The following is a 72,089-nucleotide window of genomic DNA, read 5'->3' on the forward strand; positions in this document are numbered from 1 at the left end:
CTCAGTTTGTTTCCTGAGATTAAGAATTCCTCATATCAGTGAGATCATATGATACTTGTCTTTCTCTGATCGACTTATTTCGCTTAGCATAATATCCTCTAGTTCTATCCATGTCGTTGCAAATGGCAAGATTTCGTGTTTTTGATGGCTGCATAATATTCCATTGTATATATATATATATATATATATATATATATATATATATATATACCACATCTTCTTTATCCATTCATCTTTTGATGGACATCTTGGCTTTTTCTATAGTTTGGCTATTATGGACATTGCTGCTATAAACATTGGGGTGCACATACCCCTTCCGATCACTACATTTGTATCTTTGGGATAAATACCCAGTAGTGCAATTGCTGGGTTGTAGGGTAGCTCTATTTTCAACTTTTTTGCGGAACCTCCATACTGTTTTCCAGAGTGGCTGCACCAGCTTGCATTCCCACCAACAGTGTAGGAGGGTTACCCTTTCTCCACATCCCCACCAACATCTGTCATTTCCTGACTTGTTAATTTTAGCCATTCTGACTGGTGTGAGGTGATATCTCATTGAGGTTTTGATTTGGATTTCCCTGATGCCGAGCGATGTTGAGCACTTTTTCACGTGTCTGTTGGCCATTTGGACGTCTTCTTTGGAAAAATGTCTGTTCATGTCTTCTGCCCATTTCTTGATTGGATTATTTGTTCTTTGGGTGTTGAGTTTGTTAAGTTCTTTATAGATTTTGGACACTAGCCCTTCATCCAGTATGTCATTTGCAAATATTTTCTCCCATTCTGTCGGTTGTCTTTTGGTTTTGTTGACTATTTCTTTTGCTGTGCAAAAGCTTTTTATCTTGATGAAGTCCCAATAGTGCATTTTTGCTCTTGCTTCCCTTGCCTTTGGCGATGTTTCTAGGAAGAAGTTGCTGTGGCTGAGGTAGAAGAGGTTGCTGCCTGTGTTCTTCTCTAGGATTTTGATGGACTCCTGTCTCACATTTAGGTCTTTCACCTATTTTGAGTCTATTTTTGTGTGTGGTGTAAGGAAATGGTCCAGTTTCATTCTTCTGCATGTGGCTGTCCAATTTTCCCAACATCATTTGTTGAAGAGACTGTCTTTTTTTCCATTGGACATTCTTTCCTGCTTTGTCGAAGATGAGTTGACCATAGAGTTGAGCGTCCATTTCTGGGCTCTCTATTCTGTTCCATTGATCTATGTGTCTGTTTTTGACAGCAGAATTTTTTTTGGAAGTTGATAGGCTTATCTCAAAATTCACATGGTGAATAAATGGCCAAAATAGCTAAAATAATCCTGAAGAAGAGATGGAGGTGTAGGGATAGGTGTAGCAGATAAGACTGCATCAAACTGGGGTACTAAAACAGGAAACATCAGGGCAGGGATAGATGAACCAACCACTGGGCTGGAATAGAAGTCCAGATGGAAGACTCAAACATATGTAGAAACTTGGTAGATGACATAAAAGATAAGCAGGTAAAGGATGAGTTACTCAGATACAGAATGAATTAATTAGGACAATGGAAGTTAAAACAACAGTGTATCATTGAATGCTCATCAAATTGTCAAATATCTGGCAATATCGGGTGATGATTAAGAAAGGAATGGAATCACCTACACAGTTGATGGTGATATATATGGGTATAACTGCTTCAGAGAACAACTTATCAATAGTGAGGAAATGTTAAGATGTATGTTCTGTATGACCCAACAATTATACCCCTAGATATATGTCCTAGAGAAAATATGGCAAATTCTTAAAAAGTGAAGCTTGCATAAAATGTTCTTTGCAGAGTCATTGCTAATAGTGCAAATGGAAAGTTGATTAATATAGGATTAACAAACAAATTGTATATATGTATACAATCATATAGCAGATAAATCCAATAAACTGGAGCTATTTGGATTTCAAAAACCCAAAGCTGAATGAAAAAAAAAATCAAGGTGCATAAAGGCATATGTTATTATCTATGTAAAACTCATAAGCACCCAGGATAATTGTATATATTTTTATTTATGGGTGCATATATATGAGATAAATGCATTTTTTTAAAGATTTTATTTATTTACTTGACAGAAAGAGAGACAGTGAGAGAGGGAACACAAGCAGGGGGAGTGGGAGAGGGAGAAGCAGGCTTCCTGCTGAGCAGGGAGCCCGATGTGGGGCTCGATCCCAGGACCCCGGGATCATGACCTGAGCCGAAGGCAGACGCTTAACGACTGAGCCACCCAGGCGCCCTGAGGTAAATGAATTTTTAACATGGCCAGAAAGGATACACAACTGCGGGATTGTAGTTGCCACTGGAGAGGGAGGTAGAGAATTTGGTTACTGAGAGATATTTACTACTGCATCTGTGATGTTTTACTTTTTTTTTTAAAGGTCAGGAACAGATAAAGTAAGATGTTAGTATTTGTGAAATTCGGGTGTTGGTAAATGAGTCTTTGTTATATCACCCTCTGTAATTTTTAAGTGTATATGAACTATTTTATGCACTAAATACAAGATGATAAATGGGAGATTAAATCACAGCTGAAGCTTTAAGTGAAGACAGGATAATTCTAGGTAGGAAGAATTGAACAAAAGAAAATGTGGATTCTTGGGCACCGAGATTTGTGGTTTAAGTTTCCTTTGGGAAAGTTGATGGCATATCAGATTTGGGAACGCTTCTTTTGATCGTTCTTCATTGTTCCCAGAAGGCCCAAGGAACTTCTGGGTGTTTCTAAGCATATTTGCATTTTTTAGGCTCGGCTCTGGCACATGAATTACGAGTGGGGGAACTTGAGGGCAGTGGAAAGAGAAGATGTAGTACTTAGCTGAGTTGGAAGCAAGATGTCAATTTTTATTTAGATTTAGTAAAAAAGAGAAGGTGTTGAAAGACAAGCATAAAAGGGCATGCCTGAAATAAATGCCTTTGAAGAGTGTTCTAAGACAAATATTCAGCATGTGACTATGTGTTTATTTCCGGAAAGGCTTAGGATGACATTTTCCCCTTTGTTTCTTTTTTTTTTTTTTTTTAGAGAGAGGGCAGGGGCAGAGGGAGAGGGAGTAAGAGAATCTCCAGCAGCCTCTCTGCTGAGCTTGGAGCCCTAGGCGGGGCTGGATTTCATGACCCTGAGATCATGACCTGAGCCGAAATTATGACCTGAGTTAAAATCAGAAGTTGCACACTTAATCGACTGAGTCACCCAGGTGCCTCTTTCCCTTGTTTTAAAAAAATACATCCTGGGACGCCTGGGTGGCTCAGTCAGTTAGGCATCTGCCTTTGGCTCAGGTCATGATCCTGGGGTCCTGGGATTGAGCCCAATGTCGGGCTCCCTGCTCGGCGGGGAGCCTACTTCTCCCTCTCCCTCTGCTCCTCCTCCCCACCGCTCATGCTCTCTCTATCTCAAATAAATAAAATCTTAAAAAAAAAATACATCTTAATAAAAGATGTTGAAGCAAAGGAAAAACTTCTCAAAGTTGTATCTTCATTAAAATACATGTTTCACATGTATATAAAAAGACCCTCCAAAACCATTGCTCAGGAAATAATTTATTGATTCAGTTTAAACTAAGCATTGTTACCATCGCAAAAGCAGTTGCTCTAAAGAAAGAAAAAGACACCGTAAGATTCCATGGGTCAGTAACAATATCAATATTGATCATGTTAAATAAAACTACTGCCAAGCGTCATTGAAGTTCATCTTGGAATTTTTAATACTTTATGGAGTGAATGTGTGTCACCTTGGAAAGTACCTGTGACATTTTACAAATTCTTTCAGACACATGTATAAATACAGCAATAAAAATTCCCGAGCTCCCTTTTCTTATCCTGGTGTTCAGCAAACCACATCCATGTAGTGTTTTATTTGACTGATGTCTTCTAGCTTATTCTTTTTTTTTTTTTTTAATTTTTTTTAAAGATTTTATTTATTTGACAGAGAAAGACACAGCGAGAAAGGGAACAGAAGCAGGGGGAGTGGGAGAGGGAGAAGCAGGCTTCCCGCGGAGCAGGGAGCCCGATGCGGGGCTCGATCCCAGGACCCCGGGATCACGACCTGAGCCGAAGGCAGACGCTTAACGACTGAGCCGCCCAGGCGCTCCCCTTCTAGCTTATTCTTAAAAAAAAAAAAAATTCTCACATTCATAAAAATAACTGTGCTTCAAGTCTGTCTGTCGAACGAGTTTTAACGTGAACCTGATCCTAATAAGAGAAAATGCTTGACACTTGGGCCGGCCGCAGAAATCGAGGGGTGAGGGGGTGTGGGTGCAGGAGGTTGTACGTAAAGGAACTCCACTGTGTAGGTGTCGAGATCTCCAAAGTAGAATATGCTTTTCCAATACTGAGAGTGGGTTCAGTCTCACCTGCGTGGTTTGGAGGGACTCTCAGAGGTAAATGCAGCAGGAATCTGCTTCCCTGGCCAGTGAGCTCCTTTTTGGGGCCTTTTCCGTAACCCTGTTTTCTATACCCCTGCCCAGCCCCACCCTACCCCCAACCTGCAACATTTCAAGAGTGCTATTAAATGGAAGCTCTATCTCTCTGTCCCTAAAAAGTAGGGAAGATGTAGAAGGTATACAACTTGGTTAATAAGTTGTAGGAAGTCTGGTGAGGTTAAGGTTTCAGATGTGATTCTGGTAAGAAGTGGCAAAATATAATTTATTTTCTTGCAGGAACGTGCATACCGTAATTCTGGAAAATTGGCTATGCGTTTCTTCTCCAGCTCATCACTAATTATATGAATGTTGTGTCTGGTGCGTGACACTCCAGATTTTTTAGTTTAGAAGTAAAAGTGTGCCCCAGAATTAAAGACAGGTGATACATAAGCATGGGAGAGTCAGTGGTTCTTTGATGGAAGTGTAGAGTGTGATACACATTTTGGAGTGTGATAGTCACGTAAGAAATTCCTCATTGTTCCTGTGAGACATGGTGTGAAAGAATTAGGAGGCAGAGAAGAATCCGTAAAGCAAACCTCCACACTATTTCATAATCCTTAACACAAGCATGGACAGTAGGTGAAGGTTTCTAGATCTAGATCCATTAAAAAGAAAAGGTTATCATTTTATACTTAACCCAATGATTTTGTCAGAAACGATTGTTACTAATGTGAACGAATCACACCATTCAGAAGGATTCCATTTTTAAAAATGGTTTGGTCTTTCCTTTATTTCACAATGCGTAAGTGAGCTTCTCTGGTTTCATCCCCGTGTTGCTCATTCCATCTCACTTTTATTGTTAGCAGCTTCTCATGTGAACGTGATAGGGTGGAGGAAGGAAAGTATGTTTTGCAATCGTATGGAAGGACGAATATAAAGGAGGCAAACTGTTTTGATCCACCTTATACCAACAATTTCCAGGTTATAGATCCCTTAGCAGCAAAAATGCTTCAAGAAAATTGTTTCAGACACACACGTTTTTCTGCTTATTTACCCGTCAAATAAAAATAAAAGAAGGGTAGGCAAGGGAAATAAACATTTATTGAGCCAGGCACTGAACTGGGTATTGTCAATAACATGAATAGAAATATAATGACCATATTATACTGGGATGTCTAAGATTTTGTTTGGCAAGCATTGTTTTTGGCGTGCAGTAAAAGTGCGGATGTTATGACAAGAGCAGTTAGCATAATCTCCCATACTACTGACAAGGATTTAATGGTCTCTGTTGTCCCCTCAAAATGCAGGGAGGCAAATAATTAAATCCATGGAAAATGGAAAGTACAATGTGCAATAACCAAAGATTTACAGAATTAAAAATGCAAGATAAATCGGACAACTATAGTCCTCCAAAATTCCTTAAAGCTAAAAAAAAAAAAAGTAGGCATTACAATAACTACATGTAAATATGTTTTTAAATCGAAATAAGACTATTTCTGACACATGGCTGACTTTTCCCATACCATCATATATTTGATGGCTAAAATCAAATAAGAAAAGTATTTATTTCTAGGGGTGTTAGGGAAATCAACTTGTGAGAAATATCATTATTATGGCTTTGGGTAACCACCTTGAGGTGACTCATCATTTGGAAAAAATCTGCACTCTATGGCTTTGTTGGTCTTTCATCTGGTGATTTACTAAGTATTCTTTCTGGCCTTTATTCGTCGGCCAGTTTTTATAAAATGTAAAAATGGTTATTGAGAAAACCTAGCATAAAACTACAAAGTGGTGAATTAGAAGGTATATTCTCATGTTAAAAAAAAAAGAAAAACACAAAACCAAACCAAAACCAACCCCCAGCAACTTACTGTAACAATCACTTCTAATTTCCCACTTCATGTTAAAGAATTTTGCTTGGTATTTTCTAAGGAAAGAGAAAAAGCAGAGGTAGTGAGATCTCTGAAAATATGGAACCTTTTGCTATTACATAGTCTTTGCTTCGATATGGCTTTACACAACACACAACAGGCTGGTTCTAGATTGCTTTGGTTTCCACATGAGACTCTCATGAAATTGTTTAGAATGAATGATCGAGCACAAAAGCAAGCCTCATGATGCAAATAACACTCAGGATGTTCTCAGAAGTCACATGAAGCAAAGCTGAGGGGTTGACTTTTGAACAGTGGTTGGATTGTACTCAAAACACTTAACACCCCAGATCAGCTGTACAATGACGTAAGTGCTACTTCCAGACAAAGGATAAGAAAAAAAAAAACGTACATTCGCAGTCTTGACAGAAATATATGATTACGTTTTTTTCAGTTTCGTTTTATAGACATAGACACAATCATACTAAAATACACAAGGATAGATTATAAATCATTATGTAATTATTTTCATTTGTATTACATGATGAGTTTCACAGTACAAGGATTATATATTTCAATGCATCAAACAGTTTTGAACCACATAAAGCAATATAATATAAAATAATAGAACAGTTATCTTAAAGTCAGGAATGTCACATGGCCAGTACATCAAATATGCCCCGGCAAAACAGTCAACGCATGAGACGCGATAATCTTTCCTTTCTTTTCTTTCTTTTTTTTTTTTAAGATTTTATTTATTTGACAGAGACACAGCAAGAGAGGGGAACCCAAGCAGGTGGAGTGGGATAGGGAGAAGCAGGCTCCCCACCGAGCAGGGAGCCCGATGCGGGGCTCCATCCCAGGACCCTGGGATCATGACCCGAGCCGAAGGCAGACGCTTAACGACTGAGCCACCCAGGTGCCCCGATAATCTTTCCTTTCTAAACAATAAGCGGCTTTGGAGGAAGGGCAGTAGGACAAGGAGGGGAGGTGGTTACTTTTAAAAATTCAAAACATCTTATCAGAAATTTTATAAAACAGATTATTTTTCAGAGGTATCTTTGCCATACAGATTTTTGATGTCAGAGTAACGTAATAACAAGATTTTTTTTCTTCAGAATTTGTGAAATTTGCATGGAAAAACTCAGACTGCATTTTGAAGTTTATCCAGGTGAAGCATAATTTAAACGTAATTATTCAAGATTAGTTTTGATGTTACTACTTCACTAGCCAAAGGTTTTTAGGGTTCATTGTTTTTTATTTAATCAGGAGCAGGTAAAAAGTTAATTAATAGAATACCATTGTCTAAGGGTCTCTGTATTCATTGACCACAGTCACACAAACAGGATGTGTTTTTTCACTTTACACGCCTCAGTGCTTCTTGACTTGAGATCAGAGCATAAACCAAAGGAACGGACGTGGATAAAACAATGAAGGGCGTATGGTGTTTGTCAGTTATGTACATCTCTTAGCCATAAACTCAGAACACTGAATAGATTACAGATTTCACTTTGTCCAATAAAATTTGGGTTTAGCAGGCTACCGTTGACATTTTGTGGAATCCTGAGATGCCCAAACCTCTGGAAATGTCCTATTTCCTATTTTTTTCCTTTCATTGAAATAGACCATGATGATCTCAGACCCTAAATCACCTTACTGAAATACACAAGCCTAGGGAAAGAACTATTTGATTTGTAGATTATATCTGGTAATCATGGAATAAGTCTAGGCCATAATTATAAATAGAACTTCTGGTTACAACATGGGTTCTCGAGCAATCATTTTGTATTTTAAAATTTCTACTTAAGACCTCCGGAACTGAGTCATGGATGTACCTTGGGTTTATTAATGGCCTTTGAATTAATTAAGCAGTTAATGAATTGAGCTGCAATTTCTAACTATGCAAATCTTTAAACGAGGTGACTAATGACCCTCAACGTGCAATGTGATATCTGTGTGGCTGATTTAACAGCTGACTTAGTCCTTTGTGGGGCCAAAGTCATTGTTCACGAGTAACTTAGTTTCTTGTGGATCCTATGGTTGCTAGTGTACATAATTAACTCTCAGGAAAAATACAGGCCCTAGAGCAGAAGAACAAAAAGCCTACAAGTATGGATAGCTAAGAAGAAAAAAAGAAGCCAGGATGTTAAAGCCAATCAACCTGGCTTGGACCAACAGATGTCTACAGTTCTCTTAAGCTTTGTGACACCGCACAATTATCAGGTTAAGGGCATGTCAGCAATACTTTCCTGCATTGCACCTGGGCCTTTGAAACCTTGGATTTTACTACTGTGCTTGAGCCAAAGATGCAGAACAAGAAATTTGTTCACTGAAGTACACAGGAGGCTTTCATCAATGGCAAATCTATGTTAGCAACACTGAGGATGGTAATCCAGAGTCATTTGCATTTTTCTGTATGTGTGCAAGCTTCCACCGTGCTTGCATTGTCCTTTTCAGGCCCAGGCATGCAATTTGAGGCCATTCAAAAGCATATTAATATGTTTTTAAATGGAGGAGTCTCAAATCACAGTGGGGCCAGCATATCCTCAAATCCCAGCCAGAGTCAATTTCTCATCAGACAAAATAAGTTACACTATTCACATCAGCTCTATGGTAATTCAGTTAAGCAATAAATAGAAAAATCCACTGAACAGTTGCTGGTTGGACCTCGGACCATTTTGTCATTCCCTTTCTGGTTTCTCCATTCATTTACATAAAACAAGTAAAATGTACTTTCCAATTGATACGCTTTTCTTGCAAAAACAAAACTTTTTTTTTTTTTTTATAAAAGTAAAGAAAGGCACTTTGTAAACTATGTACAAATCTGTTTCTTCCTTGTCTACACTAAGGAGATAGAGAAGATACTAAAGGCAGGGCCAAGTCTTTCTGCAAGTGACTGCAGCCGTGGAGAATCTCGAGAAAAGAGCCAGATTTCCTCCACAGCCAAACTGCATCCTGGAGCTCATGAACTCATAGGATTCTCCGACTCAGCTGGGCACTACAGGACAAGGGGTCAAACTCCTTGATCTCGTACAGGTGGTAAGGGATTAACTCATGTTGGACCAAACCAGCGAAAGCAAGGTTTTGGTACATACCTGCCTAACGGGATTGGTCTTAGGCACTTGGGAGAATGGACATTCTGTTAAATGTCAGGGACGCAGTTGATAATAACTTGTGCTCATGTTGAGGTGCCTTAAACCCGTTCGTTACAACTGACCAGAGAACATTTTGCAGCTGGGGTAAGAATCTTCCATAAATCACCCATTGGCTAGCCCGTCTCCATGTGCTTTGTAACTTGAATATTTAGGTGTTTGTTTATAAAAACATGACTTTTTATAATTCAGAGCATATGGCTCTTTAAACCAACTGTGCAATAGTGATTTATAATTCATCAGAAAGAAATAAAAACCAGAAGCCGCAGTCAGATAGAAGAAAAGCGATTTGGGGCTGTTGGACTCAGCAAAAAATAAGCATGGCTTGATTCAGTAAAAGATCATTTTTTTCTAAAAATCAGAGCCTCATTCAGTAGGTCTTAAAAAAAAAATCTCATGCCTCCTCTCTACATACATACTTGCATGTTATCTCGGACTCTGATCCCGTACCTATGTAATTTACAGCATGCATGTGTCATATGTGAAGACCAACTAGAACTGATGATTTAAAAGTGAAATCAAAAAAGCACATCACTGGAGAGTACTTGTGTGTCTCTGATGAAGGGCAATTATTTGTTAGCTTCCTTACGATCAAAGCACTGGGTAAATTATCTTTGCTGGAAAATATTTAGTGAGTCATGAAATCAAGGAGCCAGAGTTTGAAAGGATATTCGAGATGACTGGCCTGCCATTTCCTTCAGAGGAAACTGAGGCCCAGGAAAGGCAATTACTCTAAGGCAAGAGAGCGGGGACTAGAACCCAGGTCTCTTGACCCTCAGTCTGCATCCTTCTGCTGCACCAGCTGGCTCCTTGGTAGGAAATGTGCCAGAAGATGGAAAAAAAAAAAAAACCTACTTAATTCAAATAAAGAGCGTTAATTGACCATAGAATTGTAACCTTGGCTTACTTAATGAGTGGCTAATTGGGGTATTTTGGGGATTTACTTCAAGGTCAGTCTTTAACCAGGACATTTTTTTTTTTTTCACACATGCCAAGTCATATGTCAAAACAGGTTATTTTTGAATTATCAGAGTGATTGAGATACATTTTGGAGGAGAATGGACTGTTTTGGGAAAAGTTTGTTCTGGACTGGCTTGGAAGGGCAGAGTCAATCCCAAGTGGAGTATATCCCCTGGCCCTCTTGGAGCTGTGTGTACTTTTGCCAAGTCATTGTCTATCATTCTGTAAATTTAAACCCTAAATGGGTTTTTAAAAAAGTATGCCTTCTCCTTATGTAGAGTGTCATTGAGGGCAAGTGAGCCCTGACTTGTATTTCCGAGAGAGGATTGTCTCTAGGCACTAACGTACCTTTAGTGGAAATGGTCACCCAGGACAGTGCTTCTCAAACTTCCCTGTGTACATGAGTCATCTGAGGATCTTAGTACGATGCAGATTCGGATTCTGTAGGTCTGGGGCAAGGGAGCTGAGAGTCTGCATTTCCAAGCAGTGCCAGGCGATGCTGAGACAGCTGGTCCTCAGGACCTACTTTGAGTAGCAAGGACCTAGGGCACTGGATGAACTTGGACAACTTTCCCGAATGTTCTCTTCACCCTTAATGCTGGTCTATATTGGGAGAAGAGAGCTCAGATTGATTTACTTTGGCAACCCTGGAAGCCCTAGGGATGAGTTCACTTGCAAACATCAGGGCCACCGCGGAGCCCAGTTCCTGTCAGCATGGGCTTGCTGGGCTGGCATATTTAACTCCCAGGGGTGAGTGCAAATTCACTCCGTCCAGTTAGTGAGTGAACCCAGAGAATGGCTTTGCCATCAGATGAAATGAAAAACAGAGGGAGGCAGTGGGAGTCACGAGCGCTCTCTTTAAAATGGAGAGCCAGGCTTGTGGGAAGGCTGCCCTTGGAGCAGACTTGGAGACTCTTGCTACCAGACCCTGGCCGCCGTAGCTGTTGCCACTGCCCAGATGCCTGCTTCCTTAGAACTTCTATTTGAATGCTTCCGCTGGGACTGCTGTATCGGCCTCTGCCAGGATTTCGCAAATGGATCTGCTTCAGAGAGATACTAACTCCTGGCTTTGCTTACATTTTCTTGGCAGCCCAGGATTTCTCAGAACACCCAAACCAAACAAAACCCTCTCTCTAAAACAGTATGTGAGAGGTCATCACTCACCTTTTCAGGGTGGTTTTATGAATATTCACCCAGAGAAGAGCAGAAGCCCCAGAGTAGCCCTAAATTACAGAAGTAATTTCTGGTCTGTGGAAAGCCCTAAGCCTCTTGGCTGGCGACTGTTGAAAGTATCACAGAGATAGAATCAGATAAACTATACAACGCTGTGCTGGAAATTGAATATAATCATCCACTTCATGTTCCTCAATGGGCTTTGGGTTGCTATGGCATTTCACTCCACAAACAGGGACTGTGTATACTATGTACTGCAAATACTCATTATAACTTCATAGCAGAACATACCATACCCGCTAAATACGTAAACAGCTGTACTGGGAAGATAGAAAATAGTTTTTTATTTTACCTAAGTGATAGAAAAATAGTCTTCAAAAATACATTGTGAAACTTACGGGTTTATATTAAAGTAGAATTTGTATGTACAGTAAGGCAGTATTTCCATTAGCATCCTGCTGTGATTATCTTTTAAAATTAGTCTTTGGGGATTTTTTTTTTTTTTAACCTGACCGAAGACTAGGGTGTATAATAAATTCTCTCTTATGCTGAAACGAAACAGGAAAACATTTTAGAAGAATTTACCACATGAAACTCATTTACCTGTCATGTTAGAAAATTTCACTTTCCAAAACTATTTTCTCTAGAGGCTTCAGAATAAAATACAATTTAGGGGGAGAAAAAAAATATCCATGCTTAACAAATTCAAACCATTTTAAGAAAAAACTGGAGGCATCATTTTGGCTTGCATATTGGCAATGTATCACTAAGGTGATAGGAACTGATGTAAACAATGTGTCCGGTGTTCTGGAATGCATTCTTTCTTCAAATGGGTCGTATTTGGTTAATCCGAATAAAAATGAAAGAGGAGTGCAAAGGTTTGTTGGTTTTTTGAAAGCGGTTTTCATGGCATTTTTCTCACATCTATCATCTTCCTGTGGTAAACAACTGTGAGTATTTCATTTCCTTCGGTCACATACCAAACCATGAAAGCCCCTTCCAGAGAATATACCTATTGGCACTGTCCCTCAAAAATACTAAACGATGTACTTTTATTTCATTGAACACATAATTTTATAACTAAGAGCAAAAAAAAGTCAATCTACAAATCACAGGAAACAAAACAATTTGTTCTGGAATCAACTGTTGGAGAAAGAGGCAGCTGGTTGAAAATGGAGCACGAGGAGTGAACTATGGGCTGTATAGTGTCATCCTAACCACATTCTCGAGCATTCTCTAGTAGGGTACATTTCCTGTACTCTGTAGTGTTACCTGAAAAGAAATCACATTTTAACCAATCATTCCGTTAATCAAGCTATCACTGAAAGGAGTGCATAAAACACGTGGGATCCAGGTAATCCAACCCACCCAGCTGGAGTCCGCAGCTGCTTGGGGCCGAGGTGAAGGAGGCCAGGTCTTCTTCGGCTGGATTCTCTTGAAGAGATGGCGGAGCCTCCTTGGCTGGTTCTTCCAACGCAGCCAGGTTCTGAGCTCGCGGATCCTGCACTAACACCAGGATGTTGTTATCCATCACCCTGGACACCTTAGCGTACTCCTTACTGGCTTCAGGAGGACTGGGCTTCTCTGGCTGGTTGCTGTTCTCTTTGTGTTTTGGGAGCAATGACAGTGCTCCATCTTTGTTAACCTTGTGAATCTCCACGTAATCCAAGGGTTTCACAGAGATCAAAGGGGTTTTCTCCAGGGGTAACAGCCATGCTGTGCCTTGGTCAGTCTTGGAATGGAAGCTTTCTACTTCTCTCCGCTCAGCTGCCTTTTCCTCCCCTCCAGTCTCAGTGGTTTTTGAAGATCTTAAAGCGTGTGTGTCTGTTTTGCCCAACAAAGCGGCCGATGCCCCCGCCTTGCCCACAGCCAGCTTACACACATCAGCAATGTTGTGGTAAGAAGATCTGGGGCTGTGCTGGCTGGGGGGCTGTGGTAAAGGCCAGGTTGAGGATTTGGATCCGTCGGCAGGGAAATAGGGGATCTTGCCTTCCAAGCGTGTGCTCTGGGCATCCCAAGTGCAGGTAACCTTTGTTTGGGGATTCTCTGGCTTCTCAATGCCCTCAGGAATGTTACACGTGGAGGGATTTGCCCGGGCTTCCTCACACTTTTTAGACAAAAGGGAAGGGCTGTCGCAGCTGCCCCGGCCAGAGTCGCTGTCTGGATCCAGGGGTGTGGGCTTCATATCTTGATCCGGGTGTTTTGAATGGGCTGGCATCAGCTGCTGGTCCTCGCTGTCATCCACTTCTAAAAACTCCACCAGCAAGTCCTCACAGTCAGAAGTGGGAGGGAAGTCTTGGCACCCCAGGGCACTCAGCAGTTCCTCAGACTTGCCCTTCTAGGAAAAGGAGAGACGGCCGTTAGCTTCCTAACATTCGACGTCGGCCAAGCCCGTGGTCCCGACTAGGGGCAAGAGGGATGTGCTAATGGCCTCGCGAAACTTCCCAAACGTCAGACATTTATGTACCAAGCTATCTAGAGTCACCTCCTGGACTACTCCTCATCTCATATTTTTCTTTCAGTTAATTCATGATTTTAACTTAGTCTCTTTCTAAGCAATAATGATTATGAGTTTAATGGGCAAGGAGTATATGCACATATAATAAACATGCACCTATCAAATATGACGTTTGTGAAACATCAAAAACCACAGTGCTCATGCCTGCATTTGGTGCCTTGGGACCCGCTGGCCCTGAGATCTGGTTGCTGGCCTCCTAACCAACTCCACCATCTTCTGGAGTCTGGCAGTGGTCAGCAGATTCTCGTCTCTCCCTTCTCTCTCAACTCCTCCTCTTCCTACTTCTTCCTTTCCCCTCCCTTCTCGTCCTACCCTATTCTTTCCTTTCCTTCTGCTCCACTTCCTGTCCCTCTCCCCTCCCCCCCTCTCCCTGCTGTCTCAGTTTCCTCCCTCTCCTCCTCTCTGTTCTCCTTCTTCTCCCCTCCTCCTTCCTCCTGCCTTCTCTTGTTTTTCACTCTTCTTCCTGATTGCTTGACTTAAGTCAGGTACTGGTACCCAAATCTTGACCCTATCACTTATTAAAGGGTACTGACTTTGGACAAGTTGCTCTATGGTCCTCACTTTCTCCATCTGTAAAATGGGAATAATAGTAGCCATCTGGGAGGGTTCTTCTGAAGATGAGAGGTAATTGTGATTAAGAATATGAAAACTTTTTTGTGTGTGTGACACCAACAGTAGTTATTTTATTATTAAGTCCCTGTGGCTACAAGGTCAAATTTCGAGCTAGACAGTGGTTAATTTACTTAGTTGAGATGTTCATGTTGGTTCTGTGCCGGTCAGTACTAGGATTGGGTAGCGAGGTAAGAGCACTGGACCAGGAGCCCAAGTTCTGGGGCTCTAAGCCCTGATCCCATATTTGCAAACTGAATGCAGTCAAGCCAAATTCTCTGGGACTCACTTTTCACATTCTTGTTGTGTTGTTAGCCTCACAGTGGCTGGGTCAAGTGATGTAATGTGCAGGTCATTGCTTTTAGATACATCAGTGTTAAGCTGAAGTCAAACTGAAACTATATATTTCAATCTGGACAGAAATGTAAAATGTTCTAACCCCTCTTTCTATGCAAAACACTTGAATTTAAATCCCTCTTGAATCAGCCTAAGTGGGCCCTGGCAAACACTAGCCCCCTTGTACTGATCCAGTCTCTACTGAGTGCTCAAAGTGAGCAACAATTACAAGAGGATATTGCAATTATGCAAAGAACATTCAAGTGAAAACTTTAACCGAAGTATGACAAAGGAGGTGGTGGTGGGTCCCTGTTTTGTATTAATTAAAATATTCACCCTCTTTCTAAATTGGTTATTTGCACAAAATGTTTATTTCTATGCTTATGAACAGACCTGGTAAAGCTAGCCAAGTATTACTATGTGTTTGCATGTTTTCTTGACTTTCTCTCCTTGCCCTCTGACGTCTAGTGTCTGAAGGTAAGGACCCTCACGCCTCCAGCCGTCTTTCTGGAAACATGCATGCTGAGGAGCAGGGCTGAGCTGGGCGGGGGCTGAGCCGGCCAGGTGGAATTGACAGGAATTGTGTGCGCCCGTGTAAAGGTCATTATTCCAAAGCGGTGAATCACACTACATTCCCCACCTCTTCCACTTACCTCCAGCAGATGAGCATCAAATCCTTTTATTTTTGGCCCAGGAACTGGTGGAAGGATGCAGGTCACCATGCTTTAAAATAATTTGTGAAAAAGAATTAGATGACTCACCTTCTCACTTTGTAATTTTTGAAAGATTAGTATTCTCTCTAACTACCTGCTACACGGACTACAGAGGACAGGAGTTAGATTTCTGGAGCTCTATGAGACTAACGATCAATGGTGAAGACAATAATTTTAGGGGCCTACATAGTATTTAACTCTGGCTCATTGAGGAGGCCGATGCTGAAATGAGTGGATTATTTGGACTACTTGCTTCTCTTGATTGGAGCTGCTTTTTTTTTTTTTAATTTTTTATTCTTATGTTAATCCCCATACATTACATCATTAGTTCTAGATGAAGTGTTCCATGATTCATTGTTTGTGCACAACACCCAGTGCTCCATGCAGAATGTGCCCTCCTCAATACCCACCACCAGGCTAACCCATCCCCCCACCTCCCTCCCCTCTAGAACCCTGTTTGTTTTTCAGAGTCCATCGTCTCTCATGGTTCGTCTACCCCTCCGATTTCCCCCCCTTCATTCTTCCCCTCCTGCTACCTTCTTCTTCTTTTTTTTTTTCTTAACATATATTGCATTATTTGTTTCAGAGGTACAGATCTGAGAGTCAACAGTCTTGCACAATTCACAGCGCTTACCAGAGCACATACCCTCCCCAGTGTCTATCATCCAGCCACCCCATCCCTCCCACCCCACCCCGACTCCAGCAACCCTCTGTTTGTTTCCTACAATTAAGAATGATTGGAGCTGCTTTTAATGGGGGTTTTACTAATGCACCACCGGGAACCTCAGTTTGATGGAAAGAGCACCAGCTCCAAAGGAGTCCATCCTGCTCCTTTCGCTAGCGCCGATAAAAGATTTTCTATGGGCGAGCACGCTGTAGCTAATGGCTCAAAGGAAGTGCTTGGCTTATGTGTAGGTTTTCAACATCTTTGCATTATCCTTTTTGGCTGCGATCCCTGACAACCATGATTGGGAGGAGGGTTGATAGACAGTGAAGTACCTATGGCCTTTCAAAGCCACAGCTGCGACCATAATCAGACAAATAACAGCAGAAAGAACGGCCACAAAGATCCACACGATGGTATCTTTCATGGTGACATCTACAAAGCAAACAGTCGGAAAGCTTTGATCACATGAAAGCATCATTAAAAACAAAACCAAAAAAACCCCAAATAAGCAAAAGTCATGAACAAAAGAATTTTCCCCCCTTCCCTACCCCTCTTTTGATTTGAACAGCAATCCAAAGAGTGCTCAGGTCACTGAGTGCCTCAGTGACAGGTTTAATTTTTATTATTAAAGTTTAATACGTTGCATATAGTTTACAGTACTCTATAAATTTCAAAATCCTTTTACATATTATTTTATTTGGCCCTTTAGGAGGAAATTCAAAGTCACATGGCCCACTGCAGTAATAATAATAAAGGCCATCACGTATTAAGGTTTTGTTAACTAACCTCTTTACAAACACTGCCTGGTATATAAAGATGAGGACACGGAGGCTCAAAGAGCGATTTCCCCACAAACATGTCAACTATAAAGCTGCAGTTGGGATTTGAACCTGGATCTTCTGCCTCTAGACCTTGTGCTTTGATTTATTCAATAAGAGCCAGGGCTGAACTGGATGCACATGCAGATCTTATGACCCACATTTCAGGGCTGTTTCAAAGCCAAGCCGAAGCAGGTTTTGTACTTTGGCCGGGCAAGCTGGCAGAGGAGCTAGGCTTTGCCGTGGGGTTCCGGGTAAGACCGCAAACTTCACTGAGCTTCATTTTCCTCGCTTTTGATTCCTAACGCTAATCCTATTCTCTCTGAAGACCTGAGAGGGCTGGAAGGGCCAAACAAGGTGAAGACTTTATAAACCATAACATACTTTAGAAAAGCAAGATAAACCATTCTCTTGTGGAGCACAGGCTGCCATGTTTAACGGCACTTAGAACTGAGCGCCTCTTATACACTGTACCTTCATACAAGGGTCAAGATGTAATCGACCTCATGGACTGAAAATTGGTTCACGCCTTTGAGATGGCATACCACCTTACAAATTTTGGGACAACTAGATGATGACCTTGAGTGAATTAGAGGGATAGGGCAGATGGGGAGGGCAGAAAGGCTGACCATCAAGCCCTCTGAAACCTGCCAAGTCCGCATTTGTAGCCTTATCCTGGAAACTGGTCCTCACTGACAGTGACCTAGGGAGCAGTGCTACACTTCCAGGTGTCTTTGTATTGGATGGAGAGATGATAAACCCACCTCTATTTATTCTTCTGGCCAAGGCCTAAAATAGTTTCTCTCTTAGTAGTTACTACATGCAAACTTACTAGATTCATTTTGTTTTAGAAATACTTTGGAGTATAGGCAAAGGGGAGGCAAGACACTCACCATTAGGTATCTGGATGGAGCTCTCTGGGCTCCACTCACTCCAGAATCCATGGTCTGGCTTGCAGCGAACCTGGACAAGGTATTTCTGTCCTGGATATAAGCTGAGAATCTTAAACTGAGTCTGCTGCCCAGCAAAATGAGTCTAGGGACAAACAAGGAAGATAGAAGTCACTCTGACTTGTGTTATATTTCTTCATAGACGTTTCCTCTAGATAATAAACTATTGGAGAACCGAGGCCAGCAGATTCAATTTTGTAGATAAATCTCTGTTCTTCTCATCATTTCACCCTCCTAGCTCATTTTTTCCTCCTCGCATTGCTCACACAAAAATTAACGGGTTTTCTAACTCTCCATGGGGAACACTATCGACATAGAGTCAAATATTCTGCTCCCTATCCTCTACCCCCTTCTAAATTCTAGTCTGTGGAGGACAGCCGGTGAATACAATTGAAAAATGGTTATTGGTTATTTTGTCAACCCTAATAATTTTATTGATTCAAGGATTACCAATTAGTATAAAGCCCCTAGGTGAAAGAGAACCAGGCCTTCAAGTTTGTTGAAACAATAGCATACAAGAGAAACATAACTTTACAATTGAGGGATCAGGTTGTCACCTCTCTGATCCCAGAGTTGGCCTTAGAGTCATTTCTGGTGGGTTAACCAGATGATTTCCATCTCCTGGCATGAAGGATTTAATAGCACCTCTGAGGTACTCTTGCTAAAAATTGTTCAACCTGAATCTGATCAAGTTTTTAGATCTAATTGTCTGGTTACAGGAAATACAGGGGCAGAGAAATTAGCCAAACGACCTCACAGAGAACTCATCAGACAAATGCAGAAGATGGGACATCATCTGAGCACGTTGAGATGGAAACAATAGAACAACCAGCCACAATGTGTGGTCTTGGAGTGGATTCTGGTTTGGACAAACTAGCTGTTAAAGATATTTTTTGAAGCAACTGGGGGAGTCTACGGCCATACCACCCTGAATGCGCCAGATCTCATCTGATCTCGGAAGCTAAGCAGGGTCGGGCCTGGTTAGTACTTGGATGGGAAGCAATTGGGGGAATTAAAATATGGACTGGCTATTAAATGTTATTAAGAAATTTTAATTAATTTTCTAAGTGTGATCCTATTATTTTGGCTATGTTTGGAAATGTTCCCTTTTTTAAAAATTTGCATTGTTATCATCGCTAATGGGTTTGAGAGTATCTTTTTTAAAATTGAAGCATAATTAACATACAAGTGTTACATTAGTTTCAAGTGTACAATATAATGATTCAACAATTGTATACATAACTCAGTGCTCATCCCAATAAGTGTACTCTTCATCCCCTTCACCTATTTCGTCCATCCTCCAGCCTACCTGCCCTCTGGCAACCACCAGTTTGTTCTCTGTATTTAAGAGTCTGTTTTTTTGTTTGTCTCTTTGTTCTTTGTTTGTTCATTTGTTTTGTTCCTTAAATTCCACATATGAGTGAAACCAAATGTTCCCTTTTTTTCTTTTTAAATTTTAAGCAGGCTCCATGCCCAGTGTGGGGCTAGAACTCACAACCCTGAGATTAAGAGTCACACACTTCACTGCCTGAGCCACCCAGGCACCCCTCAAATGTTCTCTTTTTAAAAGAGACATATACAGGGTAAGGGAAGGAAAACCGACTGGGAAGAAATCAGAGAGGGAGACAAACCATGAGAGATTCTGGACTCCAGGAAACAAACCAGGAGGGGGGTGGGGGATAAGGTAGCTGTGTGATGGGTATTAAGGATGGCATGTGTTGTGATGAGTACTGGGTGTTATACACAACTATTGAATCATTGAACACTACAACAAAAACTAATGATGTACTATATATTGGCTAATTGAACATAATAATAAAAAAATAAATAAAAATAAAAGAAACATATACTAAAATATTTAAGAGTAGACTATTATAATGCCTGTAATTTACTGCATTATTTCTTCCTTACACTGAAGTATTTGCAAGTGAATAAAAATACCATTGATCATGGACTGGTTACACTGAGACTTTTTCCTCCTACTTAGTGCCACGTAAGTACACTCACAAGTGTCTCAATCTAAGATATCCTGAGGGAGGTGGGTTGGATACCTGGTGGAAGACCTGTTCAGTGCAAGGAGCTAGCTTTGGGTGAGTATGAAGATGACCCCCATCAATCCCAGTGGAGGGGAGGAGGCCCTTCCACGTTGGGGTGGGTCACATCAGCATCAAGAGGGCAACAGGGTTACCCCAAAATGAGGAGGAATGACTTATTCTCAGCTGCGAGGGCTTCATCTTTGCCAAGGACCTGTTTCTTTCCAAAAGCTTCTAGTTGACTCACCTCCCACTCAGTTGCTTTCTCAGGTTTTAACCGAATTTCATACTGGAGTGTGAGCCAACCAGATCTAACGTCAACCAGGGTGGGTGGGTACCATTTCATCCACAGATATGGTTTTTTGTCTTCTGGCTGTTTTAATTCCAAAGTTAGGTTCACAGGAGGGTCTGGTTCAACTGTAGACAGGAAAGAAACTCCACATTTAGTAAAAGTGGTATCTGCACACAGAACCGTATGACTTAGAGGCGGCTCTCTCTACTGTTTCACTCCACTGTGGTTATGAGACTCTCGGCATTTGATATCAGGTGCTGGTCAGCAGAACTGGGGTTAAGTTGAAGCAAGCAAGATGCAAAATTTAAGAAGGCACAATTGGCCAAAAAGCATAGGAAAGAGGCTCAAAAGTCATTGAGACATGCAAGTCAAAACCACAATGAGATACCATTTCATACCCGCTAGCATGGCTAGAATTCAAAGAGTGAAAAATAATAAGTGTTGGTGAGGACACTGGAGAAACTGGAACCCTCGTCCATTGTTGATGGGGATGTAAAGTGGTACAGCCACTGTAGAAAAAAGTCTAGAAGTTACCTAGAAAGTTAAATGTGGTATTACCATGTCACCCATCAACTTCACTCCTATGTATATACCCAAAAGAATTGAAGGCAGGTGTTCAAACAAAAACTTGTACCTGAGTGTTCATAATACCCATTAAATGTCCATAATATCCTATCCAGAATAGCCAATAGGTGGAAACAACCCAAATGTCCATCAACTGATGAATGGATAAATAATGTCTATATCATGGAACATGATTCAGCCACAGAGGGAAGGAAATACTGATACACGCTAGAACATAGAGGAATCTTGAGAACATTATGCTAAGTGACAGAAGGCAGACACAAAAGGCCACATACTATATGATTCCAGAATAACCAAATCTATAGAGACAGAAAGCAGACTAGTGGTTGTTCTGGGGCTGGGATAAAGCGGGGAATCCAGAGTAACTGGTTAATGGGTATGAAGTTTCCATTTGGAGTGGTGAAAGTGTTCTGGAACTAGATAGTGATGGTTGCATAACCGTGTGAATGAACTAATACCACCGGATTTCACATTTTAAAATGGGTAAAATGGTGAATTTTATGTTATGTGAATTATGCCATACACACAAAAATAAGGAGGCACTTACTCTCAGGTTCCTTTAAGTACAGGTCTGTGAGTAGCCCTGAAGAGTGCCTTGGGTACCAGCTTGTCTTACCCTAATCTCAGTCCTGCTGGTCAGTAATATCTTCTTGATTCATTTATTACCTCCTCAAGTCAGTCTCCATGCCAGGGGGGGATGTGAGTGTAATTGTAGTATATTTGGCATTATAACCTACAGTTGTCTAAAAAAGTGAACTTTAGAACATTCGCCACTAATCCTAATGCTTATATGTTAATAAGTAAATGCCTAAGAAAGATCATTTTATATGTACTTACTAAACAAACATCATCTGTATACTGAGAAATGCCTCTGATCAAAAACCACTGGTACAAAACTGCCAGCAAAATGTTTAGGATGAATCCTTGAAAGCACAGTTTCTCAACCTCAGCATTATGTATCTTGGACCAGACTCTTCTTCATTGGTGGGTTAGGGTGGGTGTGTGGGGTGCCGTCCTGAGCACTGTAGGCTGCTAAGCAGCATTTGTGGCCTCTACCCATTAAATGTCCATAATATCCTGAGAGCTCTTCCCGCGGTTGCGATAATCAGAGATGTTTCCTGTCATTGCTAAATATCCTGGGGGAGGCAACATAGCCCCGAGTTGAGAATCACTGCTTTCAAGCATCTTCAACATTGCTAAATGTAATTCAAGGGCAGTAGGAACAAGAACAAGAACAAAATCTATTTCTGAGAGATTATCTGTCAATATTGTCATTCTGAACTGCGGGTTATCACTGGATGAGACTCAGGCTGATAGAAAATGTACTGTGGTTAATACTGATTAAAAAAAATTTTTTTTTTTTTTTTTTTTTTTGAAGAGAGTCCCAAGCAGGCTCCACACCCAGCTCAGAGCCCGACATGGGGCTCCATCTCACAACCCTGAGATCATGACCTGAGCTGAAATCAAGAGTTGGGCATAAACTGACTGATCCACCCAGGCACCCACACTGATTTTTAGATGAATTCTATGGCATCAACATAGAATTCCTGTCATCAACACTGTATGATGTAGGGTGATATGAGAGTTCCATAAACCCTTCTTCCATTATTTTGGAAAATACAGCCCAACAATTTTTCACCAGAGAATTTGTTTTCCACAGCTCATGTGAAATTGATGCCCTCATCGATTTCACTTTTTAAATGCACTACTCTCTAGTGATTCCGTTTTTTGTGACTACATTCATTGTAGCAATGGCTCATTTCAGAACTTCTTTTGCTTTTGCTGTTTTGCCCTCATATGTTAAATCTGTAAGAGAGAGCCCACGACAAAGGAATTATTTGGCATTTAGCATCTTCAAGACTTTGTATCTCAAGTAATTTATATGACTAGAATTTATTTTATTCCTACTTGCCACTGGGGTTGCCTTTCTGAGTTTCTTAAACTAAGATCACATTCAGTTTCCACCCCCAGGCTCATTCCAGTGATTTGCTGCAAGAGAAATTATTTAAGTGTGTACTGGTTGGTGTTGGAAGCTTTTCTAGTTTTTAAGGATAAACCACTGATAACATGCCATTGGGATGATATGCAAGTGAACACTTCAGAATCCTAATCTGATTTTCCTTGCTGAGTGGTGTTAGGTAAATCCAGAAGACTTGGGTAAACATGAACCTAATTAGCTATTCCCTAGATTATTACCCAAGATGAAGGCTGAACCCCGGCCTGGCCAAGCCATCTCTTGTCCTAAGATTCCCTTTGTCACCCCTGCCACACCGTCCAGGCCACTACAGTGATGCCTGATTGCCCTGCAGCTCACTGTTGATCATGCAAAGCCAGAAGCAGCGTTTGGGTTGACTTTGTTTTACTTTGCTAATGACTTCTCCAAACGTTGTACTTGTGATCTTGGCCTTCAGCCTGTTGTTCAAGTAGTAGTATTTACTCCTCAAATTATTTATTTTTAAAATAATAGCTCCAGTTGCTAAGAAGCACAGGTATATTGAGAATTGAATTTGGGGGAAATCGGTTTGGCGCAATCTCTGTGGGTGCAGAAGCAGATGAACACCTTCTAGGAGCTGCTACTCCATGGAGCAGCTCTGTGTTCCATCGGGAGAGAGAAAGTAAGGGAGAAGGGGACATCGGTTGCAGGAGGAGGGTTGGAGGGAAGGAGTGATAAGGGATGCATAAGCAGAACATTCCTTCTGGATGCAAGAGGATGAGAAGAAGGGTTAAGGGAAAGCACAGAAGCATAAGGATCCCACGTGCCAGTCCTATTGCCATGAATGACTTGATAAAAATTGGTTTGAGAAACTCAGTTGAGAAGGATATTGTAAAATTTCTGATCTTTCTTTTTGGGGATGCAACCAAAAGCCAAGAAGACTCAAATTGAGTTTGACTATTGGTAAATCAATAACTGAATAACACATTCCTTACCTGTCACCCTTCCCCTTACCTATGTAAGTCACGTCCACATAACGTGGATCTGAGGAACTGCTTCCCATCTGGTTTGTGGCATTTATTGTGATGATGTACATTGTCCATATGGAGGTGTGCTTCTTGTTGAAGTAACAGGAATTGGGGCCACTGGTTATGTAGTCTGGACATTCGTGTGTGATTGTCTCTCTGCAATGAGTAATATATTAGCAGTGAATAAGAAAGTAGTAAACAGAGTTTAATCTCCCGAGTAGACTAGTAACACTGGCTTTTGGGGATCAGACATTTGGGATGCAAGAACCAGAGTGAGGAACAACTCCCCAAACTTCTGTGTCCTGCCCATGTCAGCCGGGGGTGAGACAAGAAAGAGGGTGCCAGAGATGGTGGAAGGGTTACGTGAGGTCCTCAGTGACTCTGCTGCTCATCAACACCTCCCTTCGATAGGTTTTTGTGGGCTTTGGGATATATGCCCCCTGCCAATAAATGCTTGAGCTCTCGATGGCCAAGGCGCCGCCCTACCCAGGGAACTGCTGCTGGTCATCTCAGGAAATGTGACTCTCCCTGGTACATACATCCCGGGGGCCATGCACGACGTACCATTTATTGTGCATATGTGTTGAATTACATTTCATTAAAAAAAGATGAAAGAGGGTAAGCATTGCCATCAGTATATTCCAGATTGCCCTAAGTCAGCAACAGAGTAACATGACTAAGAAAGGAGCTATTTCAGGACCAGGTGGCCTCATTAGGCTGCTCACATGTAGACGTCAGGGCCTCAACGCAAGACACAGCACAAGGTGTGAAGGCTTATTTCATTTTGGTTGTCAGTTTGAGTTCCTGAACTCTATTTACATGATACTCCTCCAGGTCCCAGAAGGGATGACAGCGTTGTGTACAACAAAGTGCCGTCTTTGGGATGTGGGTCAGCTGTTGCAACCGGTAAATGCTTTTTTCACTGAGGAAGGATACAGCCCTCCTGGGCTTTCCAGGATGGTTTCATTGTGAGCAAAACAAGATCCTCACCCAGAGATGACCTTGTTTAGCCCTCACTGCAACCTTAGCTCCAAATATGCCCTCTGGAAGATCAGAGATCCTGGATCAGCAAATGCTAAGGAAAAAATCCTTACCTCTCTTGGCTTATAGGGCTCTTTCTTGGTCCAAAGGATTACATGATAATCCTCTGAGATTGCAAAAGTAACAAATGGCACAAGGTTTACATCTAAAAGTAACTAGCATTTAGGAAAGATCCATATGTGACCTTGGGATACAACCTAACCTTGGGACAGACACTGGGAATAATGCTGTACTATATTGCTGGGGTAGCGGATGACCTTATATACATGGAGAGAGCTCGTCAAGGACATTAACAGGAGAGTGTAGGCATGGGCAGTGAAGTTCTTTTCCCCGGTGGTAGGAGCCTTACTCATGCCAATCCAGGGGAGTGTGGTAACTCTAACTTTAGGCCGGGAGATTGAGAGCAGTCACGTGGCAGTTGATAGGAGAGAAGAGAACTTTTTACCCTTCCTTGTGGTACATCAGCGTGTAATTAGTAGGAAGTCCTCCGTCTTCCCCAGGTTTCCACCAGCAGGTGAATGTTTCCTTTTCAGGAGAACGACATTTAAAGATCTCAGGTTTTCCAGGAGGTGATTGTCCTAGAAAAAGCCAGAAGTCACTTAGGAACAAGGTGCGTTCAACCATTGGACCCTCCTGCTGGTGACATAAGCAGACTGATGGGACAAGGTCAGTGATGAGGTGTGAGGGGGCCTAAGGGTGGGGTGCTCAGAAATGCCAGCAACATTCCTCTGTGGGCTGTCCCAATGTTGGCAGGACTGAGAGAGAGAGAGCTGTGTGTGTGTGTGTCCTGTGAGGTAGAGATGGCCACTAACTAGGATGGGTCACTAACTGTAAAATTCCAACAGAGTGAACATGAAGGGTGAGCTGGATGCATGTGGACTGAAGAGTATGTGGCCCTTCCGCAATCCCAGAGTCTATGCAGCTGACATCCTCCCATAGCAGAAGGGTGACCATGAAAAGAATTCTGCCCCAGGCACAAGCATCCTGGGACACTTTGCTGACACAGTGCTCTCTGGCACTTCTCCATCTGCTCATGACTCTCCATTTTTCTGCCATTCCGACACAATTAACTCCATCTGGGACCTTCTGGTTTTTTTTTTTCTCTGCATCATTGACGCTCCTTTGGCTGCTCCCCTCCCCTCCCCTATCTTCTCCTTTCCTTCCTGTTTCCCTTCACTTTTCCTTGATTCCATTTGGCTTGGACCTCTGACCCAGCCTCACCGTCTATCTCCTCATTCTCCTGCCCCCATTTCCGATTCTTGTTTTTTAGTCCTTTTTGTCTTATATTTCCCTCTTTCCCCTTGGGTTCTTTTGTGGTGAGTTGGCAAAGGGCTTCCTTGTAGTTCTCTGGCTCTTTTTGGTGGGAGGAGGCATGGTAAAAGGTGGGGGAGTGGCTAGCTGTTCTGGTTACCAGCTACCATTATTATCCAAGAGCCATATCTCAACCCAGCTGGAAGCTAGAAGGCCTGAATAAGGTGATGGGGAAAGTACGATGTCAAAAGGATGGGGTTTTTCAGTTGCTGAATCCCCAAAAATCTTGATGACCTGGCCCCCTCTCCTCTTCCTTGTCTGTCAGATCCAAAGAGGAAAAGGGTGGCCCTGGGCATTTGCCTTGTGCTGCTAGGCAGGACCCCCATTTTGCCCATCCACATAACTAACCCCAGGTGATCTTCCTTTTGGCCGAGTTGGATGACTGACTGTTTAGTTCAGAAAATCAGCAGCAGAGAGGAGAGTTTTTGAAAGGTGTCAGTCTCAGCAATTCAGGGGTGTTCTCTCTGTTTTCTCTTACACTTGTCTCCCCCCACCCCTTCCCACTGGTTCCTGGCCAGAACTTCTCTCTGAGCACCAGATCAGAAAGAGTAAGTTTGGAGGAGAACATGCATGGGAAGAGGGGACACCAGGCAAAACTGGCCAGGAGGTCATGGAATGATATGATGCAGTGCACAGGCTGGGGCTGAGGACAGCAGGCTGATCGTGTCAGTGTGGGCTAAGCTACCCTCTAGCTCCCAGCCACCCTGAAAACCATCAAAGAATTATAGGAAACCTTAAAACTCCATGCCAGCCAGCCTGGGGTTAGGTCTGCCAAAATTTGTAACATTGTTTATGCTTCAGGGAAAATTTCTTTAGGATAATGTCACAGGTTGAAGTGATTTGTTTGTTGTGTTTTGTTGTGGCTGGGGACGAGCATGTGGGACAGAAAGAAAATTAAAAAAAAAAGACCAAACCCAAACCCTATGGCTCAATAATGAGCATCCTCAGAAGCCAATTAAGGCAACTGTTGATTCTTTGAGTACTTAAAAGTTTCTCTATGGATTATGCTGATCTCTGCTCTCTTTTTTCTCTCTCTGGAAGCTTATCTTTTTCACATTTCACTGGTTATTCATGGTACCTCTAGGAAATTCAGGAGAGGAGAGCACAGTTGTGAAATTACAACTAGTCAAATGTTCCTTTCACTCACTTTAGCAGAGACAGTGAAAATCAATGGACTGTCTCACTATCTTTATAAAATGCACACAGAGGGACAACCACCTAGGTACTGTACACACTTACGTCCACATTAGAGCCCACCTCACAAACACACACATGCACAGCCCCCCCGCCCCGACATCTTTGCAGCTGCATACTCCGAAGGACACTTGGGAACATACATGGAAATATACACATACATGGAGGCACACACACTGGTATACACAGAGAAGCATTTGCAATCAGATACACATAGAGAAGTTAATACACACAGAAGTATATTCAAAAGTATCCACACTCAAAGATGCACAGAGCTGGGCGCACAGAAATGTACATACGCCAGCATGCACACTCTAGCTGTGAACTTCATTTCTCCCATTAGCCCAGATAATAGAGTTAGCTACATGTTTCCCACCATATAACAGCAATCCCTTTTATCTCTTTACTGTTTTTCAAAGATTTTCCACGTACACTATTTCATCGCAGGTGGAGGGAACATCATAGTCCTCACTTTGAAAATGTGGAAACCCAGAGAGATTAGGTGATTGGCTCAAGGTCACATAGCTAGTAGCAGCTGACAGCAGTTGGACTGAGACTCTGGTCTTGTCGTTCATACGAGATGCTTCGCTATAGTCCCGGGGTGAGGACAGAAGGCAGAGCACAGGGACACGCTTTTGCATTCACTGCATTCATTCTTTTGCATTAATTTCTGCATTGATTTTAATGCCAAAAATGTTGCAGATAATTTAGTAGCAGCCAATGACATTTTCATCTCTTGTAACTGCAGGATGAGATGGACTCTCCACCCTCTCGAGAAACACCCCAGGGAATTAAAGAGAGCAGGACAGTCCCTTACTTACCATTCAGGAGACTGGTGTTGAGAAAAAGTAGCAAAATGAAAACAGCTGTGGATGCCACACTTTCCTTCATTTTGGCTCCTTTCTCTTTCTACAGGAAATGTATCAGACGTTCACTGAAAGAGAAGGCACCGGGCAACTTTTGTAAAGTAACACTCTGGCCAGGCACACGCCCCACTTTATTCTGGGTGTTTGCAACTGATCCTTGCTCCTTGCTTAATGTGAATGACAAAACAGGAGGAAAGGAATGTAGGAAAATGTAACATGGTTGGATGGCTTGGCTCAGAAGCATCCATGCACACATGCTAGGAAAAATTCTACCACCAGAGGTCACCAGATGACAATGTTCACGGGCAGCCGCGGGGCCGCCGCTCTTGTGCGCAGAGCCCCCAAGAAAAAGTGTCCTCTTTCCACCCTGTGGTCACTTAACCATATATCACCCATTTTACGTGACACAGATTGCATGCCCTACAAGAGAACCATCCTGGGAGGGCTTTGATCGACCAGCCAAAAATAAAGCAGGCTGAAAAGTCAGCCGCTCAGTAAGTCGCCTCAGTACAAAATCAACCTGGCCTCATGGATGCCGAATTAGGTGGGGGGCTTTCTCTGAAAGTGTAGGCTGAGCAAGAAGTTTGCTGGGCTATGGGCATAACTGTGAACCACACAGTGAACTCTGCTGAACCTCCCTGTGCTTTCTTTCTCCTCTCTCAAGCAATGACAAACCCCAGTAATAATTCATGTCTGTTGGTTTGGGAGTATTAAATAAATTTTGAACCTGCACGTGTTGAGAGTTTTGAGCAATCTATTATTAATACTATTATTTTTACCCTTGGAACAAATTTCAAAGCCTCTAAATGTCCTTCTGAGAAGAAAACATTTTTTAACGACATTTGAAAAAGGCTCATTAGTCTTGTTGGGACTCCAAAAAAACTCTCAGAAAACAACAGACTTGATGAACTAACTGTAAAATCTTGGAAACACATGGCATATATTTTCTTTTAAATCTTACGATTTATACAGATCAAGGGAAGAACATCCAGAGGCCCATTTGAGACGTTTGGAATGACTGGGTGTTGTTTGATGAGCCCTGAAGAGACCAGCTTTCGCCCGTCCCTCCTGGCCACAGCTGGTTCCCCACGTGCCTGCTGGACACCGCCTCATGGACAACTTCTAGAAGCCTTTCTCTACCTGCCATCACTCCCTCTGAGACATACTTGGAAATAGAAATCTTAGTGGCAACAGAGATTTGGGGCATCTAGGCACCATCAAGCACTCTCTTCTACTGGGTCTCCTGGTTTAGTAACGGCTCCTGTGAGGAAGCCAGTATGTTGTTCTCTGGGGACCTTCTAGTTGTTCTTCCAGGAATCCTTCCAAATGCCTCCCCCTCCCCAGGTTGCACACTCTAAACTACCTACCCCATCCAACCCCTTGGGTCATTCAATTTAAATCAAGTTGCTAAAGGCTCATAATGGGTATAATCAAATTTCAAATGTCTCTCTTGTCCTAAAAATGTAAAAAGTCTTATTTCTTGCAAACAAATTTTACATGTATTCATCCCTGGTTTTAAGCGTTAGGAACTGTAATAGGTGCTTCCTTTGGGGTCTGCCTGGTTGGGGTTGTCTGGCCACCGGGTCTCCTTACCTGCGATTCCACCCTGGTTAGATGGCCTGAGGCTAAAATAACAGGGAGAGAACCCCATAGGTACCGTTTGATTTCCAAGAGTCTGGCTTGTCTTTCCAATTTAGAATGCCAACTTTCAGTCTGGAAAACAAGCCATAATCTGCTCAGGGTGGGGAGAGCTGCAGAGGGCTGAGATTAAGGCTCAAGATTAAGAGCATTATATAAACTTTGACCAAAGTCAATGGTCAGTGACTGCCTGTAGCGTGACCAAGTGAATCCCTGAAGCCGTAAAGGTGAAAAAGCCCAACAAGAACCTAGTAAGATATGGGATGAAACTCTGCATACAAGAGAACTGGTCCTGTGTTCCTGTGTTACCTAACCCTAGACGGAGCTGGCTTAGTTTTCTGTCTTTGACAGAAGGGAGGGAAGAGGTTTTAGGGAGAACGGGGTAGCTGCTCTTTGACGCAGGCACAGAAAGCTGGGGATGCGGTGCTCGGGGGAACCCTGCGGGAAGGGGGGCGGCTGCAGGGAAGACCTGTTTCTGTGGCCGGAGCGCCGACGGCATATTTACACATTTGCCAGGGAACCTCCACCGCGGGATCCTTGCTCATGTGACCATCCGTTATTATTATTTTTATCACTGCAATGATCAAGTGGACGTTTTATTGCTTCTCAAACACTTGTCCATCTTATTGCCTACATCCTTTGGTGGGAAACGTCTGGCACTTTCCACAAGGGAACGACTTCTATAAATGACCCTCCCACGAGAGCCCGGCGGCGCATGACTCTCACACGGCTGTGTGAGAGTTACTAGAAACAATGCAGGGGCTGATAGAAACCGCCCACCTCTGACTTCAGACAGCCTCCCGCCCCCCTCTTCCGGGACCCCCAGAGGGGCCACTGAGGGGGCACGTGGTGGAGACGCTGCTGGGAGGCCGCCGGGTGGGCGCGCCGAGCCCTGGGAGCCAGAGGGTGGGAGCCAGAGGGAGCCAGAGGGCAGCGTTTGTCCAAATCGGAGCCCACCCTGCATTGGTCCCGCACGCACAGGACACTTCAGCAGAAAGATCTCCCGGCTCCTGACCCAAGCGGGGTAAGCTGCCACCCTGCCGCGCACGCACCTCTGCACCGGACTCACTTGTAATTACGCGGAGCGCCGAAGGTGTCCGGGTGGCTGGAGGCGTCGCGCACGCCAAACTCCCCTCCCACGGCACCCCAGCGGCACCCCAGCGGCACCCCAGCGGCATCTCGGACTTGAGCGAGGCTGGGTCTCACACGGCCCGCCTGGCTGGAAGGCCAGAGCACGCGGGGGGGGGGGGGGCGCAATCCTCCCCGGCAAGGGCACGCTTCGGGCAGAAGGCGCCAAACAGACGCGGGCCTGATTTCCAGAGTAGTTTCTCCTGAGATCATCACTCAGCTAAAAACATTTTTAAAAACACCCTACGTTGTAAATTGTGTTTTACATCGCTGCTCCACAGAAATCAGTGAGTTTCCTTTTAAAATATTTTATTTACTTATTTCAGAGAGAGACAGAATGGGAGGGAGAGGAAGAGAGAATCCTCATGCCGACTCTCCACTGAGCGCGGAGCCCGATGCGGGGCTCGATCCCACGACCCTGAGAGATCATGACCTGAGTGGAAACCAAGGGTCGGAGGCTTAACCGACTGAGCCACCCCGGCGCCCCAGAAATCAGTGGTTTTCAATCCAGGATTCGCATTAGGACAAAATAGGCGACTTCTTAAAAGTACCCATTCCTGTGCCTTCTCACTAGAGATTCTGCTTCATTGGTTGAGGGTTGGACCCACCTGAAGGCAGGCATTTTTAAAAGGCCCTCCGGCACATTCCAGTGTGAAGCGAAGGAGGGGGAGCACTAACTGGCACAGCATCACCTGACACATGTCATGCCTCTGCTAAGAGGCTCCGTTTGACGGGAGAGGAACCTGAGGCTGGGAGAGGTAACGGGCTCTGTCCGCCATCACTCAGTGTAGAAGGCAGAGCAAAAGCAGGAACCCGGTCTTTAGACTCTGAGTCCTGCCTCAAATTACTAACAACACCAAACATCAGTTGACAAACCTCTTGTCTACATGGTGAGTTATAGTTTACAAAGCACTTTGCACTTTCTCATCATTATCACATGTTATTTTTACAATAATCCTGGGCAGTGGGCAGGGAAGCTACTATAATTACTCCTCCTACTGCTACTATGACTACTACATCATTGCTCCCATTTCAAAGATAAGAACACTGAAGCTCAAAGGGGTAAGTGGTTTGGGCCAACAACCTTATCTTAAAAGCCTCCAGCGTGCTTAAAAATGTGTGGTGAGGGGCGCCTGGGTGGCTCAGTTGGTTAAGCGACTGCCTTCGGCTCAGGTCATGATCCTGGAGTCCCGGGATCGAGTCCCGCATCGGCCTCCCTGCTCGGCGGGGAGTCTGTTTCTCCCTCTGACCCTCCCCCCTCTCGTGCTCTCTCTTTCTCATTCTCTCTCTCAAATAAATAAATAAAATCTTAAAAAAAAAAATGTGTGGTGAGAAAATTGGCAAACCCTTACACAGGATACACTACATGCCTCCCCCTCATAACAAACCTGAGATGCAAGGACTATTACTAATATGCCCATTTTACAGATGAGGACACTCAGGCCCAGAGAGGCTCCATGAGTTGTCCAAGGTCACACAGCCAGTGAGCACTGTATGGAAGGGGACGAGCTCAGCAGTTGGGCTCTGAGATCTGTATTGTTAACCACCCTGCCATGGCCACCAGAAGCCCTTGGGGCTGTGGGTTCTGTGCCCTTTAAAGGGGCCCTCTACCTGATAAAGGGCTCCCTCAGCATACTCCCCCTACCCAGAGGTGGCTCTGGGGCTGGGTGCCATGGGGATGCGGGGATGGTCCGTCAATAGGAATGGGTGTTCCTGGATCACTGCTTCTAGAGTGTTCTAAGCACCACTGCCCATCCCAGATATAATGGGCCAAAAGTTTTAGAGGGCAGGACCTAGAAAGTGGCATTTAAAATTAAAAAAAAATCATTGAAATATTACTGGCATATAACATTGTATAAGTTTAAGGTGTACATCATGTTGATTTGCTACATTTACATACTGCAATATGATTACCACCGTAGTGTTAGTTAACACCTCCATTACGCCCCGTTGATGGAACAATTAAGATCTAGTCTCTTAGCAACTTTGAAGTTTATAACACAGCATCGTCATCTATAGTCACCAGGCTCCACATTAGATCTCTAGGACTTATTTATCTACCGGTTACAAGTTTGTCCCAGAAGGGGCATTTTCAACAAGCACTTAGCTGGTTCTTAGGCAAAGAGGTGGGGAGGGAAGATAGTGGTGGTGAACGTAGAGTTGGCTGCTTCTCCAACCTTCTGGGCCTAGACAGGGCATTTTCCTGAGACCTGAGGGAATTTGCTGTGAGGATGGCTCAGCGTGTCAGAAACTGTGACATCACGGGGACTCTCTGCAGGTTGCACCGAGCCTGGCTCAGACCAGGAGGCAATTGTTGAAATTTTCAGAATGCTGGAAGCCGCGTGGCGTCATGTTGGTAGCCTGAGATCAGCCACAGTGGGAGTGTTTGTACCACGGGAATTGGCAAATGCTACAAATCAGGATTTCTTGTTTCTTCTTTTTTTCTCAGGGGCAGTTAAACATTTCTGGCACACCCGCAACGTGGGTCCAGCTCTGGACTCGATGCTCTCCCACGTGAGAGGAGGACATGGGAGTCAAACTTCATCCGCTCTGACTGGGAGATGCCCCGTGAGCCCAGACTCGTTCCCTTCTTCCATTTTCCTCTCAAGGAGACAGTTCCCTGTCTTCCTCTTCTGCTCCCCTCTCCTGTGCTGACTTCAGAAGGCCCTCCTCCCCTGCTCAGGCAGTGCCCATTGCTGGTTCTGCATGTTAATGTTCAAAGTATTAATTTGTTCCTTCTGGCTGACAACTGCATCAGAGATGGGGGGGCAGATTGTTTAATCAGTTTTCTAAATATGGTACACAAACCAAAATAAAAACAAAACAAACACAAAAACTTAACCATAGCCTAAAGAAATGAAAAAAACAAACAAATCCTCAGCCTAGCTTGACTCTCCTAAGTGTGCCTTCTCCCTAGCCTGGGGCTTCTGTGATAAAAGGTTTTAGCGTCTGTCTATTCACACAGCTTGGAGAGTGCGCTCATCTGCCTGGCTACCTCTACCGGTAGGTTCCCAAGGCTGGGGCCCCTGGAGCCCTATCTGTAGGCGCTGGGACGAATGTCTGTCCAGTGAGAGAAGCCCAAGGAAGTCTTGCATGGGTCCCACCCGGTGCCCTGGTTCTGTGATTCTGCCGTCAACTGTGAAGGCCCTAGTTCTCCCATGACCAGGCCCAGCAGATCCTGGCTCTCTGCCCAATGCCCAGTCGTCACAGCTCAGCTGGCTGCCTGCCCCCTTCCCTCCAGTGCAATCCCTCTCCTCCTCCCTCTCCACTCCCCGGCTCTTCTTGCGGGGATGACCGGTTTGCAGGTTCTGGCTCCTCTTGATCTGACCCCTCTCATTCCTAGAGAAGTCAGAGAGCAGGAAATCAGATACTGTCTTTTCCTTTTGCATTCTTGATATCAGCCGGGTTTAATCTCTGCTGCCCACCACTAAAGGCTTCACACCTTCTCATTTGCTCATTGCTCATTACTGAGCAATTCTATTAGCTCTGTCATCTCTGGCTCACTATCCTGTTGAGCAAAACATGCTCAGCCTTGTCTTAGACGCACGCATGTGTAGACATACTAATAACAGCCCACGTCAAGCCCTCTCCTTCCATCCCACCCCCCAGAACAATGTGAACAGCCACCACCACATGACCCCTGCATATTCCCAATCAGAAAAAATCCACTGGCCATTTAAAGAGGAGTTAACGGTTGTGTCCCCTTCTGTCCTGCAGGAAATCCTTTGGTGGAATGGGAGTGGCCGCAGCCAAGGGAGAGAGAAGGAGCAGGGCTCAGCCAGCACCTAAGCTTGAGAGACACCAGGGCAGAGGGTGGCTGGGTTGGGCATAAGTAATAAGTAATTGGGTCTTTTGGTTTGGTTTGGTTTTTAATTTTTATTTATTTATTTATTTTTTAAAGGCTTACAGGGATAGCTAGATCTGCTTGAACATTCATTCATTCTTTCATCAAATACCGATCCCCTTGACCTCTTTTGGGCCATTGCTCAAATGTCACCTTATCGGCAAGGCCTTCACTGACCACCGTCTTTAAATTGCAACCCATCTCCAGCACTGCTCCACATTCTTCATCTCCCGGTCCTACTTTATTGTTTTCCACAGGACTTACCATCATTGACCTATGGTATTTTTTCCTTAGCTATGTGTTGATTGTGAGCCTGCCTCCACTAAAGCATAAACTCCATGAGAGAAGAGATTCATGCAGGGCAGTGCCTAGGGCAGTGGCCTATATCCCAACAATCTGAGAATGGCCAGTTTTGTGTATATTCTGAAAAACATATAAGTATTACGGAAACATTTTTATTATACAGTAATACTTGTCTTACTGAAATAAGGTCTGTTCCTTTCAGACATTATTATGATGTCTCCTCTAGAAGCATAGCTTACGAGCAACCAGCTTGTCTGTGGTGCTGGACCACTCCCATTTCTCTTCCCTTCTTGGTGTCTAAGAATCGGGCTTTTGGAGCCAGATTACCTGGGTTGGAAACCCGTTTCTGCCACTTACTAGATGTGTGATCATAGGCCACTTACTTAACTTCTCTGTGCCTTAGCTTCCTCATCTGTAAAATGGGAACAATACGAGGTCCAACTTCACAGGGCCGTGATGAAGATCAGATGAGTTACTACTGGCAACGAATTTGAAACAGTGCCCAGCCTATAATGAGGACTATATAAATGTTTGCTAAATCCCTCCATTTCCCCATTGCTGATTGCTTCTCCTTCCCAAACTGTCTCTAACCCAAGAACTTCCCACCACAGAAGGAGGGAGGTCAAGTGACTACTTCTCCTTGAGAAGTGTTGTATTTAGAACTTCAATAGAGGTGGTGGGGTGAGAAGACTGGATTATACTCCTCAAATATTTGTTCTCTCCCAGTCACAGGATTACATGTCGTCATCCATTGTCACTGAACATAATCCTACACACTGTGGTAGGAATACACATCCCATTTCAACGACTGGGACTTGGCCATGTGAAAAGCTTTGGCCAGTGGAATGTGAATGGTTGTGGTTGTTTTTGCTGTGTCCAAACAGAAGCCCGAAATACAACGGCATGGTTTGGCTGAGGCCTTCTTGTTCTTGTTCTCCACATGCCCTCCGGATGTCCCAGATGGTGGCTGCTCCCTTAGTCTGGGTTCTTGAACAAGAAGACAGGTGGAACCTGGATGAGCCCAGCAGGGCCCAGCCAATCCTAGCAGAGCCACTGCCAACCTGCAGCTGATCTGCCGTCCTTACATAGAGTGAGCAAAAAGTAAGTGTTGCTGAAAGCCACGGAGACAGCGCTGTTTGTTATCACTGTGAAACTAATACAGGGCAGGAGAGTAGGAGGAGAACATGTTTTGCAAGACTGTTTGAACAAGATTACTTTCTCACAGAGAGATCTTTGTGGACGTTATATATGTGTGTATGTGTGAATGTGCTGTTCACCCATACACAAAACAACTTTACTTTGCCATAAAAAAAAATCACTGTTATATTGGTAACAATCTTGTCTATTACGTATAGTTTAATTTGTAGAAACCTGGGCTTGGGAAGTAAGAAGAGAAGTTACAATTAAAATAAAAAATAAATTATCGGGGTGCCTGGGTGGCTCAGTCGTTAAGCGTCTGCCATTGGCTCAGGTCATGATCCCAGGGTCCTGGGATTAAGCCCCGCATCCAGCTCCCTGCTCGGCAGGAAGCCTGCTTCTCCCTCTCCAACTTCCCTTGCTTGTGTTCCTGCTCTCGCTACCTCTCTCTCTGTCAAATAAATAAACAAAATCTTAAAAAAAAAATAAATTATTGGTCTCATGGCATTGCTTCCTTGGCTCCCTGCTTATTTGTCTCAGGAGGAAATGCAGAGCAGGAGTTCTAGAATTTTGGATGTGAAGGAACCAAAAGACTTGAAATAATTCTGATCCAATCTCTCACTTTTATTTATGGGGTGACTAAGGTCTGGAAAGATGAAGTGCACTGGCCAAGTGCCTAACGGGAGAATCTTTAAAACATTGAGAGTGGGCTGTGCACACATTGGAGAAAGTTAACATGTCTAAGAAGAAATTCTCAAGAATGTGTCAAAAGCATTTTTCCTCCTTATTTCCTGCTTTTTCCCATCATCTTAGAAGCCTGGGAGACCATTCACAGGAGTGGTAAAAACTTCTGTTGCCCATCAGAAATTTGGTTCTCCTTTTCTTTCTGGGTGCAGAGTTAAAGATCACTGGATTGACTCTCTTGTAATTAGATGGGATCAGGTGATTGAGCTGTGGTGTCTGAAAGTGAGCAAAAATGATATACTTCTAATCTGGTCCTGGTATTTAAAACTTTTCATACATTCTCATTCTCTTGTTCATTCATTCTCTCTCTCTCATCCATTACTGGCCAGAGGAAGATGAACTTAAGGACTTGAAGGTCCTAAGAGCCAAGCATAGCCAATAGATGGAAGGATCTTGCATCCCCTGCTGATACCCAATGAACTGTGACTTGCGTGACAAGTAAACCCTTGGTTATCAAACTTCCAAGATATAGAGAGGCTGGGTATTATAATGGCTAGCATTACTTAGTCTGGCTAATCCAGGGAGAGTCAGTGCAGCTTAGTTAGGTGGTAACTACTATATTTAACCAAGCAGAAGACCTGCAAATAAATGGGAAATCTCTGACACGTGGCCAACTGCCACTGTTCCATCTTGAATACCATCATCAAACTCTCAGAGTAACCTGTCTTGCTTCCTCTACATTTTCCGCCCCCCCCCCACCTCACTGTCACATTTATGTATGTTCACGGTGTTCAACAGCACTTGTTGGACGACTGATTGACTGAATAGTTTATAAGGCCATATGTAATACATTATTCTGATTCACAGATCCACTGAAAGAGCACTTGACCTTGAGCTCTGAAACCCATTCTTCCCATTAATCAATAGGCCCTTCCTATTACTGAGGGATATGAGCCCTTACTGATTCTTCCAATAAAGCTGTTCATGTATATTAATTTGAACTCAAGGACAGATGGGTAACAAAGCTAACTAAGATGTGGTTGCTGAATAAGTGAGCTTTGAATATTGATGCGTTTCTGTATCCCAAAGTAAGACAATGCACTTAGAAAAATATGCTAAAATATGCTTAACATCTTAAAAAGCAAATGCTATTGTCAATTATAAAAGGATTTCTTCTTGTATTTCTTAGTAAGTCTACCAGACCATTAGCACAACAACAAACAGTAGGTCTAACTCTCAGTTGGTTGCTAGGCTTCCTGTACCAATGTATTTGCTCACAGAAGTGAGTGGGCTTATGCAAATACCTGCATTCTTGGCCACCATGACCTTGGCCTGGCAGAATCCGGTAAGTCATTGCTGACTCATAGCTTTATAATAATAACATCACCTCTTTGCATAACATATAATTGATGGTGTGTTTTCCAGACAACCCTAAGACCACCAAAGGAAAAAAGATTAGGAAGTCAATATTCAAAAGGTTAGTCAATTTTTCCCTATTTTTGTAAACGCTCTTCTTGGAAGATTATCCATAATGATTTTCATCCTTGGCCTGGCAGATATCCTATTGTTGCATTCCCATGCTTCTCAACTCAGCTTTAGAGACAGAAATTAATTTTAATATCACCACAAGAACAGTATGATTTGAAAGGGAAATTTGCTGCTTTGCTGATACTCAAAGTTCTGTTAATTGCCAATTTATTTACAAGTCAAAATATCAATGGCCTGGGATGCTTTCCATGGGTTTGCCTAAGCAGAGGGGCTGATACACACCTGGATTTCTGGCATGCATTTCTGAATGTCCTATAAAAGGCCCCGTTATAATCCCAGCCTCTTCTTGAAAGCTCTGTGCATGTACCAGACACACGGAGCCCAAATGGGCACGCTGAACCAGGATGAGAGGAACAGCAGATAACATTCACTTTAATATCCTATGCAGTTCAGAAGAGGGCTTTCCTGCTTCACAGAAGTCTTCTGAGCACACAGGAGTGCTCAGATGCCTACAGAATGAAAGATGAGTTAACCAGGTGTGGCAGCCTCCAGCAGGCAGCCCCCCATTCTCACTCTCCACCCATCTGGACAACACACGCAGCCCTACGTCGCTTTATGTATTCACAAGAGCAAGGATCTGGGGGGTAGACAGGAAGCATACTTCACAACAGTCGCTTGGCAAAATTCCTTATTAGGCATCTCTGTATTCCCCTCCAAAGCTCCTGTCCCCATCAATGCCATATCTCACCCTTTTCATCTTCCTTCCAGACCTCTCTAAAATCCCCTCTATGGTCCCAAGCAATTCTCCTCTCAGTTTCTGCTCTCCTGCCTGACTAAAAAATACCAGGCTGATTTCTAGAGAAATTATACCTATCCAGTGTTCCTCCAAGTATACCCTCATTGGGGTCTTAGCCTTCCCAGCATGTGGCTTATTAAAGTCTTCACCCCCAGAAACAGCTCCCTTTCTGTGCAGGAATATAGCTGCTAGTTCAATGTGATTTCTCCGTATTGTTTCAGAAGCAGTAAGGATTGGCACATGGCCACCCAACCAAAACTCACCTGCATCCTTATCCTCAGTTTCAGCTTTCCTTCCTCCAGGCTGGGACTTCCTTGGATCTCCCCAAAATGGGGGATGCCCTCCCTACAGAGGTTCCAGGACCTGATAATGAATCCCGATTTACCCTTCTTTCTCCCTGTATCTACTGAGGCTAGAAGCTCATTGATGTCAAGAATTGTGTTTATTTTTTTTCCTTCCACATTCCTCATAGTTAATGCAAAGCTCAATGCATAGAAGGTGCTCAGTAAATGGTTTCGAATAAATGGAATTTATTGGGTGTCAGCTGTATTTAGAGGGAAGTTGAGAAGGATTTTATTTTTTAAAGTGCTGCTACTTATTGGAATATGTGGTCGAGAGAGGTAATGCCTTTTCTGTTTTGGGTGGTTTAAAAATTGATAATAATGGCAATATGCGTTTTCATGGGACTTTCAATTTTCAAAGTATTTTCATGTAAAATATTTTATTTTATTCTTTTCCCACCCCTGTAAGATTTCAGGATGGTATCACTGAGTTTGCAAACACTTCTGGCTGCTCAAGGGTAGACATGGGACTGGCACTTCATCTTCTGAATATAAATTGGTACAATCTTTTTGGTAACATATATTAAAAGCCTCATGAACGTAGATACACTTTGAAATGAAAAATACACTCCTAGAAATTTGTTCCAAATGAACAGAGATGTGCAAAAACAATTCCATACAAAAAAGAAAAAATCCCTCCAACACTATTTGTAAAAAGAGAACACTGGAAGAAATCTAAATATCAAACGATAAGGGATTATTTAACTAGATCATGGTGTGGTCATACAATAAAGTGTTATCTAATCTTTAAAAAAATACAATAAAAAACTTAATAATATAGAAACCTGTGAAAAGGAAAAAGAAGACTGGGTGTGAAAAGTAAATGTCTTTGACCTCAATTCTAATATCTGTATCTCTCTCTATTTTATGTGCACAGAAGAAAGACTAGCAAATACACACACCAGTATATTAGCAGTAGTTATCTCTAGGAGGATGATTTTAAAATAAAGAAAATGATTACTTTTGAAATAAAATAAAATATTACTAAAATACTTAAATAAAAAGTTATCACTTTTGTCATTGAGGGGGAAAAAGTCACAATAAAATTTTTAACACCACAAGAAGAGTCTCCTAATAAAAACCTGTCCTTTCATGGTGTAAATACACGGAAAAGGTCCCCATTTGGAGAATACAGAAACTACTTATTTATGTTGTGGCAAAATTTTCAGCAGATGTTGACAGCCAACTTCCCTGTGTTAATCAGTGTGTGAGTCTGAGCTTGCGCCCCATCTCTGCCCAGGCCATAAAGAGTGACTGCAATAGTTCTTGATGTCCCATAGCCTGCTCCCTTTTTTTTTTTTAAAGATTTTATTTATTTATTTGACAGAGAGAGAGAGAGAGAGAGAGAGACAGCGAGAGAGGGAACACAAGCAGGGGGAGTGGGAGAGGGAGAAGCAGGCTTCCCGCAGAGCAGGGAGCCCGATGCGGGGCTCGATGCCAGGACCCTGGGATCATGACCTGAGCCGAAGGCAGGCGCTTAATGACTGAGCCACCCAGGTGCTCCTGCTTCCTTGTTTTTAAGAATTCCCTCCACTTCTCTGAATTCCATTACTGTGTCCACGTGAGAGTTCTTTAAAATACCCAGGGGTAACTAGCCATTATTTGCCATTAAGCTTCTGACGAGTGAAAGGCAATTTCATGGAAAAACTCTTTTTTTCAGAGCCTCAGAGAAGGGTGGGGGTCATCTTATTCAAGAGGAGTTTAAGGAGTTCGTTAGGGTTCTCTCTCCGAAGCTGGCCACTTGTTTTACCCTGGCCCCTCAGCTTCTATTCATCCTTGGTACGCAGAGCAGGAAGATCTGGAAGTTCAAAGAGTGGTGAGGAGGTGCGACAGCCTGTGTGCTCGAGGGTTAAAGGCCCACCTCCTTGCCTGTTGCCCAGCCCTGAAACCACTACCAGTCCCCAAATCGCCCTCTTTTCCCTCACTTTGTTCCATCTTGTACAAGCACATCCTGTCTCTACTGGATTTAATCACCCTTTCTCGGTCGTGTACAATATGTTCTTTCAAACTTGCTTCTTCCTTCAAAATATGTGAACTACTTATGCAGCAAGATAATTACTTGTCTCTTACTGGCTTGTAGTCCCTCTTTTCTCTTTTCCCTTTACTCAGCTTCCCTTGGAAGAAGCCCTTTCTTCACAAAAAGCCACTTGTCCAATCGAAGACGTAATGGCCAAGGTCCTTGAGTTAGGCTGGGTCTGGGGATAAATACTCCCAGGGCAGTTTCAGTAAGTGAGAATGGGGAGGAAAAAGGAAAACCATGATTCAGCCCTTTTTAATGCATTTGCAGAAAAAGGCAGGGTCTACCTAGTTTAGTGGCTGGAACATTCATCCATCCACACATCCATCTACCCATCCACTCATCAATCCATCTTTCAACAAATATCCACTGAGCATCTATAACACACCAGGCATGGGCAGGGCCCTGAGAATACAGTGTTGTGCTAAAACAACCCCCTCAGTACTAACAGTCTGGTAGTGAAGACATAAGCTAGTAAAACACTTATATGTAAATGACCCATATATTACGAGGGAGTTCTGCAGGTGCCATGCGAGCCAATGGTGGACAGATTTGACCTGGTGGAGGAGCTGGGCGGCTTCCCTGGGGAGGGAACTCACAGCCCTGGGTATAACAGCATGGCAGACACTGCTGGTTGCATTTTCCCCTTTGCTTTTGTTCACAGAGCTCAGTTTTGTCAGCTGTTATAAATAGTCATAAATATTTGGCCCAAACTATTGAAAGTCCAATACATGAACTAATCTGATCCAGTTTTCTGGATCTTTTTCTAGCAAGCAAAAGCCACTGGCATGTTTCCCACTGCAGACTTAGAGATTTGGGACCCAGGAAAACAGTACTTGCCTGTGTCTTGTGCATAGGAAAACAGATTCAGGAAGTCTGGTGCCGAGGCTGCCATGAATACCATTCCCTTTTTGCCATTTTCTGGATATCGGCATTTGTCTGGAAGGGGTCTTTTAAGAAAAGTCTTATCAGTGTGCTCTTTCTAGCCACAAGTCCACCTTGCCCTCTTGCTTGGCAGCTTGCATGGGTCACTGGTAATTAAGAGTCCATGAGGCTGCGAGGGGCTCTGTCATTGGCTTGGGGTTGAATACAAACTGGAGTCATGATCCGAGGCAAGTTCACACCCTTTGGGGCTGACACATGTGGGGATTTGGACAGGTACAAAATAACCTTCATCACTAGAGAGAGATGACACGAGCCACAGAGGGTGTGGGACGAGAGTGTTCCAGAGCTGGTTCTGCCAGTTACCAATTGATCAACTGTGGCACATCTCTTTCTCTGAGTGTGAATTTCTTCTATGAGAAAGTGACAAGAGGGTATGTCTGCCCTGCTTTTCTCAGCCAATTATTGGGAGGCTGAGCTGGATTAATATGTAAAATGCTCCACACGATGGCAAGCACTGTGCAGGCACAAATCACTGTTATGAGTAAGGGATGACAACAGCTGCTTGGATCCACCATGTCCCCCAGACTCTCTGGAGGTCTAATTCCAGATGGAGAAGTTATTCCTTTTCCCCTGCATGTCTTTTGATTTGCGAGTCCCAGCTCTAAGTGGACTCTTGGATAGTGATGGGATGCCTTATGCTACTGGGAGCCCAGTGACTTCTGTGTGTGAGTGATGTGCTGAGCCCTCTCAGCTAAGGATCTGGGATAGGGTCTCTTGCTTCAAAAGGAGCCCACAGAATTGAGGGGCCATACAATGGAGGAAATGGGGCCCAAAGCTGACCCCAGTCACTCCTTTATTCGCAGGTGTCAACATAGACAGCTCTGTGACAGAGTGGATGCATCTTTGGTCAGGGTTGGGCCCTTGGCAAAGCATACAAAGTTTGCCTTTCATCCCCCTTCACCTTCCCTTTGGAATTTTGTTCCTTCTACTCTTCTCTGTTCCTCCCTACCTAACTGGTGATTTTAGGCTTCCTCTCCAAAACTCCCCATCACTAGTAACAGCCTCAGGTACTGCCTAATGAAACTTGCTATGATGATGAAAATGTTCCCTATCGGCTCTGTCCAATATGGTAGCCACTAGCCACATGTGAACATTTGAAATGTGGTCAGTGTGACGGGAGAGCTGAATTTCAAAAGTTAAAAGTTATTTATTTTCAGTAAACTTACATGTAAATTGCCATGTGGGGCTAATGGTTAGTGTATTGGACAGTGCGGGTCTGGAGCTCAAGATCTCCATCATTTCAATCTCTCTGCAGCAATCTAATGAACTTGTCCTGTGTCTGAATTCCAAGGCCTTCGTCTTAGAGAAGTACCAATAAGCTACTCTGATAAACAGATTCTTATTCATAAATTAAGGTCTTACCATTCTAGGTCAGTGCATAGGTTTTGAGCAATGCCATACATTAGTCAAAGCAGAGGCTCAAATGATAGGCGCTTGAAGGACTCTGGCAGGCAAACATGGAGGGTGAAAAGATTACAGGCATAGAGTTTCAGTCACACTTCAAAGCACACTCTGTGGAAGGCACATTCCATCCCCCCACTCCTCCCCACTCCCATCCCCAGTGTCCTGGGCTGTTTCTAAACTCCCTTGCAGTCTGGAAAAAGTTAAGGTCGGAGTCGGGCAGACGGGAGCTTGGGAAAAGGCTGGAGGTGGAGAGTTGGAATAGGCAGAGCCCAGAGGATGCCAAGCTCTTGCTAAGGAGCCTGGTGTGCCAGTCCGAGTGGTGTTCTGTTCCACCCTCAGGAGGAGGTGCCAGGGAGAGATTGTTAGGGAGGTCACTGGGACAAGAGCTGACAAATCAATCATATGAAGTATCAAGACTCCACTTTACCGATGGAGAAACCAAGTCATATGGCTTTCCTCTGTATGTATTACAGTAAAATGGGATCTAGACCCACTGAGACATTGGGACAAGTCAAAGAGACCAGACACCAGATTAAAGGCCACAAAATGGACAGTGGCACTTTTGGTGGAGTCTTGGCCAGGAACTGCGATTCTAGGCTTAATTATAATCCTCTCTTTTAGGGAGATTTTCCCCTCTTAATTCCTTTATGAACACTGCTTTCTGGTTGTTCTTTTCACCCTGAAACTGAGCTGCATTTCTGTTTCTCTTGGATGACCATGTAAGCGTTCTTGAATTCTTGCCTGTGTTTTCACAGATACTCATGGGTATCAGAGGCAGTTTTTCAAACCAAACACTAGGTTGAGTAAGGGGTGGAGGGTTGTGGGAGGTGGGTGCAGGGAAGGGAGATCGACGAGGGAGAAAAAGGCACACGTGGCGATGAGCAGGAAATGCGTATACCAATCCTAGCACTTTGGGATTTACTCTCAGGGCCTCGGCTCACCAAATGGTACCACATGGTAGATCTGCTCCCACAACCTCACCTGCTCTACACTCTCTGAGGAATGGGGAAAGGGATTTCCAGTTAAACCACTGCCAAGAATGGGTGCCTGTTTGTTTAAAAATATCAAATTTTATGAAGTAATTGGAGACTGAGTCCCACATCTTTAGTGCAATAATGTGGCCCATAAAATAAAAAATAGCCGCCAACCCCCCCTGGTGCTTTGCAACACAGTTCAGACTACACTATGCTTTTCTGGACCTCTCTGCCCTCATGAATGGAAGGACTACTCACAGTATTCAGTGCTACCCTGTTCTTCTTTGTTTCCATTCCGTTCAAACAAATCCTCTGAGGCATTTGGCATCAAGGGGCAGAAACGCAGAGAGGTTGGTTGTCTGGCTAGGTTGGCTCACCAGTGGCAATGTTACCAAATACTCCTGGGCAGCCTATATTATGCCACAGGGTCCTTCTGGGCCAGAGCATTTTGGCCACTTCTGTCTGAATACTATACATTTCAGTCCATTTCCATGAAAAACAGAAGTTCTTGTTGGACTGAGGTAACTTAGAGTGGTGGTGGTCCACGGGGCTGATTGTGCTCCCCCCTCCCCGACCAAGGGGACATTTGGCATTATTTTCTTATCACTACTTGGGGGACATTTGTCCTTCCTGGAACCTTAGGCAACATCTGGGGACATTGCTGATTATTACAAGTATGGTGGGGTGCTGTCTACTGGCATTGAGTGAGTAGAGATGAGGGATGATGCTAAGATCCCAGGGATGAAGAGCCTCCATGACAAGGAATGATCTGGCCCAGAATGTCAACAGTGCTCAAGCTGAGAATCTCTGGGCCACAGGGAAAGCTCAAGTTTGGTTCTTAACATTGAAGTGCCCTATGACCCTGAAAAGGCTATCACTTTTTCAATTTTGGAAGACTAGTAAATATCCTGGGTGGCCTCAGGAAATCCTAGGACAACTTTGGCCACAGTTCTCTTCTACCAATGACCCAGTCAGTTTCATATCTCCAAGAGTCCTTAACTTCTTCTGAAAGAGAGAGTGCGTTCTTAGGGTTACAGTCACATTGGTCTCAGTGGGTCTAGATCCCATTTTACTGTAGTATATACAGAGGAAAGCCATATGACTTGGTTTCTCCATCGGTAAAGTGGAGTCTTGATACTTCATATGATTGATTTATCAGCTGGGCCTGGCATCCTAGGGAGATGGAATGGGGGCATGGTATTTGAGTTGGGATGAAGGGGGGAAATGTGAGTTAAGTACTTCTACCCAATTCCAACGCCAAAACAGCAAATAGGGCAATGTCAAAATGGCAATAGGATACTGTAAGTAGGGGAGAGGCAACCAATAGTTTGTGAGATCCCAGCCAGCAGATTGTGCCTGGGACGCAGTGGGCCATGGGGCCATGAAATGATTTTGCTTGCCAGTGGTAGAAGAAGAAGATCCAGGGCCTATCACATATGAGTCTTGCCATGAGGTCTGTCACTGGGCTGGGAGGATGGAGACACGAAGCAGTGATGACATTAGGGTGCTGAGGGGGGCACAGAAAGCTATGGCAAAAATTTACATAGAGCTGCTTGGGAAAATAAGAATAAACAGTATTTCTTTTCTTGATTTTAAAGTGACACAATCATTGTTGAAAATCTCTCAACTATGGAAAAAACATAAGAAGAAAATAAAAATCTCTCATTATTGCACCACTAAGAGATGTCAGCTATTAATAGTTTTGGTATTTCCTTTTAGAAAAACAGAAGGTTCGTCTGAGCAGGACAGGCTGGGGAGATTGAAAAGGTCTTTGAGAACAGCAGAATGAGACAATGTAGACATTGACCAGTTTGGAAGTATTTTTTCTCTGAGCCAAGATAAGTGAGTCCCAAGATAGGCGAGTCCCCGTCCTTGCCTGGTTGAAATGGACAGCAGGACAGACAGGCGGTGTGACAGAGGGACATGTGATCAAGTTCCCCTTACCTTCAAGGTTCATGTGGAAAGCGTCTGTAGTGTTCACCTCCATGAATAGAAGGGTTCTTTAGCTGAAAGAGAAAATGACTCATTTTAGCTGAAGGATGACAAAGAGGAGAGATCATTTCTGACTCACTTAACAGCACCAGCATGACTGCATTCGATAGCCCTCGTTTTTTGGAATTAGTTTCTTGGCAATTTTATTATGAAGTAAGTTCAAACTTATAGAAAAGTTGCAAAAATCATAAAAAAAGAAAATCCCATAAACCCTTCACTCGGATACCCTAACAGGTAATATTTTACCATATTTATCACTTTCTTCTCCGTATACACAAATTGTTATTTTTCTGAATCACTTGAGAATAAGTTGCAGTCATGATGCCTCTTAACCCCTAAATTTTTCAGTATGTTTTCCTAAGTATAAGGGCATTCTCTTACCTTAAGAGTGTGATGATTAAAATCAGAAAATTAACATCGACACAGTACTACTATCTAATCCATAGATCTTACTCAAATGTTGTCAATCATCCTAATTGGGATTAGATTTGATGAAATTTGGTCCTTAAGACCTTGAGTGAAGTTTATTGACAAATCCTATCACAGTCGTGGCTGAATTCGGGCATTTGGCCACGCTCACCTGAAGCTCAGATTTGATGCTCTCTCATGGGTTCACATGAGCGTTGGCCGAAGAATGCTTTTCCAAGTGGGACTAACTTTTGGTGAGGATAAGGTTGTTCACTGCGCTGTCGGGTGTGGACTTGTGTCACTTGGGCCGTGCCCACTGGAAATCACAGTTCCCACTTTGCTCCTTCCAGTATACCTGCTCCGGGTTTTGTATAGGACGTTCTCAATTCTGGGAACTGACTGGCCTCAGTCTGGGAAGCACAAGGTGACAATTGCCAGTAGTACGGCTCTGAATTAGAACAAAAATGATTTTTGGCCCCTCTATGTCTGCAGTTCCTTTTTAAAATTTGCTTTGATATATGGACAGCAATTCCTAATTCAGTGCCCAACTTAGTCTTGTGCATTTCATGCTACAATAATCTAGCTAGAGTAGCGGACCAAACAACGCCTTCAAATAAGTTCTACATCTTCAAAATTCGGAATCCTTAGGACTATCCCTTTGGAATCAAATGTTGAATACTCTCCATGCTGACTCAACTGATGGAGGAGAGAGTGACAAGCGGGGCCACTGAGGATGTCTCTCACACACCCCACTATCTCAGCATTACCACTACTGGCAAAGTGAATGGAGAGCCCAGACGTCTTTGCAATAAAAGCCTAGGATGTGTTGAGATCCATTTGGACATGAAACAGCCAGCCGCAAGGCACTTGATAATGAGGCATCTGGCAAATCCAGAGCCCGTAACACAAATGTCCGGGGCAGCTTTCTCAAAAGCCACCAATTTCTCTCCATACGGTACAGTGATGCTGAATTTTTTGTTTTTTAAGACTCCGAACATTCTAGAATGCATTTTAGATTCTGAGAATAATTTCAGGACTTCAAGCCCTCTCTTTGATAATGTCTTAGCTCTGTTCAGAAGAATCCAGACTCCTTTTACCCTCTTGCAGGAAACCCTCAGGGGTCAGCCGAGGCTAGGGAAGGGTGCAGAGGGTGTGGAGCACAGGGAAAGCCGTCCACTGGGGGTAGCAGTGATGACTCTGGGACAAGAGACCATAAAAGAAATCACGGCCCCAACACTCATTTCTGCAGTTCAACAAACATTAACTGAACGACAGGCTTTGGGCTCACTTCATTCATCCATCTGTTTATTCATTCAGCATTTATTAAGTGCCTGGCACATCATCTAGCCCTGTCATCCTCTGCCCCAATGCTGCACCTCCTGTCAGTCCTGCCCTGTGCCTTGTGGAGGTGACTCCGGTGGCTCTTGCCCTTCAGCTTCAGCTTGGGCTCCACCCACAGGAGGCAGAGGGTGGGGGTAGAGCACATTAGGGTAGGATTTCCCTCCCTCCCTGCCTTCCTCGTGGCTTGGTCTTGGCAGTGGTTGTCCCTCTACTACCACAGCTCCAGTGGGGCAGCCCTTCTTCCATGGCTCCAGCTATCACCAGGTCCCAGCAAAATCCCTCCCCGCCATCCCCTTCTGTGGAGAAAGGGTGGCGACAAATTCCCCTGCTAGTTCTCTCAACCTTGCCCACAGGTATGTCAATGGGCTCTTGATTATATTCTCTTAAAAATCCTAACTTGAGCATATCATCTTCTTCCTGTCTGACCCTGACCAATGCAGCCTATTAATATGTGCTGAATTGTTTTCAGATTGCTCTGGACAGGCCGGAAAGATGTAAAGTTTTGGATATAGTTTCTAACACTAAGCTATGACAGTGCAGGGTGGGGAGGCAGAACTTAACAGAAGCTCCTGGGGAAAATAATCTCAGAGATGTAGTCCTTTATACACTCTAGGATTACATGTCAGTCAAAGATCAACCTAATCTCCGGCCACATCATTAGAAGTATGGTATCCAGGACAACGGAGGTGATATTGTGCCTTCATTCTGCCTCCATTAGCTCCCATGTACAGTTCTAGGCACAGATATATTAATTGTAAGTGTTTCAAGACTTGCCATATACAGCAGAGGTCAAAAACTTTTTCTTCAAGGGCCAAATAATAAATATATTTGACTTTGTAGGCCATACGTTCTTTGTTGCAACTAGTCTGCTATTGTGCAAAAGCAGCCACAGACAATGGATAAATGAGTAGGCTTGGCTGTGTTCTAACAAACTTTATTTACAAAAATAAATGTGTAGCTGCATTTGGCTTGCAAGTCTTACTTAGCGGACTTCTGATATATAGGAGAAAAAAAAAAATCGTTTTTTTTTTTTTTCCTTTTCTGGGTGTGTCCAGAAGGCAAAAGTTGGGTCAATGTATAGAAATCACAGAAAAGTAGATTTGTGCTAATTTTAAGGAAAACCTTTCTAATGGTGACTACCATTCCCAAGTAGAATGAGATGTTTCACGAGGCAGTGAGTGGGTTGCTCATTGTAAGGGTTTAAAAGAAAGGCTAAGTGTTGGAGAATAATTTTCTGCAAAGCACAAGTAGTAAGTCAGATGATGTGGGAGGCAACAGTGCCTCATATTTATATATACTCAGCACAGTACTGCCCACATAGTAGCTCCTCTAGATTTTATGTCCCTATAGGAGAGAGACTCTGTCATTCCCATCCTTGCATCTTGAAATCCTAGTATAGTGTTTTAAACATGGCAGTTGTGACTGATACATGTTTTGTCAACTTGGCTCTGTAAGTAAAATCCTGCTGACAGATGAATGAAACTGATTTGTCTTTAGTACAGTCATCACTACGAGTTGTATTAAATTAGTTCAGTTATCTTTAATAAGCTTCAACATTTGAGGATTTTCACTGAAAAGAATGGATGTAACAGTCAACATTTATCGAGTTCTGAAAATATGCCAACTACTGTGCTAAGAACTTTAATAGGCATTCTCTTATTTAATTATCCCCCCAAACCTATGAGGGAGGTATCACCGCCATCCTATTTTACTGATGAAGAAACTGAAATTCAGAGAAGTCTCATAGCTGGGAAGTGGCATCACCAAAACAGGAATCTCTTTGATGCCTAAGGCTGTGGTCCAACCACAACTCCATCCTGCTTCTCATTCATTCATTCATTCATTCATCCATCCCTTCATGCATTCATTATTTAACAAACATTGATTGGTTGCCTGTTATTTGCCAAGTACTGTTTCTTAGGTTCTGAAGACAGAGCTGTGAATATAAACAGATCAAGTCCATGCTCTGAAGGAACTTACATTCTGGCTGGGATTATAGCAGGGGTAGATGTACTATTAAATGAGAAGATATGAAATGGTAATTCATCAGAAGACACAGAGATTAAACAGATAATAAATAAGTCTTGTCCATACCAGAACTTCAGGGATAATCCCCTATTGGTGAATTTACCAAAGCTCTTTCTTGTTTACTGACATTACCCCAAGTTCAGTCTTTAGTGTTGATAAATTGTCAGACACACTCAGAGATTAAGAAGGAAGCTTCAAGCATTCTGGAAAATGATGTAGATCATATATGGCAATGTATACATGTATGTGTGATATGTGTATGAAGTCCCCAAAGGGGAAAAAACCCAATAAAGTATTCAAGAATCATACTTCATGGGCAGGTCGAATCTGAGCACCATTAAAATGGGAGACCAGAGGCAATAGATGGAAAGGGGTGGAAAAAGCTAGTCCAGTTAACACAAAAATAAAGAAGAGGGGTGCTTGGGGGGCTCAGTCGTTGAGCATCTGCCTTCGGCTCAGGTCATGATCCCAGGGTCCTGGGATCGAGCCCCATATTGGGCTCCCTGCTCTGCCGGAAGCCTGCTTCTCCCTCTCCCACTCCCCCTGCTTGTGTTCTCTCTCTCTGTGTCTTTCTCTGTCAAATAAATAAATAAAATCTTAAAAAAAAAACCCATTTAAAAAAATAAAGAAGAAAGATAATCCAGTTAAAAATGGGCAGAAGACATGAATAAATATTTTCCCAAAGAAGACATACAGATGGCCAACAGACCCATGAAAAGATGCTCCATATCACTCATCATTGGGGAAATGTAAATCAAAACTGCAATGAGATATCACCTCCCACCTGTCAGAATGGTTAAAATAAACAACACAAGAAACAATGCAAACTGGTGCAGCCACTCTGGAGAACAGTATGGAGATTCCTTATAAAGTTAAAAGTAGAACTACCCTACAATCCAGCAATTGCATTTCTAGGTATTTACCCAAAGAATACAGAAATACTAATTCGAAGGGATACATGCATCCCAAGGTTTATAGCAGCATTATCTACAACAGCTAAATTATGGAAAGAGCCGAAATGTCCATCGACTGATGAATGGATAAAGAAGATGTGGTGTATATATATAATGGAATATTACTAGCTATAAAAAAGAATGAAATCTTGCCATTTGCAATGCAACAATGTGGATGGAGCTAGAGTGTATTACGCTAAGCAAAGTAAGTCAGTCAGAGAAAAACAAATACCATATGATTTCACTCATGTGTGGCATTTAAGAAAAAACAAGTGAACATAGGGGGAAAAAGAGAGAGAGGCAAACCATAAAACAGACTCTTAACTATAGACAACAAGCAGATGGCTACCAGAGGGGAGGTGGGTGGGGGATGGGTGAAATGGGTGACGGGATTAAGGAAGGCACTTGTTGTGATGAGCAAGGGGTGTTATATGTAAATATTGAGTCACTATATTGTACAACTGAAATTAATATTACACTGTATGTTAACTAACTGTAATTTCAATAAAACGTTGGAAGAAAAAATAAAGAAGAAAAATAACTTTTCTTCTCTTCCCTGAAACACAGAAATATGAAGAGCCTAAGTCTACCCTCTAGCCCCAAGTATCAAAAAATCAGTATTTCTAACAAATGCTACAAACCAGAAAGTGTCTGACCTACATATAAGGCAGAGGCAGACACACCAATTTGGGTCAAGGGAGAGGGCCTTGTTTAGGGGGAATAGAGCTGCCAGGATGCCTGGGAATTCAGGGAACCAAGGGAAATTCCAAAACTTTGATTAGGATTGAGATTGAAGGAGAGGAAGCAAGAGTGCGAAGGGTAAAACCAAACAACTTGTCAGGTCCAAGAGGCAAATCCTGACTGGGAATGGCGGACAGAGCCCAAAGGTCAGGGGCTAAGTAAACATGAGCCCAGAAAAAGAAGTTAGAGTCCGGCACTTTGTGTCTTTTTGGGTGCCAACAACCAGGGGCAGGCATGGATGGCCTAGTTAAAGGCACAGGATAGGAATCAACAAGTAGTAGTAATACTTTTGCAGTTCCAGAATTCCTTTGGTTAGTAGACTGCAAAGCGATTTTCAGATTAGTGAATTTGTAGAACATCAGCATAGTCTTTTTAGAACATTGGCTAGAAAACAGAACAATAATAATGAGTGAACATGTACTGATTGCCAGACACTGCTTTTAAAGACTTTCATGAAGAATGAAGCGGGGGAAATCAGAGGGGTAGACGAACCATGAGAGACGATGGACTCTGAGAAACAAACTGAGGGTTCTAGAAGGGAGGGGGGTGGGAGGATGGGTTAGCCTGGTGGTGGGTATTGAGGAGGGCACATTCTGCATGGAGCACTGGGTGTTATGCACAAACAATGAATCATGGAACACTTCATCTAAAACTAATGATGTAATGTATGGGGATTAACATAAGAATAAAAAAAAGAAAAAAAAAAAAGACTTTCATGCATTGTCTCATACAATCTTCACAAGTCCATTTGGAGCACCGAGCTCCTTAACAGAGACCTAATTAAAAAATGATTAAAAACAGAAGTGACATTTGGAGGGAAACTATAAAATGTTATCGTAAAGGAGTAGTAGTCATTCATTGATTCATTTACTCACATGTTTCTTCAGGCATTAGTTATTGAGCACCTAATATATGTTGGGTACTATTTAGGATCTGTGCATGGATGATTTTTATTGATTTCATTGTTACACAGAGAGGCAGGAGAAGGGGCAAAGGATTGTGAATTGGAAAATCGGGCTTCCATTTCTAGCTCTGCCTCTAGCTGGTGCTATTAGGGTCTGTGGACATGCCACTTTTCTTCTTGGTTTAATGTCCTAGTGTAGAACAAGAAGCCAGGACCACATGATGCTTGAGATCTTTTAGAATTTAATATTAAAGAATTCGGTAGCTTCATAGTACATTGCAATTTATAATGAATATTCACTTATATTCTATCATTTATACTCCCACCCCCATCAGGTAAATAATAATATTTATTATGAAGCTTTAGATGGAGGTGGAAATTTGTCAGGGCTTGAACCAAGTTCCTCTTCTCTTTCCACTGGAACCCTCTGCCTTCTGTGTATGAGTTCATGCTTAATTTCCCGAAGAATTATAAGAGAGCTGGGTGCAAATATTAGAAGAAAAGGAAGAGAAATAGAAGACAAGGAGAAGTTGAGAGTAAAAGGAAGATGTGCCAACTCTCAGGGACTTTTGTGCTTTATCTCTGAAATCATTCAGGGCTTCTGTGACCACTGAGAAAGTATATCCAAAGGCACAAGAAGAGAAATCCTCTAACTGGAGGAAGTTACATAGAAGCAGATTTGAGTTCAATGAAAGTGCCTCATGGGACAGTCCACCTGCCCATTACTGGGGAGAACCACAATGAATAGGTCATGTTAGAAGGCAGAAGGCCTGGCCTCAAGAGGAAGAATAACTTTAATGATTATTGTGTCCCAATCCTGATGTGAACTATCTCCCTAAGCAGAGACCATACAAAACGCTAGAAGTGTTGGGCACTTGGATCACAGCTGGAAGATCACTAAGGGGACTGATTTCAATTCTGAAATGCTGTGATTCTTAGAGACTGTAGGCTTACAATTTAAACTGTAGTCCATAATCCCTAAACTCCAGAATTTAGATATTCTTGAAATCATCTGCTAGGAAAATTCAAGGCCCCTTTCCAGCTACTGATATTCAGGCCAAATTCCTCAATTCATTTTTTTCCAAGAAGTTCCTTGTATGGGTCCTTGGCAGGATATCCACCCTGACTCTCCTGGTCTTGGCATTTCTGACCTCTCATTCTTGACAAATATCCAGGATGGGAACTTCTCTGGAGGCCAGAGCTAAAGCCAAAGTTGGACTAACCTACTGAAACTCTAGTCCTACCAGTCAGTAGATTAACAGGGAGACCCTTGCATTTGTCCTATGCCCTTGTTTTCCAAAGTGTTTCCCACCTGCTAGCTCTACCAGAAACATATAGGTCAACTGGTATTCTCGGAGGGTAATAACTTTAACAAGAGAAGGGATGGAGAAGGCTTTGTGACAGTGAAGCACTGTGAAAGGTTAGGACTTGTATGACTGTTACAACCTGCCCAAGGTCACAGTATAGCAGAACCATATCTAAAGCAGGTTACTTCAAATCCTTCTGGGAATGAGTGCAAAGTAAATAAAAGTTATTACTGATAATTTAAAAAGAACCGAAGTCCAGGTCTCCCTGATTGACAGCAGGATTTTACAAGCATGACAACATCAGATTGGGATCACTGAAAAGCAGAGTAATTGTTCCAGTCCAGTGAAGAGCCACAGCATAAATGTGAGTCTGCACAAATTGGCCAACAGTCATCTTGACTGGGGCGACCAGAGAGGTTGGAGGCAGGGATGAGGCGGCCACCAGCAGTGGACCTGAACAAAATGGCTTCCTGCTTATCTTAGCTCAGCGACTGTAAGTGTAAATCCACCTTCCTGAAGAAGCTTATAGTAGCTACAAGCTAGCATTACACTCCTAACTGAAAGGACAATAAAAAACAACCTGCAATTGATGAGAAGACATTATCCAGAATTTTCAAGGAATTGGCTTAAAAAAATAATCCCCAATTGATTGCAATATTAAGAACATTTAAAAAATGTTAACTCCATCCTGATCTCTAAATCCCCATGAGCGGGCTTATGAAAAGGTTCTTTATGCACGTGAAACCATTAATACTGTAAGTGGGGAAAGAACATACTCTTTTAATTAAAATAGCAGGTTGTCATGACTGCAGTAATATGAATAAAGAACACCTTTTTACCTAGAAATATAAGAGAATAAATATTTCCTGGTTTTAGTATCCAAGGTTTAGGATTATTTAGGATTAGTAGCCAAAATTGTTTCTATTTTATACCGTATAATCCGGGAGATTGTTTAGAGAGGAATGTTAGGAGGACAATCTGTATTAGCTTTCCTATGACTTCAGCCAGTCGGGGAACCACTGAAATGCTATTTATCTCTGGCCCTTGAACTGTTTTCTCCCTCACTCTCAGAGCAGCACAGCTAATGACCCTCACGGAGTCGCAAATAACTAGCGTGTGTCAAGGCTGACGCTTCTGTTTTTCAATCTAGTTGTTTGTTTGACTATCAGATGTTGCTTTTCGGGGGGTAGTTGAACTTGGTGGAATGATAGGCTATGCTTCTGTTTACTCTTCTGCTCCCAAGACTAAAAGTGCTGATGGTGGGTGAGTGGTGATGGTAATGGGGACATCCGAAACCATTAATTTGAGACTTGAAATGTCAACATGGGCACAAGAGACTAATTTCCCAGCTGATGGTAATGAGTCAACATACCATCTTTAGCTCAAGGGTGCCCTGTGCAGCTTCTCCTAGTCCCATAAACCAAGGGGCCTGGATCCCCAGACTGAGGAGGACATAGCATCTAGCTAGATGATTTGCTTTACTTTGAAGTTTCAACAGCTTCATTCCAGGCTCTTACTTCTGTTTTTTTTTCCTCTTCCTCACGGGTTTTGGTGACGTTTTCCAAAGTAACCCTATTGCACCAATCATTCATTATGAAAACAAATTAGTGGGTGCTATTATGGTGATGTTCCAGCATAGAGCATATTGGCTAGCATGACACATTGCATTTTGGTGAGACTGTCCAATGGATATGTACAAAATTTAGAGCCAGACTGAAAGGCATATAAATGTGACTTAGGCCACCTTCTAGTTATGTGCCCTTGAGGAGGACATAAGTTCCTCGAATCTCAATTTCTTCATCTGGGAAGTGGGAATACCGTTAGCCACCTCTTTAGATTTTTGTGGAGATTTGATGCAGAAAAGAGCAAGCAATTAATACATGCTAATGATATTAACGATTAACATTGATAGCACATTTAGTAAGTGCCAGGGATTATAGAAATCCTCAAAGCATCTCCAGGAAATAAGAACTATTATTATCTTCACTTTGCTGATGAGAACGAGACAGGTGAAATACTTGCCCAACATCCAAAAGCTAGGAAATGGCGATGCCAGAGTTCCAGAACCTTCAGTCTGGCCACTACTCCCCATATAAGGAGAACAGACAGCCAGGGTTTCACAAACTTGGGTAAGAACTGCCTGAATATGGATCCCAGGGCACCATCTAAGACCTGAGGAACTTCTTTGCTCCTCACCCCTCCTCTTTTCTATGTCTCCTCATTCATACCTGAGCCAGAAACAGGGAAAGAGACTGACACATGAGACAGGTGGGTACAACCAGCAGACCCCTGGCGGACCAGCTAGAGTGCTCAACTTCACACTCAGCTGTGAACTTGTAGGCAGGTGCTACATTCTGTGTTCACATCATCGACAAGATTTCATATACTCTAAAGTTATTTTATTAGAAGGGAGGGGTGAACACTTTTAGATGCAGATCCACTCTATCAAGAGAATTAAAAAACACAAATAAAAACATCATGATCTTATTATGCTATTATCATTAGGTCACCCTGCAGACATCCACTGTCCACACACTTAAATAGAAATCATTTTTTGCTATCAATACTAAATTCCCTTAAGTCCAAGGTATTAAGATCAGGAACTGTTTTATGAGCTCATACCTACAGCTAAAAAGGTGGCCAAGGTAGATTACAGAGACCAGGACAGTTTGTCATTTAATTAAAATACCTAGTGTGCTATCCATCAGTTGATGAATGGATACACAAAATGTCGTATATCCTTATCATGGAATATTGTTCGGCAATACAAAGGGAATGACGTCCTGACACCTGCTACAACATGGACAAAGCTCAAGAACCTTGTCCTAGGGGAAAGAAGCCAGCCACAAAAGACTTCGTAGAGTGTGATTCCATGTCTGTGCATTGTCCAGAATAGGCAAATCTACAGAGACACGAAGTAGATTCATAGTTGTCAGGGGCTGCAGGGGAGGGGAGAAAGGAGACTGGGAATTTACTGCTAATGTGTAATCAGTTCCTTTTTGAGGTGACGAAATGCTTTCAAATCAAATTTTGAAAATGGTTGCAGAACTCTGTAAATATACTAGAAACCGCTGAACTGTATGCTTTAAACAGGTGAACTTTATGGTATGTACATGCAATCACAATAAAGCTGTTCAAAAGAAATGTTAGTGTGTAATTTCCCCTATTTCCTTGCAATAACGATAGTAGTCTTTCATGGTCAGCCGCCCTCATTATTAGCAATACTCTTCTTTGGATAAACAGTGATGAACATGAAAGCATTCATGCCCCCCTTCCCCCCTTCCCACCTCCACAAATGATTAATCTTGTCCTCATTTGTAAAATGTCTGTCAAGTATTTGACTGCTAGGAAGTCAGAGCTCCAGAGATAATTGACCTTCCGTTTATGAAGTACAACTTTTAGGCCAAAATCTGCCTCCACCTCTGGCCCCTGCCCTGTGTTGTCTTTCTTTTCCTTCCAAAACGTCACTGCTGAGGACTCAGTGTTCCAAACCAGAGCTGACCTAGAGCAAGGCTCTGGGGCTCCAGATTGCAAAAGGAACCAGAATCATCGCTAATAAATACAAAGCAGGATAGATAAAAACTGATGGGAAAAAGAAAGATGGTGGCACATTCTCTCCTTTCTGGATGATGGTGGCGGCAATGCAGGCAGCTTTCATTTCAAGAGTGGGCATCCCAACAGGATTTAGATGAGAACAGGGATACCAACAGAGAGAACTCAGAAAAATTATGGTTGGCATTTAGGCGTGGAGGGAAAAAAGTTTTCATTTTTGTGTCCTGGATTTGTTCCACGTGCTGTTCAAGCCACTAAATCAATGGCAAAACTGTGTCCTTTGGATTGAAATCCCCATCCAGTTTCTAGAGTTTGAAAGTCTTGTTTTCCACTCCGCTTTCCTGCTTGCTTAACTGAGCTGCCTGGACATGAGCCACCGTGGGGTTGTGCCACTCGGACAGAGCCCTGACTCTCTGTCCCGTGTCTCTGGTTCAAGAAGGACAGGGAGGATTAATGCAAAGGTCAGGCGATCGACCATGGCGAATGCAGAGCTGGGGCTAAATGGGTTTTAAGATAAGTTGGGGTTTTAACTGGTTTTAAGCTGGGGCTTAACTGGTTTTAACTGGATTTAAGGAGGCCCTGAAATCTGAAGAGATTCCAGTACCTTGGCTACATCCACTTCATCATTCGGAGATCACTACATCATGTAAGTTTTGATCACTTTACCCAAGATTAATGTTTTCTTCCCCCTATGGCACCGATTTCCTCTTTCTTCTTGTTTCTTCCTCTTCCTTTACCTTCCATCCCCTGCCAGTGGCAGGTAATGTGCCAAGCAGGGGGGTGGGAGTGGGCACAGGGCTTTGATTCTGCAAATACACTTTCACTGTCCCCCCATCTCTCTGAGGACCTGATCCTCACGGGGAGAGAGAGAGAGATTGAGAGAGAGAGAGAGAGAGAAGAGAAGAGAAGAGAGCCTGTGGCACCAGAAAATCTACCCAGAATCCAAGAAGCCCAGTGATTTACTCTGGCCATCTGCAACTAGGCAACGTTTGGATGCTTGCTTCAGAATGCAGAGCGTTAAGGTAGAACTTGCTAGATTTATTAAGGGTGCCTGGTAGGATTTGTTCTTGGGTCTGAACATCCTCAATGACCAGCCTGTGCAATTCTGATGAGCACCCACCTGTTGGATGATTACTCTTTGGCAAGCTGACTCTGCAGGCAGATTAGTATTTGCCCTGTGATATACAAGGCCCCAAGTGCCCCCCACCCCCATCTAAAAAACCCCTCAGTAATTGGATAACTTGCTTGTGGTGGTGGTTGGGTTTGTATGGTTTGACTTATTTGGTTTACAGCTCAAATTCTTGCAACAGAATTAAAATGGCTATGTTCAAAACAGCTGTGGTTTCAGCAAAGCAGAGTGAATGACAGGGGAGGGGGAAGAACTGAGAGGGGTGAGGGCCAATGCGACTGGGTGAGCTGTGGGGGTGGGGGGGTGAGCCTTGACCCTGAGCAGCCCTTCCCACTGCAAGCCTGCCTCTCCCCAGCCATCACAGCTTCGGCAGCACCTGGCTTTACTTGGGTTCTGTGGATCATGTCACACAGGATGGGACACGGGTTTCTGAGGGAGCTGGCCCTGGCCACAGAGCTTAGAGTGTTCTCTTAATCCTTCTTGTCAAAAATCACTTTCCAGACAGAAATGGAATTTTAGCTCTCAAACTGTGTAAAGTCAGGAGCCTAGCCACAACAGAGGGTGCAGATTGTAACCTCACAATGTTATTTGACCATATTATGAGGTGAACTGTATTCCCCACAAATGAGATGATAAAAGTCTCCCCTCAGAACGTGACCTTATTTGGAAATAGGGTCCTTGGAAATGTATTAGTTAAGATGAGGTCATACTAGTAACAATGGGCCCTTAACCAACGACGGTGACTGGAGTTTTCCTAAGAAGAGAAGAGACGTGCATATACATGTAATGATGGAGATGGAGAGTGGAAGGGCACAGCCTGCAAGCCAAAGAAGGCCAGGGATTGTGGCCACGTCCAGACGCTCGCAAGAGGTGAGGAAGGATTCTTCTCAGACCCAGAGCCTATGGGGCAACCTGGTCCTGTTGAAACCTTGATTACAGACTTCCAGCTTCCAGAAGTGTGAGAAAATAAATGTTGTTTCAAGCTATCCAGCTGTGGCACTGTGCTCTGGAAACCCCAAGAAACTAATACAGATGGTTTGCACCTGAGTGGGCTGGTGTGTTTATATAAACATCTTTCTGTGACCAATTCATACTTCTTTTATGAGCCAATTTAAAACTTGAGAGTATTTTTACATTTTTTTTTAAAGATTTTATTTATTTATCTGAGAGAGAATGAGAGAGAGAACACGAGAGGAGAGAGGTTCAGAGGCAGAAGCAGACTCCCTGCTGAGCGGGGAGCCTGATGCGGGACTCGATCCTGGGACTCCAGGATCATGACCCGAGCTGAAGGCAGTCGCTTAACCGACTGAGCCACCCAGGTGCCCCGAGAGTATTTTTAATTAGTGAAAGTAGTTAGAACGTATAGGATTTGGTCAGCCTGACTAATATGGACACAGCACATTCTTACTCCGGTGCAGCATGTATGCTTCTTCCAGGGGGAAAGTTGTTAATGTCCTGTAAGAAGCCAGTGATGGTGTTTTGAGTTCGCTGCTCTGAGATCTTGTGAACTTTTATTAAAGGAGAGCTCTAACCACTGGAAGGAGGTTTAAGGATGATTAAGGAGATTTGGATACTGGACAAACGCAAAACCCGCACGGGCAAAGGGGGGCCCAAAGCATATTTAACTTCTGGTACTTGCCCAGCAGGAGTGGAAGGGGGTGTGGAGGGAGTCATAGAACCTCCCCCTTCAATCTTCATTCTGCCTCTGATGTTGCCATTTGTATGCGTCCCCAGCAAAGTCACTAAAACCTCTCAGGGCTTCCATTTTTCCCTCTTGGGGGAAATTGCTTTCAGTTTACCAACCTATCCATATAACACGGGGCAAGGAAAAAGTAAATTAACTCAACCTCCTCAACCCAGATCTTTAGAAAAAGCTTTGTGCAGCCTCTAAAGCTTTGGGTCCCTTGGCTCTATGCCCAGAACACTCAAAACCCTGAACATCTGCATACTCCAGGATCTCGACTCCTTTTTCTAGAATATAGACTCCATATTCAGAGAGGGTGCCAACCCAAAAGGCATCTTGTGAGATCTGGATAGATTATTGGATACACTGTTTTATTATTTTTTAAAAAAGCAAATCCCAGACATCAGGTTACTTTATCCTTACCCACTTCAGTATATATATCTAGCAATTGCGACCATATTCTTATATAACCAGAGTGTTATTTTCATATCTAATATAATTAATAATAATTATTTGGTATCATCTAATATGGATCTGGTTGTATTTTTACAATTCAAAATGGGAAAGAAATTAAAGAATTAGTCTGTAAATTCTTGAGCTAGGAGGAACCTCAGATAAGTAACTGCTATTAATACCCACTCAAGACAGAAGGCTACTTGTCCTGTTTTTATATATAATATAAATGTTAGTATATAATGAGGGATTTTGGTGATCACTCAGCTCAACTTTTCACTTGACAGATGGGAACATGGAAGTCCTGTAAAGTCATGTAACATGCATGGTTATATGGCAAATTAGAGACCAAGGTAGGACTGTGACCCAATCCTCTAATCCCCATCCCATAGCAGACTGTTTCTTCAGGAATGGAGATGCCACAAGCTTTCTTAGTATGCAAATCTATTATTTAATTCTGAAGTTACCGTCTCTGGCTCACTAAACCTCCAGTTAACTGCATTTTAATCTTGTTTCTTCTATGGCAATAGATTCTAACTAACCTGAATTTTCCTTCTTTCTTTTTTTTCTTTTTTAAAGATTTATATTATTTATTTGGGAGAGAGAGAGGGCACAAATGTGAGCGTGGGGAGAGCAGGAGAGGGAGAGAGAGAGAATCTCAAGCAGACTCCACAATGAATGCAGAGCCCCACCCGGGGCTTGATCTCACAACCCTGAGAAATCAGGAGTCGGATGCTTACTGGACTGAGCCATCCAGGCACCCCCTGAATTTTCTGTTAACTAATCTGGCATGCCTTTGGGGACCATCACTAAGTTGTGTGTTAGGCTTTTCCTAGACACTGAGCAGCCCTGAGTCTGATCCTTTGCTCACGGGGTTTGCTTTCTCGCCTTACAGACCCTGCACCAGCAGATGAGGGTCTCTGGGCTACTGAAGCACAAAGTGGATAGAAGCACAAAAAGGTCTTACTCCAATGAGCTCGCACTCATTTTTGCCAAATAGTTAAGAGAATATGCCATCAAAATAGAATGCGCTCAGACACAGGCCATATGGTCTTTCAAACTATCTATGAAAAAACAAACCACCACACTCTTCACATCTGAAGATGGAAAAGAAACCAGGGAGCTGAGACAGAGCTGGAATTGGGCGAGCTCTGGAAATGTTTCCTGAGATGATGAGGTGTTGCTGGAGGGGTCCCGATGGGTACTTTCTCCTTAGATTATCACACAAGGATCTGGCACCATGGAGAGTTCTTTTGCTCTCAACTGACGCCGGAGAACAAGGTGGTGAATAAGTTAGAAAATCCCCAGGGCCTGAAGTTGTATCTGGATAAATTAAAACACCAAGTTACAAAGTTGAAGATTAAACTGACAACCAAAAATCAGCGGATGAATCAATTATTTTGATGCCAAGATGCCAAACTGCCAGTCTGACCGCTGTTTTCCCTGAAGTAAGCAACTACCCATCTAGTTGTCTCCTGGTAATAAATTACAGCACAACCTCAGTTAACTGGGGCTTAATTCAATTAGCTGAAAACATGTGCTTTCTGTCACATTCTACTTTTTGATGAAAAGTCAAGTGGCCTGCCAGGTTCAGGGATTTATTAATACAACCACTAAGACAGTGGTTCCTAAAATCTGTTGCACATTGGAAGCACCAGGAAACCTGAAAACATACTGATTCCTGGCTCCCTTGCCACCAAACATTCTGATTTAGTGGAGGGGCCACCCAAACATTAGAATTCTAATGTATGACAAAGTTGGAGAGCCATTGTTCTAAGGTATTTCTTAAGGCTGGGTTGATGCATCCTAGTCACCTAACCCATGTATATAACCCAGGGTCAAGGAACATTTTTCTTTTCCCCTTTGAATCTACTGATCCAAAGAAGAACAATCCATTTGAGCCTACATAAAGGAAAATATAATTTAATGTAGTTTAGAGTTTTGTGCTATTTTTTCCTCAGCGTTCTATTCTGTTGCTTTTAAAATTAAGAATCAGGAAACAAATACTTCTTTACTATTTGGTCAGAAAAACAAACTAATTCTATCCTAGTGAAATCAACTAAGGAAAAGCAAAAAGCAGGAGAGAGGGAGAGAGAGAGAAGAAGCGTATGGAGGACGAGAGGCACAGAGGGCAAATCAAAGCTCAGAGCTGCTTGCTGTCCGGGACCCTCGACTTCCTCAGCACATGCGTGCAGCGTTTCTGGCTGTCTTGTCCTATAAGCCTCTCGGCAGAGTTTTGGGTGTACTGGCTTCTGGTGAGAAAGGAGGAGTGTAAAAGCAATGGGAGGGAGACATAGTTGCCACACTTCGGCTGATCTGTTCCATTTTGTTGGTTTATTTCTGTTTCTGCTTCTGCTCTTGTTCTGTCTTGATTATGTCAAGCCCTCGAGCCCTGACCCTTCTTCCTTGTCCTGGATCACTTTTCCCACTCGACTCCACAAACTCTCATCCCAGGCTTCTGAATCTCGGCTTGTCCTCGTTGTACCCTGCCGTCTGCTTAAGACGGACTTCATGCTTTTCCTGCTTTCTCAGATGGCCTGTGGCTTCTCTAGCCAGAACCCAATCCCCGGATTTTCTCACCATCTTTGTTAGACATGGCAGTTGTGGTGCCTGTCCCAACCCGTGCCCGTTCTGAGGGAGCCTGCTCTGGACGGCCACATTTTGTACTGGACATTGCCCCCACCCCACTGGCCTTCTCCATGTGCCTGTGGTCTGACCAGGATCCCAGGGCAGCTATTACATGGGATTGTCAGGGCCCTAGGAGGGTGTCTGATGTGAAAAGCTCTTCCTGAAGAGGGGAGAGAAGTGATAATCAGACTCCTCACCTTGGGAATTTGAACTGGAAAATGGAACAAGAAAAAGAAAGCAGCAGGAAGAGTAGAAGTTGAGAAGCTATAAAGTAGAAAGACAGCAGAGTAGCCGTGATTCTAGAGTGAACTGAAACCACCAGCAAACTGAAACGGTGAATGAGCAGAACTCTGAGGTAGAGAAATAATATACAGAATTAACATAGAAAAAAACCTTCTGAGAATTTGATGAAAGCCATGCAGCATCCTTTCCCAAATGTTGCCCCCCCCAAAAGAAGTAAATAAACAAACATGACAACTATATATATGTCATATATATATATATATATGTATTTTTTTTTTTTTTGTAAATATTTTTGGGAGTTGATGGACTCCTTGAGGTCCTTGAACCTCCTTCAGGTTCATGGAAGCCAGTTTAAGAGCTTGCATGGGGTACAAGGTAAAGAAGTTATTTGGTTGTGAGAAGAGAGGCAAATAGATCAGGAGGAAGATCTCCAGAGCAGTTTTGTGTTATTTTTCTCAATCTTGGCACTGTTGACATTTTGGCAGGTTATTCTGTTGCTGTGGGGTTGTCCTGTGCTTTGCAGGATGTGTCGCAGCATCCTGGACTCAACTTACTAGATGCCAGTATTAACCGCCTAGTCATGACCATAAAAAAATGTCTCCAGATATTGCCAAATACCCCTGGGAGGCAGAACTGCCTCTGGTTGAAAACCACGGCCTTGAAAGGTCACTGATTCATCGGAAAGGCAGCATCAGGGGGAAGACCTTTGAACACTAACTGGAGAGATCCTTGGAACTCAACTTGGATCTTGTTTCCAGTCCTTGAGAGACCCAGTTCTTACTAGACCCCTGTCTGCCTCTGACGGGCCCACCCTGAGCCTTGCTGGTTTCCCCTGTAATGGCCGTCCACATGAGTCTTTTCTGCACCCTGGTTCTCCTACTTCAGTGTACATCAGAATCACCTAGAAGGCTTGTTAAAACACAGATTGCTAAACTGCACCCCATAGTTTCTGATTCAAAGATTTGGGGTAGGCCCTGAGATTTTACATTTCTATTAATTTCTCAGGTGATGCGGATACTTGCTTGCCCAAGGTCAATGCTTTGAAAACTACTGCCTTCCGGAGGGGGGAAAAACAGTTGCCTAAAACTCGTTCTTGAGCTCTGAGAGCAGAGGCAGTTGGAAGGAAGGACACAGACTGAAAAGAAAAAGTGAAATCAGATCAAAGGCTGTGAATCCGTGTTGTTCAGTACCCTGCGAGCGTAGGGTACTATCCAAAGTATTTACTGACAATGTGAACTGTGGGGCACACTTAACACTTTTTTTTAAAATCCTCACTGTGACTTGGAGATAACAATAGCTGATGACTGTCCTCATTTTACTCGTAAAGAAAAGGAGGCTGGCAGGTTAGTGATTTGTCTAAAGACACACAGGTTTTAAGGGACTGGGCTGTGATTTGAGACCAGACCTGTTAAATAAAAAGTCTGAACTTCCACTTTTCAGGACTTTTTAAAAGCAGTGTAACTTTCTTTTCTTTATGGAAAATCTATATGGGATCTCAAAATATAGATAAGAGTAGCTGAAAGAAGATAAGAAAGTGCATGGGACCAGTCTCATCCATTTGGCCTCCTGTTTGCACCTTAAGACCCCAACACAGAGGTCTAGGACTCTTAGAAATCCAGTAAGAAAACCCTTGTCTCACACACGTCTGTCTTCCCATTGGTTCATGTATTTTAAAACAATCCCCCTCATCAAGGATGCAGTTATCTGATTCATCTACACGTTTGAATGCATATCATGAAAGGCTATTCTCTGACTTCAAAAAAGTGTACACTCCTTAAATAACAAGGCAAGACAAAAACAGAGACACAGACACAATAACTGAATTTTATCAGCTCCTTTAAAGGAAGGACACATTCTGTTTTAGTGGGAGCCAACCAGGAGGAAACACTTTAAAATATTACAGTATTAAAATACTAAAATGTTTAATCCCATTTAATAAATGAAAATACTTGCACACACACGTGCACTACACACATTTATAGAGAGCTCCTTGACCATGCTCTTCACTCCCAAGTCCTAGGTAGGTGCCATGACTCTGGACTATATCATCCTGCACTTTGTTCATTATAATGCTCACTACATTGTATATTCATTTTCTCTTTAGTGGTCCCTGTCCCCGCCATCCCACGAGGACAGGGATAGTGTCCACTTGTGTGATTAGGCACTGTTTAGCACTTTGTGGTGACTCAATAACAATTTGTAGCCCATACTTGAAATGTAGAAAAATAGGCAATTCTCTAATGTTCAGTGTTTACATTGGATATATGCTTAAGTACAAGCGACTTTTGAAACCTTATGCCAACCTGTGGGAATCTCTTCAGAAATGAACATGCTGGAAAAAAAGAATCTAGAAACACAGACATCTTTCATAGAGATTAGCACATACGGTTCCAGGAATAGGGCTGCTAGAAGTCTAGATTGAACTGGGTATCACAGAATTGGGGATTTCCGAAATACATTTTTCAGGTGAGGTTTTGGTGGAAATCTAAAACCTGGGGTTTTAGTGGACATCATCAAGCAATCTGGGAGGGGATGCAGAAGTTACATTGGATCCTTAGAAAATAAGGAGAAGAGGATGGTGGTATTAGCTCTAATGGCACATCTTACAGCCAAGACGAGGGAGAAGGTTGTACAATTATCTAGTACATTTAATAGTGAGCATAGCTGGGTAATTAAAGAGCAGTCTAGATTTCCAGTATGGGCCATTCGGGGCCATTCTTGAAAGCACCAACACTTCTCAATGAAGTTTAAGAGGCTTTCATGAATGACCCCGAATTGCCAAGGAAATGTTGAACAAGAAAAACAAAGCTGGGGTCATCACATTGCCCGATTTCAAGCTATATTATAAAGCCGTGATCACCAAGACAGCATGGTACTGGCACAAAACAGACATATAGACCAATGGAACAGAATAGAGAGCCCGGATATGGACCCTCAACTCTAGGGTCAAATAATATTCGACAAAGCAGGAAAAAATGTCCAGTGGAAAAAAGACAGTCTCTTCAATAATTGGTGCTGGGAAAATTGGACAGCCACATGCAGAAGAATGAAACTCGACCATTCTCTAACACCATACACAAAGATAAACTTAAAATGGATGAAAGACCTCAATGTGAGACAGGAATCCATCAAAATCCTAGAGAACATGGGCAGTAACCTCTTCGACATTGGCCACAGCAACTTCTTTCAAGATACATCTCCAAAGGCTAGTGAAACAAAAGCAAAAATGAACTTTTGGGACTTCATCAAGATAAAAAGCTTCTGCACAGCAAAGGAAACAGTCAGCAAAACAAAGAGGCAACCCACAGAATGGGAGAAGATATTTGCAAATGACACTATGGACAAAGCACTGATTTCCAAGATCTATAAAGAACTTCTCAAACTCAACACTCAAAAAACAAATAATCAAGTCAAAAAATGGGCAGAAGACATGAACAGACACTTCTCAAAAGAAGACATACAAATGGCTAACAGACACATGAAAAAATGTTCACCATCATTAGCCAACAGGGAGATTCAAATCAAAAACACATTGAGATACCACCTTACACCAGTTAGAATGGCAAAAATTGACAAGGGAAGAAACAACAAATGTTGGAGAAGTTGTGGAGAAAGGGGAACCCTCTTACACTGTTGGTGGGAATGCAAGTTGGTACAGCCACTTTGGAAACCAGTGTGGAGGTGCCTCAAAAAAATTAAAAATAGAGCTACCCTATGACCCAGCAATTGCACTCCTGGGTATTTACCCCAAAGACATAGATGTAGTGAAAAGAAGGGCCATATGCACCCCAATGTTCATAGCAGCAATGTTCACAATAGCCAAACTGTGGAAAGAGTGGAGATGCCCTTCAACAGACAAATGGATAAAGAAGATGTGGTCCATATATACAATGGAATATTACTCAGCCATCAGAAAGGATGAATACCCAACTTTTATATCAACAGGGATGGGACTGGAAGAGATTATGCTAAGTGAAATAAGTCAAGCAGAGAAAGTCAATTATCATATGGTTTCACTTATTTGTGGAACATAAGGAATAGCATGGAGGACATTAGGAGAAGGAAGGGAAAAATGAAGGAGGGGAAATCGGAGGGGGAGATGAACCATGAGAGACTCTGGACTCTGAGAAACAAACTGAGGGTTTTACAGGGGAGGGGGGTGGGGGCATGGGTTAGCCCGGTGATGGGTATTAAAGAGGGCACGTACTGTCTGGAGCACTGGGTATTATACAAAAACAATGAATCATGAAACACTACATCAAAAACTAATGAGGTATTGTATGGTGACTAACAGAACATAATAAAATAAAATTAAATTAAATTAAAAAAAAACAGTTTAAGAGGCAATTACTTGGAAGCCTTTACATTCTGAATGCTAAGCAAGGAATAGATGTAAAATTTGGCTCCAAAGCAAGTTCTAAATTTTTTGGAGCAGGATGTCTGTTTATTTGTGCAAATTAGGAACAGACAGGCAGTTTTCAGCAACGGGTCTGTTATGGTAGTGGAGCTGCAGAATGTTAAATCACAAAGTCAGTTTAAGAAAATGTTTACAACATAAACTGTCTGGTTTTGAATCTTGATGCCACCACTTACTTGCTGTGTAGCATCAAGTGAATTACTTAACTTCTCTGTGTCTAAGTTTCTTCATCTATAAGCCAGAATGATAATAGTTCCCACTGCATAGGGCTGTTGTGAGCATTAAGTGATTTAAAGGGTGCCTGGGACATAATTTCACTCAATAAATATCAACTATTCTCATTAGGTGCATTTTAGCAAAGTTTCTGTAAACGATTTTGTTTAATCTCACAGGGCTAAAGACAACAGAATAAAAAAGACAACAAATGTGATGATTATTCAAATTTCTGATTTATCAGGGGTTGGTAACTTTTTCTGTAAAGAGCCCGATAGTAAATATTTTCAGCGTTGCTGAAAAACATACTGCCTTTGTTGCCATTATAGAGGTCTGTTGCTGTAGTAGGAAAACAGCCATAGACACTGTGAAAAAAAATTGGCATGGCTGTGTTGTAAAAACACTTCACTTATCAAAACAGAACTAAAATTTTATTTATAAATATAGATGGTAGGTGGGATTTGCCAACCTCTGATTAAGATAATTGTATGTTGCTTTTGTCCAGGCAGAGCTATCTTTTGGAAACAAAAGGTAAATATTCTGTTTTCTGCCTGAAATTCTTTTCCTCCTCTATGTACATGATTGACTCCACCTAATTACCTTATGTAAATTACCCTTCTACACACACACACACACACACATTCTTATACACACCATTTGTTTTCTTTATAGCACATATCACAAGTTCTAATATCTGGTATATTTGTTTATTTATTTATTTTCACTCTAGTCTGAGTCAAATGTAAAGTCAAGGAGCGTAGGACTCTTCATTGCCTACAACAACTGATGGATCCACAGTAGTAGGTCAATAAATATTTGTTAAATGAGTAAGTGGAAGAATTACTGACCACAAGGACTAAAACATTCTGATAGTTTAAATGCACATAAATAAAGCTCTACTCTCAGGAAAACACAATTATGTGTTCACTTATTTCTAAGAAAACTGACTTATGCATCTGCTTTCAAAATGCCAAGTCCATAAATGGGGCTTTCTTTCCCAAATCCCTGGGCCCATTCATGCTGTTTTTCCAGCTTATCAACTTACTCATGGCTCTCCATTGAAATATGTGTTCTGAAGAGCTTTTGAGTTCTCTCATTCACTATTAATCATTTATTTAAAATATACATTTCATGTTATCTTTTGTCTTTATATGATGCCACAGATTTTGAAAAAGTTTGGGGAAAAAAACCCCAACAGTGCCTGATTCAGATGCTTCCATCTTTTCCACTCTTCTACTAAACATAGCATAGGTTTAGCATAATGCCAGGCACATAGTAGGTGCTTAAAATATATTTGTAAATCAACAAATGCATGAGTCTTCATTGAGTTATTCTAGAATTCTACAGTAAGAGTGTGAACAGAAGGGGTTGTTCTGGCAAACCACTGGACAAATGAAGAACATACTATGTGTGTTGTGTGGGCACCAGCAAGGCTGAATAGGAGGAATGTAAAATCAAATTTTGAGGTAATTTTGCCTCTGATTTTTGCTGCATTTATAAAAGACAGTGTTCCAGGAATAAAAAAAAGAGCAATGGGAACACTGTGTCTCTCAAATTATCATATGCATATTATTTACCTGCATGGTGTGGCAAGTAACGAATGTATTAGGAGAATAGTGCTCATCCCCTTTGCATTCATGTTAAAGTATCAGCCCTGGCAAATCACGCAGGAACAATTAAGATGGGCTGTGGGAAGCTAGTTCACACATCAGCCTGACTCAGCAAGTACCGAAAATGGATTTCATAAACGTTCAATGACCACAAGGACTAAAACGTTCAATCCTTCTGATTGAACAGAAATGCCTTCCTGTTTTTTTCTGACACCTATTGCTGGAGCATTCATTTGCCCTGTAGATGATTTTTGAAAAAAACAAAATAAAGACAAGAAGAGAAATATTGCTCTTCAGGGTCTGCAACTCCATGTGATGGAATCATGGCAAGAAAAGTGGACAACACCTAATTTATGTCAACTACACAGCAAATGACTGCCTTCCTTCCTGTTAAGGGAACAAGTCTCCACTCGATGAAGTTCTTAGTAAGGAATTTCGGGTTGGAGGAATCTTTGAGGGTTTCCCATTTTTATCAAATGCACCCTGTAGGAGTCTTTCTGTGGTGCACTCTATATTAGACGGGTTTTGTGAACTCTGCTTGAGTATTTCTATCACTTGCTCTATGCATCTATTCTACTTAGCACACACTATTATTTTGCATTCATGCAACTCAGAGAAAATGTGCTTGCCTTGCCCATTAAAAGCATCTTGAAGACAGGGGTCTTACTTCACCTCTGTATCTCCAAAACATTGCTAAGTGCCTGGCTCATGGCAGGTTCACAACAAATGTTTGCTGATTGAATGAAACAATAAACAAAAGCTTAATACTACATGAAACAAAATTCACTTCTCTTAGAAGCACCTTCTTTATAAAATGAGTAAAAAATATAAGAAAGAGCCTACATTTCTGTTTATCAATGACAAAGGCAATTGGAATTAAGATAGGGGACTAAACAGGTAAGCACCCTCCCCTCCCAAGAATACCTGACATATTATTTTAAAAAGTTATTTTATTGTATAAGAACACTTCACATGCTTTTAACAATTTCTAAGGGTACAGGATATTATAGTTGACTATAGGTGTAATGCTGTAGAGCAGACCTGTAGAAGTTATTAATCTTGCTTAATTAAAACTTTACACCCATTGATTATTAACTCCCCAATCCTCCTCGTCCCAGGCCCTGGCAACTGTCATTCCATTTTTTGATTCTATGAACTTGACTATTTTAGATAAACAGAATCATGCAACATTTGTCTTTCTGTGACTGCCTTATATCACTTAGCATAATGTCTTCAAGGTTTATCAATGTTGTCACATACTGCCCAATTTCCTTTTTTTAAAAGGTTGCATAGTATTCTATTGTATGTATATACTACATTTTTTTATCCATTCATCTGTTAAGGAACATTTAGGTTGTTTGCATATCATGGTTATTGTGAACAAT

The 72,089-nt window shown here is 42.7% G+C and overlaps 1 protein-coding gene across 2 annotated transcripts; it reads right to left on the reverse strand.

Moving 5' to 3' along the window:
- Positions 1 to 12,671: 12,671 nt before the first annotated feature.
- Positions 12,672 to 47,104, reverse strand: LOC118006337 (prolactin receptor-like). 2 transcript variants are annotated; one of them, XM_034998955.1, is made up of 9 exons: positions 47,046 to 47,104; positions 28,358 to 28,470; positions 25,477 to 25,609; positions 23,977 to 24,146; positions 20,400 to 20,569; positions 18,063 to 18,204; positions 16,684 to 16,783; positions 15,625 to 15,694; positions 12,672 to 13,846 (listed from the first exon to the last, which is right to left on the reverse strand). In XM_034998955.1, exons 2-9 carry the CDS (start codon positions 28,425 to 28,427, stop codon positions 12,827 to 12,829), a joined length of 1,875 nt encoding a protein of 624 aa, XP_034854846.1. In that variant the 5' UTR covers positions 28,428 to 28,470; positions 47,046 to 47,104; the 3' UTR covers positions 12,672 to 12,826. The 2 variants fall into 2 exon arrangements, with proteins under 2 accessions (XP_034854846.1, XP_034854845.1); XM_034998954.1 differs by lacking the exon at positions 47,046 to 47,104 and having other exon boundaries at positions 28,358 to 28,754.
- Positions 47,105 to 72,089: the final 24,985 nt, after the last annotated feature.

Source organism: Mirounga leonina, unplaced genomic scaffold, assembly GCF_011800145.1.
Source record: "Mirounga leonina isolate KUSES-001 unplaced genomic scaffold, KU_Mleo_1.0 Mir_96, whole genome shotgun sequence".
Lineage (NCBI taxonomy): Eukaryota > Metazoa > Chordata > Mammalia > Carnivora > Phocidae > Mirounga > Mirounga leonina.

Excerpts from the sequence above, each read along its gene's own strand:
- LOC118006337 (XM_034998955.1), bottom strand. The coding sequence starts at position 28,427 with ATGAAGGAAAGTGTGGCATCCACAGCTGTTTTCATTTTGCTACTTTTT. Across the intron at positions 24,147-25,476 it reads CTGATGTACCACAAGGAAGG|AGAGACAATCACACACGAAT; the intron begins GTAAAAAGTTCT and ends TACTCATTGCAG. Across the intron at positions 13,847-15,624 it reads TTGATGCTCATCTGCTGGAG|AAGGGCAAGTCTGAGGAACT; the intron begins GTAAGTGGAAGA and ends TCCTTTTCCTAG.